Source organism: Thamnophis elegans, chromosome Z (genome assembly GCF_009769535.1).
Source record: "Thamnophis elegans isolate rThaEle1 chromosome Z, rThaEle1.pri, whole genome shotgun sequence".
NCBI classification, from domain to species: Eukaryota; Metazoa; Chordata; class Lepidosauria; order Squamata; family Colubridae; genus Thamnophis; species Thamnophis elegans.
The window spans coordinates 53,848,161-53,919,457 of record NC_045558.1 but is presented as its reverse complement, the minus strand read 5'-3'; the positions used below and the strand labels follow the sequence as shown (position 1 = coordinate 53,919,457).

The following is a 71,297-nucleotide window of genomic DNA, read 5'->3' as shown; positions in this document are numbered from 1 at the left end:
AAGCACATCCACAGTGGGGACCTCAAGAGCCTTGGCTAAATCTTGACCAATGTTGTAAAAACATTTGTCCTGATTGTTAGGGAAGGGACCAGATCCCAGGGAAGCCCACTGTCACTGAAAAACGGCTAGGAATAGCTTTGGTGATGGACCACCTCTTTTATCACAGCTTTTTCAGAAAATAGAGGATCAGTTTGTTCTCCCACCCCACCCCAGAATTCCTGTCTAGATTCGGAAGTTCCCATATTGGCCACTTTCCTGACCTTAAAGAGGAGAGAATGGAACAAAGATAGCTTAAAGAGACCCACAAAGACCTGTTGGTCAGGGGCCAGGCCCTCATCCTCAGAAAAGTCTGAATTTCTGTGGGGTTCCCCTTCCTTCCCAAATAGGGATGCCTGACTGGTGGAAATGGAAGGAAGGTGATCTTGTGATGGCCTGGTCTCCCAAGAACGCAGTGGCTCTCTCTGATCCCTGGACCTGTGTCTCTCAGATGACCCAGGGCTGGCCCTATGCTGAAACCCAGACTCTAATCCTGCCTGATAGCCTGGGAAATAATGGCTGCCATATCTGGAAGTAGATTGATACCTAATGGTTGCTGATGCCTGGAACCTGTGGCTGCATACAAGCAGGAGGCTTCTGGAGAGGGGCTTCTCTAGCCCATCGATACATTCCAACTTGGGGGAATATCTGAGAAGACCTTGGGTTCCTCTGGAGGATCAGCTAGGACTGAAGAAAGAAGCTCCCCCTCACTTTGGAAGATAGATCGGCCCATTGGGGGCTAAAATAAAAAATCCTGAGCATCCACAAATGTATGAAGACTGTCCTGCTTCAATGAGCTGACTCCAAGGCCCTTCTGGCTGCCTCCCTCTGGGCCTTTTCAAACTCCCTGTCCAGGGCCTTTTGAAGTCGGCGTTCAGCTCATTGAGTGGTTTTGGGGGCCTTTGAAGCATGCTCCCTAGGTTTGGATTCTGGGGTCATCTGCTTGCAAGCAGGCCTCGATCCCGAGGACCCTGCTGATGGCCTGCCCTGAGGAGAAGAGCTATAAGGGGTTTTAGTCACCAAGGATGAGTCTCCTGTCATAGAGGTTGCATTGCAGTTTGCCACGTGGCAGCTGTTTTGGCCAGAGAAGGGGGCCCCCATAGCTCATTGATCTAATTGGTGCCTCAGATTTGGGTAAGGCAAGGTCTTTGTCAAGTTCTCACCTGTCTTCTCTTGTAGCATGGTAAAATCGTCGATCCAAAATGGCAGCCACCGCTTTTTGTGCCTATTCAAAATGGTGCCCATGACCTTGCTGCCAAGGAAATAGTGCCGCAACATGATGGAGGCCTGGGGTTTGGGCCACGGAGTGGAAACTTGTGGGCAAGCCCCCAGATCTCTTGAAGATCGCTGCTGGTGTATTCTAGCGAACCCGCTGTTTTATTCTGGATCAGCCTCGGGGTGCTGCTACTGGCTGAGGCATTGAAAATATGGAACAGCATACGAATGCTAAATAAGTTTGAAATTTTCTGTAATTAATTTTAGGGGGGAGGCAATTAACATATCCAGTCCTAGGAAACACTGAGTCTAAAACCTGGGAGGGGCTACCAGAGGAGGCATGTCATCATAGACTGTAGACTCAGTCTGATTGAATGTTGGACAGAGTTAACCCATTCCTGGATGCTATCTCCACCAACTATGGAAAAAGAGTACACAATAGTTGCTGGAGTTGTTGTTCATATAGTTGCTGTTCACATTTCCAACATAAATTTGAATACCACTGTACATTCTAGAATCTAGACAATTACTTTGGTGACATATACTAACATTTTACAAAATTTGTCTTTAAAATTATAACATAATATATTGTAAATTTCAGTCCATTCAACCGATATTGTACCACTGTTCTTTTTGTATATTTAATTTTAAAAAATTAGTTTACTTTATTACACATTCTTTTACTTGTTCTTCTGTTTCAAATTTCAGTAACATTTACCATATTTTTCGGAGTATAAGACGCACTAAGGTTTTGAAGAGGCAATTTTTTTTAAGAAGTAGGTAGGTCGATAGAGGGATAGAGAGGGAGAGAAAGAAAGAGAAATACAGCAGGCAGGCAGGCAGGCAGGCAGGCAGGTAGGTAGGTAGATAAAGGGATAGAGAGAGAGAGAATAGAGAGAGAGAGAGAAATACAGTAGGTAGGTAGGGAGAGAGTGTGTGTAGGTAGGTAGAGGGATAGAGACAAAAATAGAAAGAGATAGAGAGAAATACAGTAGATAGGTAGGGAGAGAGAGTAGGTAGGTAGATCAAGGGATAGAGAGAGAGAAATACAGTAGATAGGTAGGGAGAGAGAGAGTAGGCAGGTAGGTAGGTAGGTAGGTAGAGGGATAGAGAGAGAAATACAGTAGGTAGATAGGGAGAGAGTGTGCGTAGATGGGTAGGTAGAGGGATAGAGAGAGAGAAATAGAAAGAGAGAGAGAGAAATACAGTAGATGGGTAGGGACAGAGAGAGAGTAGGTAGGTAGGTGGTAGGGAGAGGGATAGAGAGAGAAATACAATAGGTAGGTAGGGAGTGTGTGTGTGTGTGTGTGTGTAGATAGGTAGGAAGGTAGGTAGGTACGTAGGTAGGTAGGTAGGTAGGTAGGGGGATAAAGAGAGAGAAATAGAGAGAGAGAAGTACAGTAGATAGATATGGAGAGAGAGAGAGTAGGAGGTAGATAGATAGGTAGGTAGAGGGATAGAGGGAGAAATACAGTAGATAGGTAGGTAGGTAGCTAGAGAGAGAGTAGGTAGGTAGGTAGATGTTTCCAAGTGTATTTATCCATGTGCTGGAGAAGGAAATCACTGACAAACCTTAAGACTTTGTTTCTGCTGGCACAGCACTTGATCAATGTAATTCTCATCAGTTAAAGAGCTTTCCAAAAGGAAAAAAAAAGTTTTTGCACTCTGCAAACCTCCAAAAAACGGCCCGTTTTTTTGCGAAAACAGACCCATTTTTTTCAAATAAAAGGCATAAATAGCCTTGCGGGGGGGGCTTGCAGAGTGCTCCTGGGGCGGTGGAAGGGGCAAAAAAAGAGCAAAAAATGGCCCGTTTTTCATGAAAACGGGCCCTTTTTTGTCAAAAAATTTGCATGCATAGCTTTATGGAGGCTTATAGAGTGCTGCTGCGGATTGGGGGGGGAGCAAAAACGGCCCATTGTTTGCTCATTTCTGCTCTCCCATCCCCCAGGAGTTCTCTGAAAGCCTTCATAAGACTATGGACGGCCATTTTGGTAAAGGGGCAGGGCTTCAGGAGGCAAAAAATGCTGTATTTGATGTATAAGACGCATTCAAATTTTCAGTCTCTTTTTTGAAGAAAAAATGTGCATCTTATACTCCGAAAAATATGATATATATTTTTATAACATTTTCATCATTTGTATTCATTATATTCCAAACTCAGTCTTACATTACTCAAAACCAAAAAATCTTTTGTTTAAATCTTTGAAAATTATACATAAGAAAACCACAACTGTTACCTTCCGCCATCAGATCTCTTGATTTTATTTACATTCTCCTAAAATTCTAATAATCCTTGAGTTACAGCAATAATGAAACCTGACCATTACTGTTGAATGTTGAGATAAACATTAAGTGAACCATATCATTAATTTCCAATGCTTTTGTTAAATGAATATGCACTCCTGATGCCTGCCTTGGGCCTCCAAAGACCTCCTCCCATCCCCAAATACACCATGTTCTACTTCCCACCCTCCAGACATTTCGACATCCTCCATCCCTCACAATTGCTGACTTAACTTGCAAAGACCTGCAGAGCTCAGGAAGTGGGGGAAAGGAAGAAGAGCAGACCTCTCTTGTTGAACTATAAGGGAGAAGTGGCTTCTTTTTCCATCCAGCCAACATACAGGTCTTTTCCCTCACCTCCCTGCCGGCTTACCTCTGTATTATCTTTATTGTACCATAAATATCCATGCCACCGAAATCTCAAGTCATGTCCTTCAAACTCTAAAAGCCTTCTAGTTCTTAGCAAACATTCACTCTTTCATTAAACAAGCTGCAAGGTATAATTTCAAAACATGTAGACCCATCCACTTCTTTTATAAATTGCAACATTTTATATTTAAATTATATTTTCCCCCTGCCACCCAAATGTAGATAGATTTTTCTGCAATTATTTAATTGATGCATCAGTTTCAAAATAGGCATCATCTGAAACAAAAATAACATTCTGAGCAAAACATTCATGCTAATCACAGAATTTCTTCCCAACAATGACAATTGTACTTTCTCCCATTTTAATATGTCTTTTTAAAGTTCATATAACGTCTTAATACAATTATTTTGAAATAACATATGGTTCGTGTTTGTCATAGTAATACCCAAGCGTTTCATCTTTTTCTCAATTTTAAAATCTGTTTTAATCATCATTTGTGTTATATCTTCACATTTTTTAACATATTTGATTTTCCAGAAGGATTGCTAGTAACATGGAGGGAAAAGAAATACCGGATAGATACTCTGGAGAAAGCTCAAGAATTTCAGGAACTCTTATTTGCAGACGAAGAGAGGTTTAATAAAGAAGGAACCTCAAGTAGAGGACAAGAAGACATCATAACTGAATCTCAACTGGAGGAGCGAGAGACGAGAGAGGTCAGAGAACGAGAGAGATATGGCAGAGAAGAATCAAGAGCAAGGTTCCCAATTGAGACAAGATCTAAAGGTGCCCTCAAAGCAAACAACATGTAAAGAAGTTGAGGAATGGGAAACGAATATACTATCAGCAAATATAAATGGTCTTAACATAACATTAAAAAGAAAACGTGTACTGTTGAACTTATTAAAACAAAAGTTAGATGTAATCTGTCTTCATATTAAAGAGAAATACAATAATCTGTTGAAATGCCCAAAATTAGGAAAAGTATTTTGTTCGTCAGCACAAACTAGAAAAAGAGGAATTGTGATGTATATAAAAGAATGGTTAAATCCAAAATTAATATATGTAGATAAAGAGGGTAGAATATTAATGGTGGAGATAACGAATGGTGGGAAAAAAATCTTACTAGTTGGAATTTATGCCCCAAACCAAAAACAAGAAAGATTTTATGTAAATTTACATAAGAGAATAAATGAAATAAATTGGCAAAATATATGTATTCTAGGGGACTTTAACGCAGTAGTAGACAGTAAAATGGATTATAAGGGTACACACAAGAAAAGCACTAGAAGGAAACTACCGACTGCCTATGCAAATATGGTGAAGGAACTAGACCTCTATGATGACTGGCGAACAATGAATGATAAGATACAACAGTACACATTCTACTCTCAACCACATAAGTCTTGGTCACGTATTGATATGGTTTGGTCAAACCTGGTACTACTTATGGACACAATAAATATTGAAATATCGACAAACAAGTGGGCCGACCATCATCCAGTTCTATGGCAATGGAAAGGAAAGGCAAAGATAAAACCTAGGTGGACGGTAAACCAGAACATATTACAAGAGAAACAATTTGTACAATCAATAGAAAAAGAATTGGGATACTTTTTCCAAGAAAACGGTAAAGAGCAGACATCAACACAAAACGTCTGGGATACGATGAAGGCAGTTGTGAGGGGAACATCAATAGCTTATATAGCAAGAAGAAACAAAATGCATAGGGAAAAACTCAACACATTGAACAAAGAATTGAGAGAGATAGAACTGTTGATTCAGAAAGAGCCAGACAATATCAAATACAGGGAAAAAGGAGATTTAATTAAACACCAAATAAATCTGATTTCTCAAGAGGAAGTAGCACAAAACATTAAGAGAATGAAGCAGAATTACTTTGAACATGCAAATAAAACTGGGAGATGGCTGGCTCACAAAATAAGAAAAGACGATGCAAAAAAAACTATTAAACAATTGAGGGACGAGGAGGGGATTTTGAAACAGGAAATAGGGAAAAAGAAAAAGATCGTACAGAACTACTATAAGAAACTATATGAACCGGATGAAATTAGTGAACAAGACATCAGAAAATACCTAATAGAACAGAAACTTCCAGCCTTGCCGGAGGAGATGGGAGAGATGCTTGACAAGGAAATTACGCAAGAGGAATTGAAAAAGGCCATTCAAAAACAAAAAAAACAATAAAACACCTGGTCCGGATGGGCTTCCGTCGGAAATCTATAAAAAACTCCAAAACACTTTAGAAGACCAATTATTAGAATTATTTAATGAGGCACTATAAAAAGGTAAGGTCCCAAAATCCTGGGGGGAAGCTTTCATTATCCTAATACCAAAAGAAGAGGTGAATAGTAGTAAAATTCAAAACTATAGACCTATATCCTTGCTAAACGCGGATTACAAAATTTTTATATCAATTTTGGCGGAAAGATTAAAAATAATATTAAACCAAAACATTCATTTGGACCAAAACGGCTTTCTCCCTAAAAGACACATTCGGAACAATACAAGAATAATAATTAACACCCTGGAATTTTACGAAACAAGATCTGAGAAACAATTAGCGTTAATTTTTGTCGATGCGCAGAAAGCATTCGATAATTTAGACTGGAATTTTTTAATCACACAACTAAAAATGATGAAATTCGGCGACAAATTTATTAAGATTATAGAAACTATATACTCACAGCAATTAGCAAATATTATAATTAATGGAGAATTAACAGAGAGGTGACAAATTGGAAAGGGTGTTAGACAAGGCTGTCCGCTCTCTCCATTACTATTTATTATGTCGTTAGAGGTACTCCTAAATCAGATAAGATTAAATCAGGAAATTAGGGGTTTGACCATAAAAAAAGAACAATATAAAACACAGGCCTTCGCAGACGACATGGTCTTTATTGTTGAAGACCCTCTAACCTCAGGACCAAAATTAATGAAGGACATTGAGGACTTTGGGCGTGTGGCCGGATTAAAAATAAATAAGGAAAAAACAAAAATGATTATAGAAAACTTTCCCAAAAAAACAGATAGAAGAACTAGAGAAAGCAATGGAAATAAAGGTAACTAAAAAGGTCAAATACTTAGGGATTTGGCTATCTGCGAAAAGTTCTTCTATAAAAGAAGATAACTATGATAAATTATTACAAAACATCCAAAAAGATTTAAAAAATTGGTCGAAGCTACAAATATCGTTGATGGGAAGAATCGCAGTAATCAAGATGAATGTCTTGCCAAAAATACTTTATTTATTTCAAATGGCACCGGTCAAATTAGAAGAAAAATTCTATAATGATTTGGATAAAATGGTACGAAACTTTGTGTGGAACAGCAAAAAGCCTATGATAAAATATAAACATCTTCAAGATAAAAGAACGCAAGGTGGAATGGGTCTACCGGTATGAAAAACATACCACCAAGCAGCAACAATGTGGATAAAGGAGTGGGTAATGTTAACCAACAAAAGAATCCTAACGATAGAGGGTCATGACTTGCAATGGGGGTGGCACAATTACTTATGGTGTGAGGGAAACAAAGTCCACAACTACTTTAAAAGACACCATCTAAGAGGGGTACTGATTAATGATTGGTTTGAAATTAGAAGGAAATTTTATATCCAACAACCCAAATGGATATCCCCGACGGAAGCCCTGATATACCCAAATCTGATAAATTTTGACAAAAATGTTATTTATAAACAACTGTTAGATGACCAAAATAGACTAAACTCCAGGGAAAATTTGGCTGAAATGGGAATAAATATTGATTGGTGGCCATACTTTCAAATACAAAATAAATACAAATCAGATCTAGCACAATTTGGCTTTCAGGACCAGGACCAGGAATTGAATAAAATTTTAATAGGACCAGACGAGAAATTAATCTCGAAAATATATAACTGTTTGCTGATTCGAAAAATGGAAACAGAGAGAGTGAAAGAAGTTATGGTAACCTGGGCCCAGAATATCGTCCATACAATTGAGTTAGATAACTGGGAAAGGGTATGGGAGTGGAACCTGAAATTAACAAAGTCGACGGCCTACAAAGAAAATATATACAAAATGTTCTACCGCTGGTATCTCTCTCCGACAAGACTGGCAAAAATTTCCACAAAATCATCGGCCAAATGCTGGAAATGTAAAATAACACTGGGCACTTACTACCACATGTGGTGGACGTGTCCGGTGGCTAAGACATATTGGAAGCGAACGCTAAGGTGGCTGAAAGAAATTATGTCAACTAAACTAAACCTCAATCCGGAAATGTTTCTATTAGGGATAATAGATCCAAAAATAATTAAAATTAATCAATATCTACTCGTCCATATCTTGACGGCGGCAGGGATCGCATACGCGCAGTGCTGGAAGAAGGAAAATGCCCCCACGAGTACAATGGTTATCAATAAAATCTTAGAAATAGCGGAAATGAATAGATTGACAATGCGGATTAACGAAAAAGAAGACAAGACTTCTACACAGACTTCTGGGAGAAATTATACAAATGGCTTGATAAGAGAGACAGTGAGAATTAAGGTATAAAAGGAGATAGTTGACTAACTTAAAATGACCTAAGTAACAACTTAAATATACAATACACAAAGACTAAGTGACAAATGAGAGTAAAAATATATTAGAGGTGAGAATTCACCTACAAGTAATATCATTAGACCACAATGTTGGAAAAACTTGAAAATCTGATAGGAAAAATCCGTTATAACTACCTGCATGGAATGAGTAACCTAGTCTTATACTAGGCAAGGGGAGATGAACTATGGGAGATGAACAGCACCATCTGCGCTGTAAATATGTAAAGCGTTTTATCTCTTTTTGTATTGTGTATTTTGTAAATCTTGCCCTTTTTTATAACTTTCAATTAGGAGAAAAAAGAAAAAAAAAGAATCAGGTCACCCCCTGAAAAGGAAAATATGTAAACACAACAACGGATAGAGAGGATGGAGGGAGGAGTAGAAGGAAAGATAGGAGGGTGAGGAGAAAGTAGGGGAAAAGGAGAGAGGGAAAAGCAGAGGAAGAATTGGAGGGAATGGAAGAGTAGGAGAGAGGGGAGGAAAGGGAAGAGGAGGGGAAGAGTAGAGGAGAGGAAGGGGAAGGAGAGAAGGGAAAGGAGAGGAGGAAGGAAGGAAGGAGAGAAGAAAGTGGGGTAGGAAGGAGGGAAGGAAGGAGAGAAGGAGAGAAGAAAGGAAGGAAAGGGAGGAGGAAGTGAAGGAGGGAAGGAAGGAGGGAGGGAAGCAAGGAGGGAAGGAGGGAAGGAAGGAAGGAAGGAAGGAGAGAAGGAGAGAAGGAGAGAAGGAAGGAGGGAAGGAAGGAGGGAAGGAAGGAGGAAAGGAAGGAGAGAAGGAGAGAAGAAAGGAGGGAAGGAAGGAGGGAAGGAGGGAGGGGAAGGAGAGAAGAATGGAGGGAGGGAAGGGGGAAGGAGGGAGGGAAGGAGGGAAGGAAGGTGAGAAGGAGAGAAGGAAGGAGGGAAGGAAGGAAGAAGAAGGATTGTTGTAAAATAAGATGGGTCTATGGGATGGTAAGAAAGCAATTCCAATTATATTGCCAATTGTAGGGGAGAAAAATTGTTGCAAATACATATTATTAATAACAGTTATGAGATCATATAATTGTGAATGTATATATGAGAAATAAAATTTATTTAAAAAAAATATCCATGCCACCGAAATCTCAAGTCATGTCCTTCAAACTCTAAAAGCCTTCTAGTTCTTAGCAAACATTCACTCTTTCATTAAACAAGCTGCAAGGTATAATTTCAAAACATGTAGACCCATCCACTTCTTTTATAAATTGCAATATTTTATATTTAAATTATATTTTTCCCCTGCCACCCAAATGTAGATAGATTTTTCTGCAATTATTTAATTGATGCATCAGTTTCAAAATAGGCATCATCTGAAACAAAAATAACATTCTGAGCAAAACATTCATGCTAATCACAGAATTTCTTCCCAACAATGACAATTGTACTTTCTCCCATTTTAATATGTCTTTTTAAAGTTCATATAACGTCTTAATACAATTATTTTGAAATAACATATGGATCGTGTTTGTCATAGTAATACCCAAGCGTTTCATCTTTTTCTCAATTTTAAAATCTGTTTTAGTCATCATTTGTGTTACATCTTCACATTTTTTGACATATTTGATTTTGGTGTTTTAATCCTGAAACCTGTAAATCTAACAAATTGTCTTAGTTTTCCCCATTAATGTTTTAATTTCCTTTTAAAGGATCTTCCAAATCATCTGAATGAGCTCTTAGCTTGTAAGGGTCATTTTTAATTTTTACTCCCACAACACTCTTACCCCAACTTACGTCTCTGTTCAAAAGAAACAATGAGTAGCCCTATCTTCAGAGGTGATATTCAGCAGGTTCTGACAGGTTCTGGAGAAACAGTAGTGGAAATTTTGACTAGTTCAGAGAACTGGCAAATACCACCTCTGGCTGGCCCCAAAGTGGGGTGGGAATGGAGATTTTGCAGTGTCCTTCCCCTGTCACACCCACCAACCCACACCCATAGAACCGGTATTAAAAAAATTTGAATTTCACCACTGAACTTCACCCATGTTAAAACAGAAGAGAACAGAATAAAAGAGTTGGAAGGGACCTTCGAGGTTCCTTCATGGTGTTTGACTGCTGCATGCTGGGAAAACTGCCTTGAAAGAAATGAGGGAAATCACTATGAAATATAAAAAAATGGTCTTAAAAAGTTAATCTGAGCCAATAATGTCTAAAACAGGCCTTCTGTTTCATGTGCTGATAAGTTCTTGCATTGTTAACAGATCCATTAAATATTATTCATGTGGATGAATCCTTTCTTAGATTTCAGTGTATTTTTCCACAAAGCCTGTTAGAATTTATTACCAGAAGCAGGAATGCAAATAGAATTTAAATCAAAGACAGCTTTATAGAGATTTGGAATAGATTTCTCTTAGAATGTAGCGGGTTGTCATCAGCTATTCAGTCAACAGTATGCAGAAGAAAATATAGCAATTCTCTTTTCCTAAAGATCTGTGATAAAAGCAGTTGAAAACCACACTTTTTGGAAAAAAGGGTTTTTTCTTTTATCCATCACGCTGGTTAACAGGGTGATGAAATCATCTCTCGGCTACAACAGAAACCTTTTGGAATTTTTTCTCACTTTGGTGCATTTCTCTATTCCTAAAAAAAAAATAAAAAGAAAAAAAAAAGAGAAAAATAAAAAGAAAAGATAAGGATCAACAGTATACAAGTGTATTCTTCTTATTCTATATATTGAAACTATATCTCCACCCACCCACCCACCCCCAATGAACCCCCCTCCCTAATCCCCTCCGACTTCCCAGGTCCCACACCCGGCATAGTTCAGTACCATTCACCTTCTAAAATATCTTATTAACAATAATAATGAAAATAAAATAAAAAGAACACTCCGAAAAAGAAAAAAAAAGAAAAAAATAAATAAAAATAAAAAAAAATTTAAAAATCTTTTGCATTATGCTCAGCCTCCCATCATTGTTAAAATTTAAACAGTGTAAATCATTCCATTTATATTTTGTCCTCGTCCCTTACTTCTTTGATATTTACCCCCTTCTTCCTGTAGACTCTCCAGATAGCCTTTCTTAACCTTATATTCAAATATTAGTTTATACAAAAATCGATTTATCTTCAAATACAGAGCAGTCTAATCATACTTTCGCTACTCATCTTCCTACCCTTCGTTTCTCATCTCCATTCCTCCCAAGCCCAAATTCCATAAGATTAGGATCTCGCTCTTCACTTTAAAATCCTGAGCTTTTTATGTTATACTTCAAGCATGTAAATCCGTAAAATATGTGCCCAAAATCCACACCACTTCATTCAATCCCAAGATCCCTTCATCGATATCCCACTCCACCTTCCCTTCTGCCCCACTCCTCCCGACTCCATTCATCCCAAACCGCATTTCAAATAAATCTTAGTCCCCGCTTTCCTCACAGAAAACAATTCATGCGCAGTTTGGATTGAAATTCAAATAAGTCCTATAAAAGTCCCGTATAATATCTGTCCAAAATAAGCAATGCTTCTTTCCATTCCCCATCGGTACACAGCTTTGCCATTTCACACCAGACAGAAATCCTAAAATTTTAATCAGTCCAAGAGCTTAGAAAGTATTTTAAAGACATCGCTGGGTCCACATTCCTTACTCTTCTGCCCTTCCGGAAAGAGAAGGCAACCCTCTGCCTTATGACCACGTGTCCCGCTGCTTTGAAAATATGGCTAAATCCTCAGTTTCGGCTCTTCTGCTTCTCCAGTAGGGGGAGAACAACTCCCTCCTTCTTGTAACCAAGTGAACTGCTGCTTGTCTTTCCTTCACCTTGTCCCTCCGCATTTCCGAGTGAGTCAAGAAGCCCCGCCTTCAGAGTTTTACAATAAAAGTCCCGAGCTTCCGAAACAGAATACGAAATCTTTGATTTTCGAGTGTAACTGTGATTCCAACTGGAGCTTCCCATTTATACTGTATTTGACGATTTCTAAGTTCTTGGGTTAAAAAAGTATAGCCTCTCCTTGCTTGCAGCATCTGGAGCGGGATTTCTTTAAAGACAAACAAATCATGGCCATCGATTCGGAGCCTGTTGTTGTGAAACTTTTGGATGATCGCATTTCTGGATTCTCTTGTGAAAAAGTATATAATTATGTCTCTTGGTAGCTGTCGTTGTTCTGCTACACACGAATTCTGGCGATAGATTTTTCGAATATTCCAATCAAAATTGAATCCCGGACCTCCCACCGCTTGGCTGAAAGCTTCTACAAACGTCTGTTTCAAGTTCTCTCCTTTCTTTTCGGGCAGTCCTCTGACTCTTATTGCAGACGCTTTTCTGTTATAATTTATCATTGTAAGTTGTGTTTGAGTATCTCTAATCTCTTGTTGTAATGCTTGGATGTTGGAAGTCAAATTAGAATTAGCCTCCTCCAAAGTTTCCAGCTTAGTCTCCATTTCTTCGATATAATCTGTCAGAGTAGACATAGCTTCAAACATATCCACCTTTATTTGGGCAATTTTAGTCTGTATTTTGTCGCATAAATCCAGCACAAATTCTTTGATTTCTTGTTTAAAATCATTGAGTATTTGAAAAAGAAGCTCCTGTGTCAAGGAATCTCCAGTAGGGGGTGTAGGAGGCAAAGGCAGCGATTTACTAACAAGTTCTTTAAGCACATGCGGGGGGGATTTTTTTGCCTGCTTAGACCTGGGAGGCATTATAGATAAAAGCTGAGAATAAACAGATAAACAGTGTCTTCACTTGGTCAGTTCTCAATAAATTATTTGTAGATTTTGCTTGTTAACGAGTAGCAGTCTCCGGGGAGATAAAGCTGGTTAATTACGTCATCAATCACCAACACAGTAAAAACGCCATTTTGTAACCGGTTGAACAAAGAAGTTTCAAAGGAAAAACAAGGCTGGTGTTTAGATAGTTATAAAAAAAAAAACATCACAGGAGTAAGACCTGCTCGTGTTAGCCTTAAGTTGCTTTAAGCAATTTATCATTGTCCTGAGGGGGGGGATCGCCTGTCTAGGGCTGCAAAAAGGCAGCTGCGAGGAACTGGCTGGAGATAAGAGCTCAGTTACGCTGGATCTCTTCTCCGTTCGCAGCCCAAAAAAAAAGAAAAAGGGCTGTGAACTACGAATAAATCCTAGCACCTGAGCTTCTGCCTGCCCCTTTCTGCCAGAAAGGGGTGATATCTATTGATCTTAATTAGATATACAGACCAGAACTCTGAGAGGGGCTCCGTTGAGCTCCTTCGGCGACAGGCTCCGCCCCCAGGAAGCACCTTTTGGAATTTTTTGTCTGCCTTTCCTGATTAATCTGCTGTCTTTTTATAGACTACACAAAGTTTCTTCTGACACAATTCAGCAAAAAGATTGAATACCTTATTTGGAAATGAAGCTGAAAGCTCTCAATAATTATTAATTTTCTCATTCTCTGTAAAGGAGGACTGGGACTGGAGAGTACTATTATCTTTTCATACTTTGCCTGACATTACACAAGATAAGCAGTAACACCAGAAGAGGCGGTGGGATTCTTAAAAACTAGCAAGTACAGATTAAAAGGGGGAACATAGCACAACTATGTGCCCTCAAAGACAGAATTTGGAAGGGAATATGCAGGGGTTTAAGACACAGTTTAGTCCAACATATTTTCCTAAGATGGCTAAAGATTAACCTCTGAACTACATCTGGCTGTCCCTCTATTATTTATGCTACTGAAATTCAGATTTTAACATTTTATTTACAATGTTTAAGAAGATACAGAGATTTTTTTTTACAATAATAACAAAAACACTCAGAAGAAACGTTTGGGTTGCAGAAATACAGATAATCATCAGATGGCAGCAAAGGAATACAGAAAATTTCTAGTGCTTTTCTAACATGGTGTTCATCTCAATTTTTACAGATCAGATTTTTTTTGGGGGGGGTTGTAATTAAATAAAAAGAAAACAATAGAAAAAAGAACAGGAAAAGAGAACAAGAGCAACTCAACTAAGGATACATATAAACTCTTCTTATAACAGTATATGAAAAATAAATATAATGCTTCTCCATCTGGAACATAATACAAGCACAATAAAAAATTAATAAAAACTTAAACCACAGTTAAGCAGAGATTGGAACAGTGTAAGTTGGTCTATGTGCTGTGATATTTTTATGAGGATTTATGAACTATGGACTCAGAAAATAATTTTAAGAATGTCTGAATTTATGGATGGTGTGCAAATATTAAAGAATAGGAACATTTTCTGGATAAAACTGAAATTGAGGGAATATGGGTTTAAATATTATAGTTTACAAAAATGATATGGAAAAAATAATATATTATGGTTTATGGTTTATGGTTGATTAAACTTGTATGCCGCCCTATTCCCGGGGGGACTCAGGGCGGCTAACAAACTCATAGAGGAGGGGGTAATACAAAAAACAAACAAGACAAAACAATTACAAAAAACAGATTAAAAGTCCTCAACAGCCACAACAATTCGAGTGGGGGTGGGAACTCATCAGCCCAAGGCCTGCCGGAACAGCCAGGTCTTAACGGCTTTGCGGAAAGCCTGAAGGGTGGTGAGGGTCCGAATCTCCACGGGGAGATCGTTCCAGAGGGCCGGAGCAGCTACAGAGAAGGCCCTCCCCCGGGGGGTTGACAGTCGACACTGGCTAGCTGATGGAATCCGGAGAAGGCCTAATCTGTGGGATCTAATTGGTCGTAGGGAAGTAATTGGCAGGAGGCGGTCTCTCAAGTACCCAGGTCCGATACCATGTAGGGCTTTAAAAGTAACGACTAGCACCTTGAAACGCATCCGGAGTCTAATAGGCAGCCAGTGCAGCTCGCAGAGGATAGGTGTAACGTGGGTATACCGAGGTGCACCCACAATCGCTCGCGCGGCCGCATTCTGGACAAGCTGAAGTCTCCGAATGCTCTTCAAGGGCTGCCCCATGTAGAGCGCATTACAATAGTCCAGTCTTGAGGTCACAAGGGCATGAGTGACTGTTCTGAGTGCCTCCCGGTTTAGGTAGGGACGCAATTGATGCACCAGGCAGACCTGGGCAAATGTCCCCCTGGTCACAGCTGACAAATGGTGTTCTAAGGCAGTGTTTTTCAACCTTTTTTGTGCAAAGGCACACTTTTTTCATGAAAAAAATCACGAGGCACACCACCATTAGAAAATGTTAAAAAAATTTAACTCTGTGCCTATATTGACTATATATAAAGTAATTCTCTTGAATAGGAATCAAATAAACAAAAAGAAATTATTTTATAATTGTTCATATTTCTGTTTACTTAGTGCCAAACCTGGGCCTGTTTTTCTGAACACAAAGCTGATATTCTGGCAGGAATCGAAGAAAGACACACATGTAGCTCTTCATCAACAGCTCTCAGTCTCTCTCTGTCTTTAGTTTTTATAGCAGTCAGGCTTGAAAAGCTCATCTCACACAGATATGTAGTGGAAAATGGGAGCAATGTCAAAATAGCTTTGTTTGCCAGAATGGGGAACTCCTTGGCAGTTCAACCAAAAACTGTCCAAAGGTAGATCAGCAAATCCATACAGTGTATTACTGAAGGCTGTATGCCTGTGTACTGTCCCACTTTGGTGCTCGGAACACCGAAGGAGACGCGCCGCTGGTAACACTTACCAAGTTGACAGCGCGCGTTCTCCTCGTTGCTCCAGTCCTCCGCGATTGTTGCTATGGGCGCACGCATGGGACATCAGTGACGTCCCTGCGTGCGCTACCTCCCGGCGGTCCCCGCGTTTTTAAAGTAAACGCAGGGCCGCAGGGACTTAATAGAGGCATTCCTGTGTCCCGAAAGCAACTTTTGGGACACAGAGATGTCCCGAGGCAAAAACACCCAGCGGGTGTTTTTCCCACGGCACACCTTACACTATGTCACGGCACATTAGTGTGCCGCGGCACAGTGGTTGAAAAACACTGTTCTAAGGGCAGCTGTGGGTCCAGGAGGACTCCCAAATTGTGAACCCTGTCTGAGGGGTGTATAATTTCACCCCCCAGCCTGAGAGATGGAATACAAGGCCAATTATTGGGAGGGAAAAACACAAGCCACTCGGTCTTGTCGGGATTGAGTGCAAGCTTGTTCACACCCATCCAGACCCTAACAGCCTCCAGGCACTGACACATCACGTCAACCGCTTCACTGAGTTGGCACGGGCGGACAGATACAGATGTGTATCGTCCGCATATTGGTGGTATTTTATCCCGTGCCGCTGAATGATCTCACCCAGTGGCTTCATGTAGATGTTAAACAGGAGGGGGGACAGGACCGAACCCTGCGGCACCCCATACTTGAGGGGCCTAGGGGTCGACCTCTGCCCTCCAACCAACACCGACTGCAACCTGTCCGAGAGGTAGGAGGAGAACCACTGAAAAATGGTGCCTCCCACTCCCACCTCCCACAACCGCCGCAGAAGGATACCATGGTCGATGGTATCGAAGGCCGCTGAGAGGTCAAGGAGCACTAGGACGGAGGCATGACCCCCGTCCCTGGCTCTCCAGAGATCATCGATCAGTGCGACCAAAGCAGTTTCCGTGCTGTAGCCATCCCGACTGAAAGGAGTCTAGATAATCGGTTTCATCCAAGGACCGCCGGAGCTGAGAGGCCACCACTTTCTCAACAACCTTCCCAACGAAGGGGAGGTTGGAGACTGGACGGTAGTTAATTAAAATAGCCGGATCCAAAGATGGCTTCTTCAGGCGGGGTCTCACCACTGCCACCTTTAGGAGGGGTGGGAAGGACCCCTCCCGAAGAGAGGCGGTAACTATTGTCTGGATCCAGCTCCGTGTCACCTCCCTGCTGTTCGCGACCAGCCAGGAGGGACATGGGTCCAGCACCCAAGTGGAGGTACTCACTGCTCCCATGGCCTTGTCCACTTCCTCAGGTGTGACAAGTTGAAAATCAATCCATAAATTCCGCTCAAGACCCTCCCCCGGTACCTCAGCTGGCTCTGAGCAATTGGAATCCAGGTCTGTTCGAAGCCGAGCAACTTTATCCGCGAGAAATTGGACAAATTCCTCAGCTCTACCTTGTAGAGGGTTACACGCATCCCTCCCTTTCAAGAGGGAGCGCGCTATTCTGAACAAGGTGGCTGGGCGGGACTCAGCGGACGCAATCAGAGCAGCAAAATATGCATTTTTTGAGGTCCGAATTGCCAGGAGATAGGCTCTGATGCAGGCTTTCAACAGTGCTCGGTCTGACTCAGACTTACTGGACCTCCAGTGGCGCTCTAGGCGTCTCTTTTGGCGTTTCATCTTCCGGAGTTCCTCAGTGAACCAAGGAGCCCTCCTGGATCCACTGCCTTGGAGAGGCCGTAAAGGTGCAATCCGGTTTAGGGCCTCCACTGCCGCTGAGTTCCAAGCAGTGACCAAGGCCTCCACCGGACTGTGGACGAGAGTATCAGGTATAACACCAAGCACCGTCTGAAAGCCCGGAGGATCCATAAGGCGCCTGGGGTGGAACCACCTAATCAGTTCCTCCTCCCTACAGTGGGGGTTGGCCTCCGAAAGTCAAGCCTCAGTAGGAAGTGGTCCGACCATGACGGGCAAGATCTCAATACCCCTCAAACCAAGATCACGACTCCACTGCTCCGAGAGAAATACGAGGTCGAGCGTGTGACCCGCTGAGTGAGTCGGGCCTCGAATTACGAGGAACTACAGACCCTTGAATAACAATAGCCACTCCCCCACCCCTTCTATGGGGTCGCGGCTGATGAAGCACCTGAAAACCCTCTAGGCACATCTCAGTGACGGGGACTCCTCCCTCCGGGCCCAGCCAGGTTTCAGTAATACACGCCAGGTCTGCCCCCTCGTCTAAAATTAGGTCCCGGACGAGGGGAGCCTTGTGAACCACAGACCTGGCATTTAGCAACAGCAGCCTGAGACCAGGGCCCTGACTACTCACGCCATCTGGCCTGGGAGTGGAACTAATAGGGCAGAAGGAGGGATCTCTGTGACGTAGCGAACCCTCCTTCCCCGGTAATGGCTAGCCCTAAAGTCCCCGCCATATCTGCCCCTCCCTGTTATGACCGTAATGTGCCAGTCCACTCCCGTGTCCATGGTCCCTCCACCCTCCCTCCTAGCTCCCACGTTCCCCAGCAGGCCCTTCGAATCAGACATCCTAAGGCTGGGATGAGGCCCAGCCCCCCCAACACTTCTGCAAAGCACTCAGTGCAGGGGGTACCCGGCTATACTCCCAGTCCTCTCGTACAAACACAAACGCTCACTCATGCAGTCCCCACATAAATCAATTAAAATTACAAAAATACAATGACAATAGGGATTAATAAAAGTGGGTGCAAACATCAACAGTCAATCAGATACATACCACATACATACCCCATACAAGGAAAAAATTGCGCAGCTGTTCAATATTAGATGTACAAATTAATGTCTTCATATTTGAAAAGGATATTCAAGAATTAAATAAGAAGAAAAATATGGATAGTTTTCTCTTAGTGAATTTACAAAAGAAATCTGTTAAAAGCTTTAAAAGATTTGCTGAGATGAGAAAAAGAGAAGATGAAAAGAAATCAAGTTCTAGGGCATTATTTGAAGGATGAAACGCCAAGATTTCAAAAGTACAGGAAGGTAATATAGAATTGGCTTGTTTAATCAAGATGAAAATAGGTAGGTATCTCACGTGGCCCTTAATAGGCCTTTCATCCAGAGGGTTTGGGAGGTTTGCAGAGTGCAAAAACTTTTTTTAAATTTACTTCTTCAAAATCTTGGTGTGTCTTATACTTTGATGCCAAAAAATATGGTACTTCTTTACTTTTTGTCTCTTTTTTCCTTCTATTTTTTCCACAATTTCTATTTTTCTTTTTATATTTTTGTAGTTTGTATTAGTTTCTCATTTTCTACTTTGTGATTTTTAATAAAATTATTATTTTGAAAAAAGATGTAGAACTTTACCCTGGATCCTTGAATTTTTTATTGTCAGCAGATCCATAGATGTATCAACACTAGCTGGAATGAAGTCCTGCTTACATAGGGGGATAATACGGGGAATAATATCATATGCTCTTTTTTAAAAGAGTCTTCTCCACTGCCCTAGGTGGCCTAAATACTCACAATTTGTTTTTGCTCAGGCTTCAAAATGCTCCAGAACAATCTTTTCAACAAGTCTGGTAGTGGTGGTGGTGGTCATCAACAACACAATTGGGCTCTTCTAAAATGCTTCTTCTTTCCAGCACTTCCTGGATTGACGATTTGACAGAAAAACATGTTTATTATCACTGTTTATACTGCTGGATCATCTTAAAAGACATTTCTATTTGTTCTTCAACCCATGGAGTATATTATTGAATGTTAAAAGTTATAAGACTTTCATCAAAATCTTGAGATTTAAAAGGAATTCCATTCTGTGACTTTTATTCCAACAGAGGATGACCCAGGTTTAGGTCAAAATAAAACTCCAATCATTGGTCACAGCTGCAAATTAATGTAGCTTTGAATTATAAGCATGCTTATATTATCCCATGGTAAAAGTCCTATTAAGTAGGAGTTTTTGGCTACCTTTTATAAACTTTATTATATAGTGCATGCTTTTGAAAACCAACTTTCCTTAAACAGCTGTGATCCTTGATGGAGGTTTACAGCAATAGAAACAAAGAGGGGCAATAGCCTCATGTTTGCTGTCAGCTTCCATATCCTAGAAAAGCTAAACTATTTAGATTGTATTTGTATTTCATTTTGTAATGGTATTCTTGGAATGGTGCAATAGTACACTAACTCAAAATGATAAATGGAATCTCCTCTGGAAATATCTAAAAGAGAAAGAGAGATTTAAACTTTAGAGTTTTAATTATATTCACACAGATTAAATAAACAAGTATTCCAATGATGAACAAAGAACTTTTAGATGTCCTATAGCAATAGCACTTAGAATTGAAAAAATATTCTGAAAAAAGCAGTAACAAACAACTTTTATACTACTGCCATTAGAAAAGAAGTCAAGCTTTACTCGAAAGAATTTTTATCTTTCATCTTTGTTTCTGAGTATACTTGAATCTATTCAAGTGTAGTCACAAACTGAGTTCAGTACATTATATAAAGAGCAAAGTCAAAAAATTTAATTTGATCTAATCTCTTGAGAATGAATCTCTCTTTTCAAGTAAAATAGAAAGGCTCCTCGTTTCAATAGAAACAAATATTTTCATCTCTGTTTTACATACTCCAAAATAGATCCCTTGACCAGCTATAAAACACCAGCAGGTCTTATTATTTTTGAGGTGCAGGCACGGTCATCTCATGGCTGCTCAGCCCCTTAACTGAAGGCCAGGGATCAGCTGAGCCAGTGGGGGCTGGGAGTTCTATCTCTCTGGGTACCAGCGGATTCTTGCTAGCCCCAGCCCTGCCCATGGCGCCAGGTTGGTGATCACTGTTTTAAGTGGCCACAACATACTAGCAAAAGTTGCATTTGATCACAAGGCAAGGATGCATTGAGAAATATTTCCGCTTTTGCATGTGAGCATCCAAGAAGGGACAGGAAAGAAAAGGGAAAAGAAGGAAAGAGGGGAAGAGAGCGAGCAAGGAGGGAAAAAGAAGGAAAGAGGGATAGGAGAAAGAAAGCAAGGAGAATGAAGAGGGAAAGAAAAAGGGAAAAAGGAAGGAAGGAGATTATAATGAGAGTGAGGGTCTGAGGTAAATCCTGCCTTAGCTCTTGGCTACCAATAGCCTTGCTGCCTTGTCCCCTCCTTCTGACCTCTCCTGGTGGTCCCTCACCCTATCACTGAGGATGTTCTGGTTACAAAGCAAAGTCTCCTCATAAGGATGAAGAGCAACCAGGCCAAGGAGAGCAAGCACAGCAGCAGTGGGAGCTGGCCGTGTCCATCTGGCCACACCACCTTGGCCACACCCACCCCAGCCAACCACAATCCCCATGGAGCCTTCAGTGAAATTGAGTTTGACACCTGTCCTAGCGGCTTCATTTTTGCTGCCACCACCTGATGTAGAATGGTGGGTCTTGTACATAATCCTGACTATCTACCCCACTCCAGAGACATAGAATTAGGAGCTGAGAAGGGTTATTGCTATTTCAAATTTAACAGAAATTAATGTTAAGAATGTAGTCGGGGGATTTTCATTCATTTTCGCTTTGTCGGGATTCTTTGTGGTTAAATTTTTCTCACATTTTATAACCGCATGTCACTAGACGGCAATTTGTAGCTCAGAGAATAAAAGCAAAATAATACAAAATCGTGAAATAACGATGTTAACAACAGCCGAGGCTCATCCATGCTATCCATTGCGCAACACCACACGCACGCAAGAGGTTGTATAATGGGACTCTTTGGAAATCAAAAGGGCACGCCATTATAGAATCGGGCAGAGAATTTCAGCAGGGATGAATAGCGATATAACAAGCAAGTGAACCGGTTGCAGATTACTTCGAACCTCCGTCATTGAGATTCAGATCTGAAAATTCAAACCGATTGCGCCTCTGGGGGGGGGGGGGAGCGGGCAGAAAGTTCATAAATTGGAGCAAAGGTGTATAGGACACCGTCAGAAGACATGCAGGAAGCCGGAGCTCCCAGACTCCATTTAATGATTGTCTACTTATGTGCAGTTTAGATATGATACTCCACATAAAGACGATTCGGTAGAAAAAACAGGAATTATAGGTGTGACTCCAACTTGAATCGATATTGGCAGCTCTTCTTGTAAGTCGGGAGAATAAGGAAAATTCTGCGTCCGAGAGCAAAAATGTCGTTTTAAATGCCTGTGGTAAAATGTTTGCCCTCTGAAACGTAAGCCAAAATCAACAGACGAGTCTTTTGACTGCCTTGAGACTTCATTGTACTTTGATGCCAGACTTTAAGGCGGACATTACTCTACTCCGCATGCGCCTACAGTAAAAAATTGTTCCCGCAAGAAAAAGGCGCCTTTTCCTTTTCCGGGATGGGGCGGAGCTACGAGGATTGCCCTGACGTCAGCGAGGAGGAAGCGGAGACAGAAAATAACGCTGAAGCAAGGGTGTCCCTGGGCCGCGCGGTTCTTCATCTGTCATGGACGGTGCAGCGCAGGAACAAGACGCGGTGAAGTTCGCGCAGTTGGCCGTTCAGAAAGACCAAGAAGGGAAATACCAAGAAGCGGCATTTTATTACAAGGTGCAGGCAAGGGGTGGCTGGGCGCCCAAAGGGAAAGCCCCACGCGTCCAAGAAGGCATAGAGGAACAAGATCCTTCCTTAGCACTCACCCAGTCAGAAGAGGCGAGAGAAGATTCGTATTTGCTCTGCTGCCTATTCATTGGGCTAAAATTATTTCCCGCAGCTTCATCAAACCTGGAACCTATGCGACTCCTGGACTGAATTAGCCTTTGGGATTTAAGAACTCGGGGGAATAATAACTATCTTGAGTTTATCTTTCTCAAAATCGTTATTTGTAGCTCCCCTTAAATAGAGATCCGATTGGCTGAGGTTAATGTGAGTGATTAGTGGGATCTGTGTTTCTATTTCCAATTCTTCATCTATTAACTTTCTCATTCTATATGTAGTAACCAGATAGAGAAAATATGGGGAATCAAATCTTATTCGTGATAATTAGATGAATACACTCACATTAATTCACATTTCCATCCAGTTATCTTCATTCATGTTTGTTGATATACTGCTGAATTCTAACTTCAGGATTGCAATGAGGTTAATAAGCATCAAAGCATAAGGACAGTTTTTAAAAAGCATGGACGGAATTATACTCATTAAGTATAATGAGTCTTATACTTTTTATAGGCGCAAAATGTGAGGTATAACAATCTGGCCGTACATTGCAAACAGTGGGGTGTAGTTACTTCCATAATGGTTGCAAAATCTAATATAGCATTGAAAACTTTGTGCATGAGATGAGATGGTTTTATTTCTTCATTCCACACATTAGAAGATAATTCTTATATGATTAAAGAACTTACTTTGCTCATTCTGTTTACTATTAATTTAGCACAAATGGAAAACCTTAGCTTATTTTGTAATTAATTTCTGCTATTTCCTCACTACAGTTGATGCCTAAAGTATGTAGGTTCCATCAAAGATTTCCAATACCAGGGAAAGGATGAGCATTATCTATCTAGAGCACTGGTGTCAAACTTGATTGCATCACATGATGTATTGCGACATTTTTTGCTTTTGAAGAGCCTGGATGGGTGTGGCCTGCACATGATGCATTCAGCCCACGGGCCGCCAGTTTGACATCCCCAATTTCTAGAGCAAAATTAAAATACTATTGTAAAATACTTGAGGGTTAAATTTATATTTGATAAGGTTTGCATCCAATTGATATTTAAGATTAAATAGAGAAGGAGTCTGAATATATTCTTGTTAACTCCACTTCAATGGAATTGTGCTTGAAAGTTCTAAGGACTATACATCTCATCTGCAAATATCTACTTTTTTGTAGAGCACCATAATTGGTCTGATAAATTTGATGTGAATCTTTTTTCTAATTAAAGTTTTTTATTTTTTCATTTTCATAACACATAACCCCATGTATACTGTTACATAACCCACATTATTTTATATTAAGTATTAACAACAATTCATCTTACAATCAATTCCCAAAAAGTAATTATTGGTTCCTCTGCTCTCTATACACCATATTACTCTATCCATCACTTTCTTCTTCCTCTTTCCTCCTCCTCCCTACCTCCTTTCTACCCTCTGTCATTCTTCCCTACTTCCCCTTCCTCTCCTCTTCTCTCCCCTTTCCACTCCTTTCTCTTCTCCTCTTCCCCCCCCTCTCCTTACCCTCTCTTCCTCCCTATTAGAATAATCCATAGTTAAAAAACACAACCACCTAATGGCATTTCATTAATTATTACAGAGTCATCCAGTAGCCTTAAATCCTTATAACATATTCTAAACAAAAATAAGTTGACAAATCACTTTACAATTTGTGTCCATGTTCCTTTAGTTATGGTAGTACATATATGTATTATTAACTGTATCCCTTATCCTTATCATTCCATTGTTCCTTTACTGTTATATCTATTTTCTTCTTATCAAACCAACATATATGTATACCTTATTGCCCTTATCAATTATTTATTTAACATAACCACCTATAAGTTACTAAATTACTACTTACTAATTATAAAACTTAGTTAAATTTTTTGTAATCTACTTTCATATATCCAATAACATTATACCTTTATAACATATTCAAAATAAAAATTAATTAATTAAATTTCTAAACCTTTTTTTCCCAAATCATTGTTTGCAATTTATATTCAAATTCCTTATATTAAGCCAATACATATATATGTCATTAACTATAAGTTTTTATCATTTCAGTATTATTATTATTATCATTAATATTTGTAATGAAATTATTTATTACTTATATCCAGCTTCCTCACCTCCAGCCAGCATAGAAATATACCTTGTTACCATTATCAACTATTGATTTAAGCAAGCAATCTAAAAAATTACTAAATTCCTACTTACTAATCATCAAACTTAGCTATTATTATTATTATTATTATTATTATTATTTATTATCAATTTTCATATATCAACCTGTGTCCTTCCAGAAGGCATGTAGCCTTATTTCTTTTGCCATTTGTAGAGTTAATTTTCTATTTAATTCCTTGGTAAAGTTTTTATGTACATCTCTCCGCACCTTATTGTCTGTTGGATCTCTCAGGTAATCTCAGTGCCCTTTTGCTACTTTAATTGATTTATCTTTGATTATCCTGTTTCTGATAAGATTTTTTCCTTTAAAACTATCATTTTTTTCTTTTGTGCCTTGAAATTTGGGGTAGAGCTCTGGACCATTGAGTTCCCCCCTCCAAACTCCCATTTTTTTGCTTTCAACCACTTTCAGTTCAGAAATCAAATGATTTGTTTTCTTATCTTTGTGTTCCTTTTTTCTCTTCAGTTTTTGGGACTCCATCTCCCTCATTTTTTCCTGGTATAAATTCTATCTCCTTGTCAATTCCACAAGTTACCAATAACTCTTGAATTGCATCCCAAATATTTTGCAAAGTTAGTTTCCTCCTCTATAAATTGCTCCATGTTCCAAATTGTAAATTACTGCCACTATTGCTTTAATCTTCACAAGAGAGAGGTTCCGATTTTTCCCCTTCTCCCAGTATCGATAAAGCTCTTGAGAAACAGCTGTGGTAAACAATTTATGGCCTTGACTCTTATAGTTACAGAGCTTTGAAACACGGACAGTAAGATCAAAGGAGAAACAGGAACAGAGTGCATAGTTTAAAAAAAAAAAGCTCTAGCATGTCACTTCAGAGCAGCAAAATTAATATTTTTTTTTCACTTTCTTGTGTTGACTCAGATTTAGGAGAGACAAAGTTCTTAAATGGAGTTTAATAGCAAATAATAGACGATTTTTGTTAAAAAAGAGAGGGAGATTTTAGTCCTTAAGTTGAAAAATAAGGCAGGAAGGAGCCAAAGAAGAAAAGCCGGTCCGTTCACTTTAAACAGAGGGGAGGGAGAGAGAAAGGGAGCATTTCAATAGTTATAAGAAGAAAAGCATACTTAACCAAAACAAAACAATGAAGATCAATTCCGCCGCTGACTACTTCTGCTTCAGGATTTAGTTTAGCATAAAAAGGAGATTCTTTTGGGCAGTTTTTTTTTCCAAAACAGAAAGAATTCCCCAAATGATCACACTTTCTCTTTCTGTTCCCTTCCGTTCCTCAACCTCCTCACTTCATAAGCCTAAGCTGTCTTTAGTCACTAGCTTGAAGACCTTCTCTTGTATCAATCAGACACTTGCGTTGTCCCTGATATCAACAAGATGTGGTCTTTCTGTTCACCATCTCTTCGGGACAGTTTAGGGTCCAATTGATCCCCCCAGTGGCAAAAGTAGCGGCTGCAGTCTCAGAGCATCAAGACCGCACGTCCGTACAGTGAGGACATTGGCTCCGAGAAGGGGGAAACATCTTAATCACTTTGCTTTCTTTATTCTTTGTTCTTTCCTCCAGCAAATGATTCGCAATACAGCTTGATATTTTCAATATCAGTGTGTGAGAGAGTTGAGGGCTGTTTTGAAAGTGAAACAGTATTTGCTGTGCCAGCAAGAAGGAGACAGGAAGGAGTCTGACCGTGGTGTAGCTCAACTGTTCTGTAGTAAAGCTGCTTCCTGCTGTGAAAGTAAAACTGAAACTGAATCTCCTCTCCTCTGGTTATGTTTTTCACTTGGAACAGATTACTTTACAGGTTGAGAGGGGGAGTAGAACTCCTTAGCATGAGAGAATGTTAGTAATAATGTAGGAAATACTAATTCTCTAATGGTCATTTTGAAAAATCCTTTTTTAATGAGCACCTAGAAGCCAAGAGGAACATATGTGGCAAATTTGAAGTTTGTAGGTTTGGAGATTTTGTGATGATGCATGAGTGGTATTTTGCTTTTATAGAGAGAGAGATTAGTTTTGCATGCTCAGCAGATTCAGTTCCAAGCCTGATCCTGTGGGATAAATTGCAGGGTTAAGTACCTTTGGTGTGAGAAGTCTGCTATCACAGGTGCAACTTTGCTTGAAGGTTTCTTGTTTGTAGGCTTGGGACTTATTGTTACCCTATAGTGGTACTGAGTAGCATCTTGGCTTGCTTCTTGAAGATTGTCTTCCCTATTGAGATGGGGGTTACTGCTTGGCCTGGAGTGCTGATAGATGTACTCTGAGGTGCATTGCAGAGGATCTTGGGGTTCAGCTTCTGGCTCAAGCACATTACTGTATTAACTCCATTCATCGTCAGAATATATGGCTCTCTCTAAGGCTTTGACTTCCACTCTTTCTCTATGGTTATCTGCTCTAGGCTCACTTCTAACAGGGCATTCTCTTTTTTATTTCTATTTCTTGCTCAGTAAAGGCTTGCTTGTGCTTTTGCTGGTTCAATCTTTGCGCTGGCAATGGCCAATGCATCACGTACTGATGACCATTCGGAAGAAGAACATGTCTTAATGCACTGTGGTCCTGTTTGGGTTCATGCCTTTTTAAGTATAATCACGATAGCTTCTTTAATGAAGCGGCAACATCATTAAGATGACTATCCCATCTTACGGGCATATCTATGCTTTTAGATATTTAAAGGGGCTCAAATGAAGCTTTAAAGTTTAAAGTTTAAACCATCTACTGAGGTCCACATAACTTCTTTTTTTAATGAACATTTTGGGCATGCTCTCTCTGATGTCATTTGCCTGACTACACTCAAGTCTCATTTTAAAGAAACCAAAACTTTAATTTTACCCATAACTAGAAAACCAGTTGTGTATAAGTGTACAAAATTTGGAAATCCTTTGCAAAATTCTAACATGGTACCATGTTTTAATGAATCTTTTGAAAACCACTTGCCACACTATTTATACTGATACGATTAAAGCTACTGGTATTAGAAAATTTCATACTTGGGATATGTTTTCTTTCCTCAGGAAGCTGCACAAGCCTTGATTTATGCTGCAATGGCAGGATCAACCTTAGAAAATATTCCAGGAAAAATAAGTGAATATTTAGAAAGAGTACAAGCTTTATATACTGCAGGTAAATAATAAGAATACTTTTTGTTTTCACTACCATGCTACTTAACAATCTAATATAGCATCATTTCCCAAATCCAGAACCACATATCTTTATACAGGAATTGAATATTTTTCATGGACTTGCAAAATTTACATAGGGGTTCCACTTTTTCTTGAGATAAAGGAATTTTGTAATGTATGAAATGTCTTGATTCCTTTTAAGAGCAAAATATGCCATTATTTTTCTTAAATTGAGTGGTTATTCCTTTTGAAATTTCTTCCATTTGAGAGAGTTTATTAACTTGTTCTTGCATATGGTTTACCATAAATACATACTAGTAACAGTTTTCATTTGTAAACTCCCAACTTGCTGATAAATATTATTTTTATTTATTATTTAGCTATTATTAGTAAAATATATATCCAGCTTTTTATGCAGATATTGCATCTCTAATAAGAAAAGTTCATCAATGACTAAATAAGGTGAGCTAATAATTTTCTCCCTAATTTAGTTCAATTGCAGATAGCTGATCCCTTGAAATCAAAGCAGCAGCTGGACTTGGAACGTGCCCATTTCCTGGTTACCCAAGCTTTTGATGAAGATGAAAAAGCCAACAACGAGGAAGCCATAGAGCTGTACACGGAAGCGGTGGAGCTCTGTTTGAAAACAGTACGTTAAGCTACCACTTAACTTGGTGGATTTATGTTATGGTAAGAAATCCTTCCCTTTATTCAGGTGACTTTCAGGCAGATATGTACATACATCCATATTTTCTTGATTGTTTTGAAAACTTGAATGTAATATACCTGGTTGGCGCCAATAAGAAAGACCATGAAAGGCAATAAAGAAAATCTCTTTTTTTAATAAGTTTTTTTTTAAAAAAAAAATTCCAAAACAAGCACAACACCTACAATCTTCCTTTCTTACATACTGGAGAAAGTGTATCAGTTGGTTACAAAAGACTTTCATACATCTCTTCCACAGTCATCAAGCATAATTCATATTAACTCAAGTATTTTAACTCAGATATTTATACATGTTACCATCATCATACCTCCATTTTCATTTGACTCCAGTTGTTTAAACGTCCTTCATCATAAAATATATCAAGATTTAATACATGACCACATACTGGCATTTCATTTACTATTTCTAAAATCCTCCAATGAAACTAAATCCTTATATCCTATTCTAGCTAAACATCCATAATATTTAATAACAAAGTTTTCTATCCTTCTTTCCAAATCATTGTTTACAATTTACATCTCATTTCCTTATATTGTATACATACATACATACATACATACATACACGTTATTATCATTATCCCTCCTTTATTTGACTATATCCTGCATCATATCATTTCCCCCCTAGTAATCAAGACTTAACTAAATCTAACTTTATTATTATTATTATTATTATTATTATTATTATTATTATTATTATTATTAACCTTCATATATAATCCAAAAGGGTTTCTAATCTTCCTTTCATGGGTGCCATTCAATATTCATATCCAGTTATTACTTATCATAACACTACACATTGTATACATTATTATCATTATCAATTATTTATTTAACTGTTCTGACCCCACAAACGACAGCCAGACAGAACTTCAAAGGAAATATCTTTATCAGTCCCAGCTCAAGCTGGCTGCGAGCCCAAAATAAACATAGATAAAGTCTCTGGCAAAAAGTTACACAGCAAATGCAAAAACAAAACTCTTACAGCAAACCAGGTTTACAGAAAGCAAATCACTTATCCAAGTGCCTCTTTGAATCACGGAACTGAACTCACGAACAAACGAACGACGAATGACTTACGTTGACTACTGCAACTAAGGCGTGGCACCATCAGTCTTTTATCTGCAAGAGAAGACCCTAACGAGCAACAGCTGCTTATTATCCTGCATCCTCAAACAACTCACAGGTTTCTGCTGAGTCACAACACTATCCCCCACCGCAGGGCCCTTCCCCTGGGTCTGACAGTCTGGATGCGGTCGGAATGGATTGTCCATAAGATGGCCCGCACTCATTTCGTGTGTTTCCTCCTTCATGATTCCCAAATACCTGCAGGAACATTCCCCTTGATCCAATGCTCCCCAGGTATCCGGTGGCCACCACGTCTTTTCCCATCCTGTGCAGCATCGACACCCCGTCCAGGGTCCTCCACCCTCCCCAAGGCCGACCTACCAGCCCCTTGCTGTCGGAGACTGGCGGCAGCTGTAACAGCTCCAGCCGAGCCCTAACACCCTGTCCAGGGTTCTCCACCCTCTCCAAGGCCGACCCACCAACCCCTCTACTGTCGGAGTCTGGTGGCGGCTCTAACAGTTCCGGCCAAGCCCTAACCCTGTCCAGGGTCCCCCACCTCCTCCAAGGCCAACTCATAAGACCTCTCGCCGTCGGAGTCTGGCGGCAGCTCCACCGACTCCTGCCGGGCCACCACACTATCCCCCACCGCAGGGCCCTTTCCCCGGTTCTGACGCTTGGAATGCGGCCCGGAAGGGTTGATGACGGCTTCCACGGAACACAGTCCAAGACACTGGTACCCCGCCAGGATCCTATAAACAAAGTCTTGTGCTGCAGGGACCGGGGTCAGCAAGGGCTGGAATCTTGGCGAAGCCCTCCTCGCAGACCTGGCCCATTGACACTGGACACATGACTCCACGCACTTCCGCACGTCATTTCGTAACAGGGCCACCAAAACTGATGGGATGCCAGGCGCAATGTCCAGAAAAAACCCCAATGTCTCGCTGCAGAAGCGCCATGAACCTGAGAAAGCACCCGTCTATGGATGTGCCCTGCGGGAACATAGAGCCAGCCCGGATACTTCAAAAGATCCCCTTCCAAAGTCCATGGGGAAGCCGGCCCTACTTCCACCTTTCGTCGCTCCACCCATTCGTCACCCCGCTGTGCATCCCGTATCAGAGACTGTAGGCTCACGGGATGATAAACTGCAGCGCAGGATGCAACGGGTAGAAGCGAGTCCGCAGGTCAGAGTTCTCCGATTTCCTAGGCAGGGCATCTGCCCTGGCTTTCTACACCCCACGAATGCATGCTACATTGTTCGAACAGGGTATCACAGCTGCACAAACGTGCCGGTTGTCTGACACGATAGTTCGTTGCTGAGGGACGGCCACAGTCCGCGCAACCTTTCTATTCTTCTTGGGGCAATTCCCTGCCTGGTGTCCAAGATCCCCACAGTAGAAACACAATCCCTCAGCACGTCGTCTCTCGATCTCTGTATGTGACACTCGAGGTCTGACAGCACCCAACTCCATGGGCTCCTCCCAGTCCACTGCAGTCTCTTGATAAACTGGCATGCTGGTGGGCTCCTGGAATGCACGGCCAGGCCTTCGCCTCTGCAGCCAGGCATCTATCTGGAGGCACAAGTGGATCAACGCGTCAAACGTCGGTGGCCTGTCCACCCTTGCCAGTTCATCTTGCAAGGCATCTGACAATCCATCTTGGAAAGTGTCCATCAGAGCTGGTTCATTCCACGTTGAATCCTGCCTCCGCAGCCTGAATTCATTTACATAGTCTTGCAATGAACCACTCCCCTGCTGCAGTGACTTCAGACATCTAGTTGATGTTTCCCCCTTAATAGGATCCTCAAACATACGTTTAAAGTATTGACAAAAACCCTGGAAGTCATCCAACAAAGAACTAGGCTGGGTTAACAAGGGGATAGCCCAACGGGCAGCTGTGCCTGAGAGCAAACTGATAATAAATCCCACCTTCATCCGGTCAGTGGGAAAGTCCTCTGCTCTCAAACTCAGGAACAGTTGGCATTGTCCCAGAAACGTGGCAAACATGGCCTGACTCGCATCAAATTTATCCGGCATGGCTACTGAGCACTTCCTCCTTGGCTGGGGGGGCGGGTTTGCAGCTCTCTGCAGCTGAGCAATTTGGTCAGCCAATATTGCTATTTGCTGAGTGAGTCTGGCGTTGTCAGCATAAAGCTGCTCCATATTTTTATGAAGGGAGGTTTGTCGGGGCAGAAGTCAAACTGTTCTGACCCACCTCTTCACTCATTCACAAACGACAGCCAGATGGAACTTCAAAGGAAATATCTTTATCAGTCCTGGCTCAAGCTGGCTGCGAGCCCAAAATAAACATAGATAAAGTCTCTGGCAAAACGTTACACAGAAAATGGAAAAACAAAACTCTTACAGCAAACCAGGTTTACAGAAAGCAAATCACTTATCCAAGTGCCTCTTTGAATCATGGAACTGAACTCACGAACAAACAAATGACTTACGTTGACTACTGCAACTAAGGCGTGGCACCATCAGACTTTTATCTGCAGGAGAAGACCCTAACGAGCAACAGCTGCTCATTATCCTGCATCCTGAAACAACTCACAGGTTTCTGCTGAGTCACAACATTTAACTATATCTATTATCACTAAATTTCACTAAGTTTAGCTAGTTTTAAATTATACTCTTCCATCTGTCAACCAGTATCTTTCCAATAACAAAACTGTGTCATCTCTTTTGCCATTTGTGGCATCAGTCCTCTGATCATCTCCTTAATCAGCTTTGTATGGACCCCTCTTAGCAACTCTTTGCTTATAAGATCTCTCATATAATTTTGATGCCCTTCTTCTGTTTCCTTGATCTGCTCATCTTTGGTTGTTGGTGGTGTTATCAAAACTATTGCTAATAAGGTTTGTCTCTTTGAGTCCATAAATTCTTTTATTTTTTCCTCTTCTGTATCTTCCCATCTGGGGTAGGTTTCCGCTCCATTTAATTCCTCTTTCAGTATTCTACTCTTTCCATTTTCAGAAACAAACCAATCACCATAAGTATCAGCAATTTTAATTTCTTTATATTCATTTTCCTCTTCGATTTTTTGGATTTTAACTGCCACTTTTTCCATTTGATGAATATCTTCAACTTCTCCATCATATTTTACTGTTAGATGCGCTAAGTAATCCAACTTCTTCTCTATCCTCTTATTTGTATTTGATAATTTCTGTATTTCTGAAAATATCTTTTGCAGATTTAAAACATCTTTCTGATGCTGAGATTAAACCATGATTTCCAGCTGACAGATTGCTACTCTAGCCTAGAATTAAGCGCCACAATAACATTTAACTCCTCTCTGGCCAAAAATCTACTTCAAAGGAACAGTCTGTGTGCCTTTCTTCTTCTTCTTTTCACTCTATAAATAAGCTGTAAGTCCTTGAAGTGCCAAGCCAGGATAATCAGTGAAAAAAGTGTTTCGTTTCCAATACACAAACAGCCTAGCTTCCGAGTAGCAGCGTTAGAATGTTAGAATGTTACCACTTCTTTGTTTCTTGTTTGTATCTCTTTGTATTTCAAGTTTTTTTTAAAAAGGTCCAATTCTTAAATGAGTTAGAAAAACACCCACAGTAATGAAAGAGGAAAGTTTTAGTCCATATATTACGGAGAATAGTCAAAGAAAAAAAATAGAAGAAGGAAACTTAATCCGTTCATTTTAAAAGGCTTACATAAATTCCATCCGTAAAGATAGCATTTAAAAAGTAAGATAACCCACTGTTCAAAACCAGTCCAAATTTAATTCCGCCGCTTATTTCTTCTGTTCTCCAATTTAAATTCGTTTTAAGTTTTTTTGTAGGCAGTCACTTTTAAAACAGTAAAAATTCCTCACCAGCTGAAAACACTTTCTCTTTCCGTATCCTTCCATTTTGGAGCCGCCCCGACCTCATCAGCCATTTGGCTGGATTTTTTGTCACTGGCTTGAAGAGCTTCTCTTGGATCAATCAGAGACTTTGCGGTGTCCCTGTGATCAGCAAGATGTATTCTTCCTGTTCATCATCTCTAGGGGACAGTTTAGGTCTGTTTAGACCACCCAGAGACAAAAGTGTTGACTGCGATTGCAAAGCATTGAGAGCGCACGCCGTGTCATTGCGACTTCGGCTCCTCCCATCCGAAAATCTCTTTTTTTTAATGGTGGGAAATTTCAATATGATAAACAACCAGTGTTTTGGATCAGGTTCGCCCTTTGAATTAGCTTCTTATTTTTATAGCAGAAAATATGATGTATGCACATACCCTTCACCCCTGGATAAAAAAGTGGTACCTGTGTTTGTATTCAGGAAAGATTTGTGATTTGGAATACTGTTGAGAATTAATTGTCCTGAGCCTTTATTTTAGATGTATTTTTTATTTATTTTATTTTTGTTTACTTGTTTATTAAATTATTTGCTGCCCTTTTCACCACAATGTTATTTTTACATTTTTCATAATAAAAGAACATTCTAGAATTTTAGGTACTTTTTCCAACAAATGAATTACAATACTGTTACTGAAATAAGAACAGAAGATTTTAGAGTTTGTGATCCCCCATTTCCCTGAATATCTGTGATTTCTCCTCTTTATCCATTAAGTTAAATGTAAAGGGCAAAAAAAAAGTTTCAGTAGTTGTTGAAATCAGTGAAACTTTATGGTTATAATAAATTTGGTCCAGTGATTTCAATGAAACTTGTAACCAGATAGATTATAACACAACCTTGAAATGAATTTTAATTTGTAAAAACCTACTCTCAATAACTTCATTGTTTCATGTCTGAAGCAAAAAAGAAGCTTCAGAGCACACAGGAGCATTCATATCCATAAATACCAAACAGCTCTTTTCCTTGCATTAGGTAGCAGTTGTGGAGGATAATTGGCTAGTTCTGGGGAAGCGCAGCATAGTTGCATACATTTGATTTGCAACCTCAGTCCAGTGTTAATACTTTGAATGTTGCAGGTACCATTTTTTTATACTATTTTAGTGAGTATGATAGGCAAAACATCTTAGAGGAAGAGTTCACAATCATGATGTAATTCCACCAAGTATGATTCTCTCCTTTCCCTCTCTCTTGTCTTCCTCTTCTCCCCCTTCTTGAAAGAATCTTGGTATTTTGAGTAAAATTGAATTTAGTTTTGCTTTATTTCCTTAAATTCTTGAAATCTCTAACTACTGGCATTAACATCCATAAATTTGCTTTGTTCATTAATTAAAACTGGACTTACTATAGAGGAATTTTTTTTCTTTCTACTTGTCTACAATAATTATATGTTCAAGGATTGGAGGATCACATAACTATTTTGTTCTAATTGAGAATTATGGTTACTTGGATGGCTGGATTGATTACAGTAGTGATGTTTCCAATAAAGGAGAATATTTGTAGCCCAGGGTTGAAATTAGGCTCCTTGGTGCTCTCTAAGATTGGTTGTTTTCTTGTAGACATTTCATTACCCAAACTGTATCATCCTCAGTGATAGCATCAGTGCTAATTTGGATAATGTCTGCAAGAAAACAGCCAAGCTCAGAAAGCACCAAGGATCCATCATAGAGATATTTGTATGACAACTAGCCAAGTATATTTTCATTTAACCAGTTATATCCTTGCAGCATAGGTACAGTAATTATGGTATAGTGCCGTAATGGCAAACTTATGGCATACGTGCATGTGGAGCCATTTCTGAGAGCACGCAAAGCAGCGTCCTGTCAGCCCCAGCGGGCATATGCATGCTAGCCAGCTGATTTTCGGCCTTGATTTCCAGCTGTTTTTTTGCTCTCCAGAAGTTTCCCTGAAGCCTCCAGAGCGCGAAAAACTGGCCAACATACAAACTGGAAGTTCGGGAATGGACTTTCAGTTTGCGCGTTGGGCTGTTTTTTGCCCTCTGAAGGGAGAAAAACTGCCCAATGGGCAACCAGGAAGTCCATTCCCAAACTTCTGGTTTGTGTATTGGGCCGTTTTTCACCCTCTGGAGGCTTCAGGGAAGCCTCTGGAGGCCAAAAAACAGCCGGAAATCAAGGCCAAAAATCAGCTGGCCAATGGAAAAAGGACCTACCAGGCTCACCGGAAGTCAGAAAACAGGCCGTTTCTGGCCTCCAGAGAGCCTCCAGAGGATGGGGGGGGGCGGTTTTCGCCGTCCCCAGGCTCCAAGAAAGCTCTGCACGCATGCACAGTGCAGCGGGGGAGGGTGATGCATGCATGCGCAGGAGGCATGGCATGGGGGGCATTAAATTATGGGTGTCAGTACGCAAGCATGTGCAATAGCACGCGTGCACGCACATGCTCTTGGTACCCAAGATGAAAAAGGTTTGTCATCACTGGTATTGTATGCTTTGTGATTCACAAATTGGGGTTAACTGTGGGTAAACAGACAAAACAATTGTGAAGTGACTATCAGCAAAAGTCTCAACCGCATCTCAGAATATAAAACCATAAATGTAGGAAATACTTAGTGGATTTAGTTTTTATCAACTGTGCAACATTGGCTTCTAATTAGTTGTATCTGAGCAGTTTTAGTTTATGTATGGTGATGAAAGGTGCAAATAATAGCCTGATATGGATTACACCTTCTCCATTTTCTATAAACAATGGGATAGTAAATGGGAAAGAAAATTAACTGACAGCTGATTTATTTTATAGATAGTTTAATATACTATTTTCCTTCTTATTTTTTCAATATTGCAGTCTAGTGAAACATCAGAAACAGTTCTTCAAACTAAACTGAAGCAACTAGCTCGGCAGGCATTGGACAGGTAAACTTCTTGGAATTTTGTACATGTATATTATATATAGCTTCCATTATTTCATCGCTTATAACAATGAGTGTGGTAGACAGAGGAGAGGCAAGTTTCAACAACTAAACAACTAAAAGGTTTCAAACATTTTAATAACCATCACTGCACTTTTATTTTTCAGTCTACAACTAATTAATTTCTCTGCTATTTTAATATACAAAATGAAAATATAAAGCAGAATTATGAGGGTCACTCTGAATGTCTCTTTTTCCAGTTTTAAGCAATTCATTGTTGACTTGATTAGTTAGGAACCCTATGGTATTTGTTCTGCAATGTCTGGAAAGCCTTAGGTTTTTATACTCACGATTCAGATAACAATCCAGAACTATGGCATAAAACATGTTTCAGGTATACAAAAAGACATATTAACTGTTTGAAAATAGTGCTGAATATTTTTTCATTCTGGTTTGTTCAATATTGGTATAAAACAAGGGTTGGCAGAATTATTAAATCTGAAATCTTATAGGTAATCATAGCTCATATACATATGATTTAGGTTTTCTGTAAAGTAACTTGGAATAATTGAGTTGAATTTAATTCCCAGCTACTCATCAGTTTGGTTGGTGAGAGGAGAATGCATCATTTTGTTTGACCCTTGTGATTTTTATATCTGTAGGGAAGCATATAAAAGCAAAGATTTAAGAATGAATGCATTCTTTTTGCTGTATTGCAATTGCCATTTCCTTTAACTTAATTGTAGAGCTGAAGCACTGAAAGATTCAAAGGCATCTCAGAAAGACAAACCAGCTCCAGTGAAGCAAAGTCAGCCAGTGAGAACTTTTTTCCCATTGGGACCTGATTTTTCCTTGAATGATAAGCCACAGTCCATCAGACCTGTTCATGCTAGTGAACCTCAAGGTCAGCGATATACTGTGGAGGAGATCCAAGTGCTCAGGTAAGGGAGGGAAAATATATTCTGCAACATGTTTATATAAAATCTAGTTTCTAATCTAGACTACAGCCGGTTTATTGAATAGGCTAACTTTTAAATAAAGGAGTGTAGACTTTCATGCTGAAAAGTACTATCCTAGACATAAATGCAGCAGATTGTCTATATAGACTAAATTTGCTATTTCATAATTCTTAAAATCAGCATTATTGATGCTTATTGATGAGTGTATTCAAAATACGAGGAAGTTAATCACATTCTCCAGCTGAAGGCACAGGACGTCCCAGAATTGGGTTGTTACATCTTTATTTGTCCAAAGACTGAGTCATAGTTGAAACCACACCTCCAGTCCTCTCCTGTTTGGCTCCAATTCCTACTCAGTCTTTGCCCGATAAAGACATAATTTAAACTTGCTCGTGAGTTGGAGAATTTTGTTTGTGTTTTTCCCCTCTAACTTGGCCTTATTTGCAGTTCAAAACTTGTTTTTCTGTCTTTTCAATTGTCTGTGGGCTAAATTGTTTTTTTCTAAGTTGGGTTTTTCTAAGTTGCTGGCTACCTTCTTTGAGTAACTCCCTAGTTGCCTGAGAGAGCGCCGCTTGCAGCACCGGTGATCGGGACTCTAATTGCGACTTACTTGGCAGAGTGGAGTAGCATTGCTAGAGAGGTTTCCTGGCCGGAGGGCCAGCTGAAGGGATCTGCAATTGCCGCTGGGGATCAGTGGCAGAGGATATTGTCGGCATGGCTGAGGTGTGTGGATACGCGTCAGGGGAGCATCGACACCTTTGGTGAGGCAGTGGCTGCAATCTGTGGGGCTAGGCACAGTTGGCGCCAGCTTGTTCAGGGAGGCGGCGATGTTCCGCCTTGCTGGGTGAAATTCGGGACTGGCTGTCTGCTCTGATGGATGGCAAGTGGCGGGCCGTTTTGATGAGTACCTCGGTGCCCTGGGGACAGCCATTTTGATGAGGTACTCCGGGAGGTGGACATTTTGGTAAGGTCCTCATGGTGGTGGCCATTTTGGATAGTGCCACGAGGAGGAGGCCAGTTTGTGTTCAATATTATGAACAAAGGTATTTAACAAACTGAGGCGAGACAGATCTAACAGCAACCATTTATTTTACCACAAGAATCACTAACACGTAACTAGCAATTAGAATACGAACTGTGAGTTCCTATCTGACAGCTCCTTAAATAACCCGCTGTCAGGCAATTGGACCAATTAGCTCCGTTCCTGCCCAGAGAACAGCCTGCGTCAGATGCTGAATACGTAACACTCCTTCCCATCACATTCACACATGCGTACTCTTGTAAGTAAGCTGGACAGCACTGAACTTGGCTGGATCGTCAAAGCTCCTGTCTCGGTGATGGGACTTGCCTGCTAATCTCCGGAGCCAATGAAGTTTCCTCTGACCCGCCTTCGATATTTTCTTCATCTGCAGCTGACGCCACCAGGCCTAGTTCCACAGGTGAAGTCTGCCGGCTTCGCAGTTGAGCAGGGTCTGTCATTCCCATTAATCGGTAGGTTCCCTGTAGGATCTGGAGCAAGTGTCAGATAGTCCTCAGCCACCTCCTCTGATGATGGCAACCCTTCTCGGGTATGCCATCGGAGTGGAACAACTTATTTGGAGGTCCCTGGCTCCAAAGTTGGTCTATGTGGAGTTTCCACATCAGGCCGTTTGTCAGTTCCACCCCATTACAGCCGTCACATTGCCCTGTATCCAGAGGGGATGGTCAGTGTAATTTCTGGCATAGACAGAATCCCCCAACTTAAACTCCCGGACCAACACCCACCCCCCCCCCCCCCCAAGAATCCAATGGCTTTTCTGGGGAATAACTAGAACGCATTCTATCTAACATTATCCTAAGGCATCTGCCCAATAGTATTTCGGCTGGGCATTTATTAGTTTGTGGACATGGTGTTGTGTGCTGTGTTAATAGGAACTGGTCCACATTCTCCTGCCAGTTCCTAGGGCCCATTTTACCCAAAGCCTCTTTGGCTGTCCATTCAGCCAGTCCATTCCCCGCAGGGTGAAATGGCGATATCAGGGCATGTCTAATTCTCTGGCCAGCCAGGAAACTCTAGAACACAGTAGAGATAAGTTGGGGACTGTTATCCAACACGATTAAATCGAGCAACCCGTGCATGGCAAATATCCTACACAGGGCTCAGATTAATGCTTCAGAAGTGGTGGAAGACAGTAAGACAATTTCCAACCACTTCGAATACGCATCAACTATGACTAAAAACACATGACAGTGAAAAGGGCCTGCGAAATCCACATGTATTCTCACCCATGGAGCTGAAGGAATTTCCCATTCCCATATCGGGGCTTTTGGTGGTAATGGTCATGTCTCCTGACACTTATGACAATCAGCAACCCATTCGGCTACGGCAGAGTCTAATTTGGGCCACCACAGATAGCTAAGTGCAAGGACTTTCATACAAAGAATTCCTGGGTGTCCTAAATGCAGCATCTCTAATACCCGTGTTCTTATAGACCCTGGTACCACCACCTGTTGACCCCATAACATACACCCCTTCTGAACGGGCAGCTCAGAATGGTGGGATAAATAAGGAAGAAATTCCGAGCCAATCCGCTCCCTTGGCCACCCTCTAAGTGCCCAGCCCAATACCTTAGATATCACTGGGTCCCTAGAAGAACACCTAGCAATATCAACGACAGTGATCGGAAAATGCAGGTCCTCAATTAGTAACACCTGCGAGGCCGGGGCTTGGTCTTCTAATTTGTCAGCCAGGGGGCAACGACGCAGCACATCTTGCCAGGTCGGTAGGTGAGTTAGTTGTTGTAGCCCCCAGGAAAACAGTCCAACGAATCATGCAAGGGGTGTTTGCTTGCTTCTGGAAATTAGTCCTAAAAGGGGCTGATGATCTGTTATGATTTGAAATTGCCGGCGGTAAAGATAATTGTGAAAATGTTTAACACTGGCAACTATAGCCAGGGGGTCTCTGGCTAAGTGGCTATAATTGCGTTCAGCTGCAGCGAGCATCCTTGAGAAAAACACAACCAATGCCCATTTGGTAAAAGGTGGCTAAGAACGGCGCACACTCCATAAGGAAAGACATTTCAAGATAATACAATGGGTAGTGTATTGCTGTATTGTGATAGAACAGAGTTGGAGACCAATAGCTGCTTGATGATTTTAAATGCTTGAGCTTCTCTGGGACCCCAAACCCACAGTGATTTGAGATCTAGTAGCCGGTGCAATGGCTCTGCTATGGAAGCTTTATGTGGTAGAAATATTGCATAGAAATTGAGTAAGCCTAAGAAAGCTTGTAGCTCGGCTCTATTGATTGGTGTGGGTGCATCAAGGATAGCCCTAGTTTTGGCAGATGTAGGATGGATTCCCTCAGAGTCAACCAAAAAACCAAGGAATTCCACTCGAGGCATAGCTATGTGGCAGCACCCTTTTTATTCTGAGGCCCATGCTCTGGAATCTCTGTAACACACAGTGAAGACTGGCCATAAGCACAGAATGATCTGAGGCTGCTATTAAAACATCATCGAAGTATGGTATCACTCCGGCAATTCTCTGCAATAGTCGCTCCATCTGGAATAAACCAGGTACTACACTAATGTCGAACTGAAGGCAACAACATTGAAAGGCCCCATGATGAATCATGATCGTCTGTGCCCCTGCAGTTTCATCATTTACCAGCAGTTTAGCAATTATATGCCCTTTTCCTAAAGAGTGCAGCAAATGCTGCAGTATGGGCACAGGGTAGGCATTGGGTGGCAAGGCCTTATAGTTGGCACACAAACGCAGGTAACTGTCTGGTTTTATTGGGATCACTATGAGGGTTTCCCACTTAGAGTAATCTACTGGTTCAAGCACCCCCTGAGCAATTAGCTTGTCGAGTTCAGCGTCGACTAGCTTTAAAGTCAAAAGGAATGTGCCTAGGCTTGAGGCGTATAAGGGCAACAGCTGGATCCAAATTGAATAATACTGGCTTTCCTGTATACATTCCCAGCTTCCCATCAAACACAGAAGGGAATTCCTGTGCCAGGATGTCTATATCTGTATTTTGTATCATATTAACGCCACTAGTACCCAACCCTAATGAATCAAACCAATCCAGGCCAAGGAGATTGGGTAATCGTCCCTCTACCACCACCAAGGGTAGATGACCAGAGAACTCCTTATATTTAATGCAGCATCCTGACACCCCAACTTTCTCAGCTTTTGTCTTATTTACACCCCCTCCCTGAGTTTTCGGCTCCCAACAGACACAGGGGACAGCATGTTTTCCCCTTCACTGAAGGGTCACATCGAGTACCACCTCCCAGTCCTTTCAAAAGGAAAAAAAAAAGGACGGGACCATAAATACAGTTTTTCTCCTGCGGGCATTTCAAGAGTAGATAGAGGGGAAGACGAATGGGGGCACCAGCTCTGCAGGGATGGCTACCGTGCTTGCCATTCCCACCTAGCCACCCCCCGTCTGTGTGCAGCAACCCTCAGAAGATTGCATTTTTGCTTCAGCTTGCCCCCATTGCTGAATTTTGCTGCCGCCTTTGCCCCCTTGGCTGAAAGCCGATTGTGGGACCTCTCTCCTCAAGTGCCAGCCCCTTTCCTCAAGTGCCAGCCTCAGCATTACTTGCTGAAAGTGAAACAACAACAACACAGAACTAAACCAGTGGCAGCCTCAGTAGTAGGCTGAGCCAAGGTGGCGCAGTGGTTAAATGCAGCACTGCAGGCTACTGCTAGATCAGCAGGTCAGCGGTTCAAATCTCACCGGCTCAGGGTTGACTCAGCCTTCCATCCTTCCGAGGTGGGTAAAATGAGGACCCAGATTGTTGGGGGCAATATGCCTCCTCCGAATTCCATCTGCCAGTCAATGCCGACTGGCAACCACACGGAGGAGAGCCTTTTCTGTTGCAGCTCCGACCCTGTGGAACGACCTCCCCGTTGAGATCCGTACCCTCACCACTATCCAGACCTTCCGCGCAGCCCTCAAGATCTGGCTCTCCCAGCAGGCCTGGGGATAGGTTCCCAATTTACCTGCCCGAGTGTTTGATTGCTGAATGAAAGTTGTGTTTTTACTATCTTTTCTTTGTTCACATACTGTTCTGTTTTTGACACTGCACCCCCCTCCCTTGTGGTTGTAAGCCGCCCTGAGTCCCCTCAGGGAAAAGGGCGGCATATAAATCCCAATAAAACTCTAAAAAAACTCTACAGGTAGCAGCAGCAGTGGTTTCTGTGGCAGGACTCACTCTCTCTCTCTCTCTCTCTCTCTCTCTCTCTCTCTCCCTCCCTCCCTCCCTCCCTCCCTCCCTCCCTCCCTCCCTCCCTCTCTCTCTCTCACACACACACACACACAGAGTCATCAGCCACCCCGCACTAAAGAAGCTGGCGGCGCCGGGGGAGTCAACCAGCTGGATGCACAAAACAAGGCGCCCTGGACTGCCTGCAGTTCTCCTTCCTCCTCTCACCTGTCCTCCTTCAGGGGCTTCCCACTGCTCTGTCTGCTCTGCGCATGGCTCTGCCCAACTGCCTCTTTCCTACGCTCCCTTCCCCTCAGTGATTCCACTCAGCGATTTCCCCCTCTCCGCCTGCTCGCCCCTGTCTGTTGGGAGTGGAAAACTAAGGGAGGGGTGTAAATAAGATGAAGGCTGCCAGCTGTACTTATTTGAATGGAAGGGAGCAGAGGGATTTCGGAAAGCTGGGAAAGTTGGAGTGTGAGGACGCTGCCCCTGCATTGAGAAGCTGAACTTGATCTCACCTCCCTGACGGCGGGAGAATATTAACAATGGCAAGCAGCAGGTTCCCTCCCCTCAGCATGAAGCTAGGTGCAAGATGGCACAGGGATTGGCTGCACACACTAGCAGATCGCAAAGGGCAGTGTCTCCCTTGCAGAGGAGTGAGCTGTCTGCCATGAGGAGGAAGAACAGAAGGATTTGGAGCTCTCAGAGGACAAGGACTTGGCCCCCGATGTTCTTGCCTTTGTGGGCCTGTTTCCCCCGGGTTTGTTTCGTTCCTTGCTGTTCAAAGCCAGGAGCACTGCAGATCTCAGAACGGAGCTCGAGAAGGAGAAAGTAATAGAGGCTTCAACGTCCAAGAAGGCTTCTGAGAAAAAGGGACTGTTCACTGAGCCTGCTGTGAAAAAAGAGGAGGTCCCTGCACCTAAATTGTTCCTGCACGTTGTCCAAAAGCAATGGGCGAAGCCAGGTACCTTTCCAACCCCAGGAGGGAACGATAGGCATTTCTATAATATGGAACCTGATTTTTCTCAAGCCTTGCAGGTCCTGGTGGTGTATGCTCCTATGGCAGCCTTGGTGTCTCTGTCTTCTATGGTCATGGGTGATGTAGCGGACAACTTAAAGGCAGAGGATAAGAAAACAGAACTGACCTTGCGTAAGATGTTTCAGGCTGCGACATGGACAATTAAGGCTGCCTCTTCTGCATCTCCCTTCAATCACGCAACATTGATGTGGCTTGAGCAGATGCAGGAATGGGTGCCGTTGCATGATGTGAGGTTGCTGCAAGACATCAGCAAGGTCATCGCGGCCACCCAGTTTTCGGCGGACACCACCTTGAACACTGCTAAGTTTGCTTCTGGGGTTCTTTCATCCTCTGTTTCAGCCAGGAGAATGGTGTGGCTCCAGAACTGGCAGGCAGATGCTAAGGCGAAGTGGTGATTGACAGCGACCCCATACATGGGGAAGTACCTGTTGGTGATGTTTTGGACCCGATTCTTATTGAGGATAAGAATAAACATAAGGTTTTGCCTACCATGGCTAAATGACAGGAACACAGTTTTACACCTTACACATGTAGGCCTAACTATCGGGGTTCAGATAGTGATTATCAGTACCAACAGAGGGGGTTTCAGCCTTGTCAGGCCCTGTTTTCAGTTACAGAATAGGTGGCCCTTTCGAGGAGCAAACGGACGCCCTTTCCACAGAAACAAATGATTTGGCGTCAGGAGCTCCCATTGGTGGTCGGTTAGCATTGTTTGCCGACTGGTGGGAGAATATTACTTCTGACCTCTGGGTCTTTAATATGATCAGATTCGGCCTTAGATTGGAATTCCTTTCCATGCCCCTGAACTTCTTCCGAATCTTCATATCATCCAGGTGAGAGAAAGCTGATGGGTAGAGCGATTGCACACGGTGGAGATCCAAGCTATTGAGTTGGTTCCCCAGGATGAGACAGGCAAGGGGTTTTACTCCAACCTCTTTATGGTTCCGAAGTTTTCGGAGGGGGTGGAGAACGATTTTGGATCTCAAAAGGTTAAATTGCTATTTGGTATATAAAAGATTCAAGATGTCTTCTCTTTGCTCTATTCTTGGCCTCAGGAATGGTGATTTCCTGGCCTGCATTGATTTAATGGAGGTCTATTTGCATATACTGATGCTTCACCAGCATAGACAGTTCTTTAGGTTTTCTTACGCTGGCATTCACTACCAGTACAGGATTGTTCTCTTTGGGTTAGCATCGCCCCTCAGGACATTTACAAAGGTACTGAACCCCTAGTGGCTTATCTCAGATCCATTCCGGTCAGGTTGCAATACTACCTTGATGACATTCTCATCCCGGCAGGTTCCCCAGCTTGGTCACATCAAGACCTTCACCTAACTGTTGAGACCCTTCAGAGTTATGGTTTCTCTGTTAACTTTGAAAAAAGTCACCTGAACCCCACTATTAGATTACTGTACTTGGGGGCGGTCATAGATACTACTACAGGGATGGTGTTCCTATCCCAGGAGTGCAAGGCTAGCCTAGTGAAATTGGTTTGTCAGGTTCAGAGGGAAAGACGTGTTCCCATAGTCACACTGTCAAAGTTGTTAGGCAAGATGATCTCCTGTATAGATCTAGTTCCCTGAGTGAGGTTTCATGCTAGGGTTCTTCAATGGTTCCTTCTCCCATACCAGAGGAGCAAGTGCAGCGCTTCCTGCTCTCTTGTTAGGATTTCCCCTCAAGTGCAACTCTCCCTGAAGTGGTGGACTTCCCCAGCCTTGTCTAAGGGGTGTATATTCAAGGAACGGCAGAGGCTCACGTTAACCACTGATGGGAGCCTGTATGGCTGGGGGGGGCCCTCCTTGGGTCTCAGTTGGTCCCTTTCTGATCTTTGACATAATATTAACTGTTTAGAACTGTGGGCAGATCATCTGGCCCTTTCAGACCCTTGTAGCAAACAGTCATGTCCTGCTGCTGATGGACAACATGGCCGCAAAGGTGCACGTGAACAGACAGGGAGGGACACATTCAAAGGCTTTCTGGAAGGAGTCTCAGAAACTAGGCCACTTGGCAGAGAGGCACCTGTTGTCCATTAAGACGGAGCATATCTCCGGAGAGGCGAACCATCAGGCAAACTGGCTCAGCGGGGCCACGTTGGACCAGACGGAATGGCAGCTGGATCCGGACCTGTTAGAAGGGATTTGTCGAATGTTCGGTCAGCCAGAAGAGGACCTCTTTGTGACCCCAGAGAACGCTCAACTTTCCAGGTTTTTCATGCAGTTCCCGACTCCAGGAGCAGAGGGGAACGGTGCCCTGCACAGCAGGTAGCTCCGGGGCTTGCTTTATGCATTCCCTCCCCTTCCCGTCATCCCAGGGGTGCTGGGGAAGATAATGTCGGAGGGGGCAGAGGTCATCATGGTCGCCCCCCACTGGCCTTGCAGATCTTGGTTTGCAGACCTAGTAGGTCTGTCCTTTGCCAAACCTTGGAGGATCCCACGGGAGAGGATCTCTCTTCACCAGGGAGTGCTGGTACATCCGGAGGTGGATTGGCTCCAGTTGACCAGCTGGTGCTTGAGAGGAAGCTCCTAAGGGAGTCTAACTTCTCTTCAAGGGTGATACGGACCATTGTAGCATCTCATTGTCCCTCCACAGCTAGGATTTACAATGCCATATGGTCAATGTTCTGTAAGTGGTGCCACACAGCGAATGTGGACCCCAAGGGCCCATCTCTTCCTCATATCCTAGAATTTCTCCAAGATGGCTTTGAAAAAGGCCTATCTCATAACACGCTCCACAGGCAGGTGGCGGCATTGTCCACTATCCTGGTGCTAGACAGCAGGGAGAGCCTGGGCTGCCACCCAGTTATCAAAAGGTTCATCTGGGGGGCGGCTAACCTTAGGCCCCTGGTGGTTGACAGGTTTCTGTCATGGGACCTGTCCACGGTCCTCTTGGCTCTTCTTAAAGACCCTTTTGAGCCGTTTAGAAGTATTTCCTTGCAGTTTCTCACCTTCAAGATGGTCTTTTTGATCGGTATCAAATCTGCAAGGCATATATCAGAGTTGGGAGCTCTATCAGTGAGGGAAGACCTCTGTGCATTTCATCCCAACATGGTGGTATTGAGGCTGGACCCACTTTCATTCCCAAGATTAACTTGTATTTTCATAGGGCTCAGGAGATTGTGCTTCCAGATTTTTGTCCCAATCCCACTTGTGATAGGGAGAAATCTTAGCATAAATTGGATGTGCGGAGTGCTTTCTGTATTTACATAAAGCGGATAGCACCCGCCAGGAGGACGGAAGCATTATTTGTCTTCTTCTAGCCTTCTGCAGTGAGTTCTAGGGTGTCATCTTCCATCATTGGGCGCTGGTTATGGGCGTGCATCTCCCAGGCCTATGAGGCTCAGGGTAAACCTGTGCCTCAGGGATAACAGCACATTCAACTAGAAGAACTACCACTAGGGCAGCGTGGAATAATCAAGCCCCGATTGGGGACATTTTCAGGATGGCTACATGAGCATGTACATCGACCTTCATAAAGCACTATCGGTTGGATGCCTTTGCATCTGCCGAGGCTTCCTTCGGTCAAAGTGTGCTTCAAAGAGTGCATACTCCATTGGGAACTATGGATCAGTGAGTTCCCTGCCCTAGAGACTGCTGGTTTGGTATGTCCCACTTCTGGAACGTCCTGTGCCATCAGCTGGAGAACGGACGTTGGTCCTACCTGAACGTTTTTCTCAGTGTGGCACAGGACAGTCCAGATCCCTCCCTGTCAGTTGGGTCCGTAGTCCACTGGGCTGAGTGAGCTTTGAGGCAGGGGCTGTTCTTCTCTTGTTCTCTAGTTAGAACTGCATCTTCATCAGAATTGGAGCCAAGCAGGAGAGGACTGGAGGCGTGGTTTCAACTATGACTCAGTCTTTGGGCAAATAAAGATGTAACAACCCACTTCTCGACTGTCCTGCGCCACGCTGAGAAGACCTTCTTCAGGAAGCAAATGAAAGAAGAAAAACTGTTGCTGATATTTTGGTCTAAAATTTCCTTCGTGCCAAGCTTAGCTCTGGATAATTTACATAAATCCATATTTTTCCTATCTTAGGAAAGAAGTTTATTGCTGCCACCTTCTGGGTGCTTTAATCCATTGTTTAATTCAGAGTTCCCCAATCTTAATGGGTTGGCAGCTGGTGGAGGGGAGGATGCAGGTACCTTAACACATGCATGCGCACATGTGAAGCATGTGAGTGACACAAATGGGGCTGCAGTCCAGTGGTCAACAGGCCATGGCCTGATAATGGGCCACAGCCCATAGGTTGGGGACCCCTGGTCTAATCTGACCATTTGCCCAGAAATTCCCAGAGAGTCCATCTTAACTTTCTTCATTAAACAAGTTCAGCTAGATGCTTCTACTATTTTTGGAGATTATTATAATATTGCATTTCTTCAAGCTGCTCCCTTTCAGATGTGATGGGCTGCAGATATTTAAAACAGAATTCATAGAAATTTCAGGAATTGGTACTCATTACATGATAGGAGGCAATAGCATGGAAAAGGCTATATTTAGTTGATATAGCATCTCATTTTTATATGTTTAAAACAAATGTAGAATTTTGTTTAAAGCAATACAAGTAGTCCTCAGCTGGGACAGCAGTTTCCATTGCTAAGCAGAGAGGTCATTAAGTCGGTTGTGCCACTGGAGTTTTTAGGTTAATCATGTGGTTGTTAATGAATTGGGCTTTCCCCATTGGTTTTGCTTCTCGGAAGCCAACCAGAAAGATTGAAATGGCAGTTACATTCCCTCAGGATGCTGCAACCATTGTAAATACATGCTGGTTGCCAAATTCTCAAATTTTGATCACATCATCTTGGGGATGCTGCAATAGTAATAAACGTAAGGAGTAGTTATAAGTCACTTTTCCAGTGCCATTGTAACTTTGAACAGTTGCTAAATGAATGGTTGTTAAATGGAGGACTACCTGTAAAAGTATCTAAGCGGAGTGCTGCAGGAACTGAGGCCGGTTCAGTTGAAAGAGATAGAATAGCCTGGTTGTCAGAAAGTGTTTTCCTTGTTAAGAAATCCTTTATTACTAGACATTTCCACCTTAAATTGAAGTAGAAATGTCTACATTTTTGTGGAAAAAAGACAATTTCAAAATCTGTAAGCATTAAGGTGCCCTATGGCAAGGGTCTCCTATCCTTGGTCTGCAGATCACTACTGGCCTGTAGCCCATTGAAATAAGCTGCGTAAGTGGTTGGCAAGCATGGAAGCTCCATTTGCACAAGCAGCCTACATACAGTTGAAACCGTCCCCTTCCGACTGCTGCCAGTCCACAGAGCAGGAAAAGTTGAGGACTGCTGCCCTATGGCAAGCATTTAGTTGAAATAGTAGGCAGTGATAGTATTTTAATAAGATTACATGTAATCCCCAGGTTACGAGCATTCCCTTAGCAAAAATTCAAAGTTACGGAATAATTGCCCCCTAGTGTTTACAAACAAGTCCTGAAACTATGAATCTTGCAGCACCATAGCAATTGTTCACCCTTACGAACAACGAGAGTAGCTCTGCAACATTTGTCCTGTACTTTTCCGGCTAAAATGGAGTATCGATGGGCAAGCTCACTCTTCTGAACTTCCATTTTGGCTTGGAAAGTGCTGGGTGAGGCCTGCGAAGGCCTAAACAGAATTCCGTTTTGGTCGGCAAAGTGCCAGGTGAGACCTGCATACACCAAAGCGGAGTTGCAGAGGGGTGCACATGGCTGAGATGCTGGAGAGGAGATGGTTTGCTAGATCTTCGCATGGTAAGTGACCCGGTGCGGCAGATTGGTGGGAGGGGAAGCAATTGTGGGCAGTATGAGGTATTTTATTGACTCAGGGAGTCCTAAGTCTTAAGCAGGTGGCCGGTTCCATCACTAATCCTCCCCCAAATGGCCTTCCCCACCCTGAAATACCTCACATGCACTTAACCAGCCATACATTTGATTAGCAAATACATGAGTGAAGGATGGAGTGATCCCATTCAAGGTACAAGATTCACTCCCCCAAATCCTCGGGTTATGAATGGAATGGGTAAGCTCTGTTACATTCGTAATTCGAGGACAACCTGTATATGAGAATCCTAGGGCTCTTGGATTAGGAAATTGAAAAAACTTCCTGGAAAAAGACCATTGCAACCACCTTATAGTAACATCAAGAAAAATATATAGATTTAACTATAGAAATTGTTTAATGGCAGTACTTGCCATAAGCAAAGGCATCTAGGGTCTTCTCAGCAGGAAATGTATTTAAACACAGTTTTTAAGCTTTTCAAAGTAATCATCACATAGTTTTAATTATTCTGTCACATATCTCCATTGCTCTGTAACTATGAAAGTCGGAATATTGGAATACTTTTAAAACAATAGCTTGCTCTGTAAACAGGACTTTCAGTGCAAACTAAAGAAAAATTATGCTGAATGTTTATGTTTAATTCAAGTCTCATAGCAGGAAGGGATCCAAATATCAGGCAGAACAAATCCACATTAAGCAGTTGGCATGAAGAAAAAGAAGTAGAATTTGAACAGGTCTGTTGCTAACATATTGTCCTTTGTATTTAGGAAGACATCAAAAATAAATGGTATTGAATATGTCCCTTTCATGAGTGTTGACCTAAGAGAACGTTTTGCTTTTCCAATACCTTTCTCGTAAGTTTATCTTTGTACTCACCAAATACTTTTTTCACTGGTCACCATTTAGAGCAGAGGTGTCGAACTCCATCATCACGCTGTCATCACATGACGTATCAGGAGTTTTTTTCCCCTTCCCTAAATCAGCCTGGGGTGTGGCCAGCACATGATACATCCAGCCCATGGGCTGGGAGTTTGACAGTCCTGATTTAGAGCTTTCAGTATTGTTGAACTGTGATACTGTAATAAACTACAATTACTGGTATTTATGTATTCTCTCTCTCTCTCTCTCTCTCTCTCTCTCTCTCTCTCTCTCTCCCTCCCTCCCTCCCTCCCTCCCTCCCTCCCTCCCTCCCTCCCTCTCTCCATCCATCAATCCATCCATCCATCCTCCATCCACTGTCTGTCCCTATATCATGTATACCATGTTTCCCCGAAAATAAGACAGGGTCTTATTTTCTTTTGACCCACAAAATATGGCTTGGGCTTTATTATCAGGGGAGGGCTTATTATTTTGGCCACACCTTTAACAGATTGCCAAATTGATATGTCAGTTAAATTTGCTGACATAAATTTAAATTATTTTATAATAAGCCTTGGGGGAACATTCCAACAAAAAGAAAACTGGCTAGAGTGTCAGATACAAATGCTTCTCCCCTTGCACATCTGCCCATCCCAGCATGGCTTTTTCGATGGCTTCCAAACCGAGTCTTCCGGCAGTGGCTGCTCTGGCCGTATGCTCTGCCAGCAGCTGGCCCACAACCATAGAGCATAGGCCCAGAACGGCCATTGCCGGAAGACTCGGTTTGGAAGCCACCGAAAAAGCCATGCTGGGATGGTGGTAGTAGCGGAGGTGCCCTGGTTCTGCAGGGAGTGCTGGGCCAGGGCATCGTGAGGCTGCGAGGCATATGAGCGAGACTGAACAGCCGCTCCCGCAACCCCCCTCTCTGGGTTTGATGTAGTATGTGGCTGTACTAAACATTGTTTCAATTTAGGAATTTAAATATCGAGTTGTCAGGTGTGATAATTGTTAATGAATTGATAATGAATTAATTCATTAATTAATAGTGATTTTTACCATACTTTCTTTGGCCTCTTCCAGACACTTTATGTCTGAAATGTCGACCTGAATAAGTATAGCAGGAATTACTGCTCTATTTCCTCTTTTAAAACTAGAATACTATCCAGATTCAGAGGGATTACCCCAAATAATTACCCAAATAATAGTTATAAACTATATTTTTTTGAATTGCCAAGAATCTGCTCACTTTTTTTGCAAGTTAAATATCTCCCCAAAGACTATCTGCTAACACTTGTTTACATGTTGTGCTAAATTACTGAATAAGCTATAGTAGCTTTATTCACACATAATATCAGATCATAAATCATGGTTTACAATCCATAAGGGTAGGGTTCATCCACTGCACTAGACTATAATGTATTAGAGTTAGTCTTTGTTTATCACAGGTGTCTCCTCAAACTATAGCGGGTACGGCCCGCCATGGCCATTAATCTGGCCCAGGCAGGTCTGTAAAACTGCCCCGCCTACATCACCTGCCAGCCCCTCATCAGTCGAGTGCAGGACTTATCTTTGTGAGCCCCATGGGCTAGAACTGGAAGGTAAAGCCAACATTTTTGGCTGGCAGAGTGCTTATGGAGGTGGGGGAGGCCAAAAATCCAGGAGGCCTCCGCACACCCAGTTTTTGACCTGCCCTGTCTCCAGAAGATAGAAAGAGAGAGACAGAAAGAGGGGGGGAGGGGAGGGAAAGACAGGGACACAGTTAGAGAAAAAGAGAGAGAGAAAGACTTGTTGATTGTAAGCTCCTTGGGGTGAGAAGAATTGCTGAAAAACTGAGTTTCCTGAAGTGGACCACTAGACTCCTAAACAACTTAAAAAATGATCTGGTAAAAAGAAAAGTTAAACAAAAGAGCAACATGCAAACAAAAGCAGATAAAATACCCGCAGGAGGAAACCAAATTAAAGTTTAATTTGTGTATTGTTTAATGGTCTGCTAAATCGGCAATGATCACCTAATCACATGACAACCTAGCAATGCCCACCCAGTCACATGACCACCTAGTCACACCACCCAGCTGGTCCAGGGGCTCCAACAGTCTGAGGGACTGTAAATTGGCCCCTGTTTAAAAAGTTTGATGATCCCTGGTTTAGCATGATGTAGATCTTAGTCAATGAGAGAATAGCTTGTGTCTTAATAGAACCAGGGTAAATTAGAGGACATTTGTTCAAAGACCTCAGAAATAAATAAAAAAACAAATCAGAATGAAAATAAGGAATTTTCTATAATAGAATAGTTTGACTGAAATGTAACGGGGTGTAATCCAGAATAGGAACAAAATTACTTTTATTAAGAGCTGGGAAACTAAGAGTAAAACCATAAAAACTTAATTTCTGGTCATATACACTGAAAATGCTTAGATTTCTTTTTTTTTTTATTTATTCTGAATAATAATATTTGATGAAATGATGTTTGCTAAGGATGATATACTTACCAAGTAGTTTTGATTTCAGAGATAAATGTGGCCCATTGCCTTTGTCTCCTAAGCAAAAGGCTATGTTTTCTCGGTGGGTGCGGCCAAACGATATAACAAATAATCCCACTATGATCTATACTGTGTCAAGCTTCAGCATTAAACAGGTAAACATGATTTTTTTTTGTTCCTCTCTTTATCTCTTGCCTACAAACTTGCTTTCTAATATATATTGTACACTTACAGTTTTGTGAAAGTTTAACAATTTTTAATTGGGATTTACAACTTCAGCTTTAATCAACATGGTTTTTAAGGTCACAACATGTGACCATTAACTTGCGATTTTACTGCTGCTTTTCCATTAATTCTGCTTTCAAAAGCCAGCTGTAAATGCACAAATAGTAATCACATGATGATAGGAGACTACAGCAACCATAAATAAATCCTGATTGCAAAGCACTGAATCTCAATCACATAACTATGGAGACATTGCAATGGTCGTAAGTGCAAGGACCGGTGTTAATGTTACTTTTTCAGCATCATTGCAATTTTGAACAGTCACTAAACAGGGCAGTCACTAGGTAAGATGTACCTGTAACTTCACCTATATTTGTTTTTACTGGAAAAAGGCGATTGGATGTTGCCTTACTCAGTCTCTTCTCTCTGTTTGCAAGCCCTACAGCCTCAGTATTTCTTCACTGGTCTTAGTGTTTCAAAAGTTTTATTTTCTTTTAAAACAAACATTTCATCATTCCTCAATCAGTGAGACATTGGAGTACAATTTTGTGTGTGTGTGTCAAAATAGTTCTAGTTTACCACCAAATTCTTGTCTAGCCTAATGTATACCCCTCCCTCCCTCCACCCTCCCCCCAACCCCCCTCCTCCTCCCCCCCCCCCCGACTTCCCAGAACCTGTACACGGTATGGATTTTTAACAAACACAGTCTAAAATCTATTGAGAAAAAAGAAATAAAGAAAATAATGACATCTCTACATTGATCTTAGCTTCTTCTTGCTGAGCTAACTTTAAATAATTTAAATCATTTCTGATCTTAAGCATAGGCTAACTGGAATTTCTTGGTCCCGTATTTATTTTGTATATAATCAATCCATTTTTTCCAGTCTCGTTTATATCTCTCATTTGAGTGATCTTTAAGATATGCCGATATTTTAGCCATCTCGGCTAAGTTTGTAACTTTCAATGTCCATTCTTGAATTGTAGGCAAGTCTTCCTTCTTCCAGTATTGCGCCACCAACAGTCTTGCTGCCGTTATTAGGTGCAGAATCAAGTTAGTCTCTACCACTGTAAAGTCAGTGCTTATACCTAGTAAAAATAACTGAGGAGTAAACTTTATCCTTCTTTTAAAGATATTTTGCATAATCCACCATATTTTTATCCAAAATGCCTTAACCTTTTGGCAGGTCCACCATATATGAAAATATGTCGCATCGAGAGAGCCACATCTCCAACATTTAGGCTGTAATTCGGATACATAGAAGCCAGCTTTTTAGGATCTAAATGCCATCTATAGAACATCTTATAAAAATTTTCTCTCAGGTTTTGAGCTTGTGTAAATTTCACATTTCTTACCCAGATTCTCTCCCATGTATCCAGCATTATTGGTTCTTCAATGTTTTGAGCCCACTTTATCATACAATCTTTAACTAATTCTGTTTCCGAATCCATCTGTATTAATACATTATATATCCTCTTTATATGCATTAAGCTTTGATCTCTTATTTGTTTAAACAGATTATCCTCACCTTGAATAAAACCAATTTTTTGATCTATTTTCCACCTAGCCTGTAATTGCCCATACTGGAACCATGTTTGAACTACCTTCTCCTCTTTTAATACCTCTAAGGATTTTAGTTGTAGTACCCCCCTTTCCAAGATAAGAAGCTGTCTGTAGGTAATTCTGTCCTGTTTTTGTGCTATATTCATATTTTCAATTGCGTGTCTAGTAATTGCCCACATGGGTATCTTGTCATTTAATTTAGATTGGTATTTTTTCCAGATCCGCAGTAAAGCATTTCTTAAAATATGACTTTTAAAATTCTTGTCCAATTTTTTGTTGAATAACAGGTAAGCATGCCAACCATATACCAGATCGTGTCCCTCAATATTCAATATTCTATCATTAGTTAAATGAGTCCAATCACTAATTACAGATAATGCCACTGCATCATAATATAGTTTTAAGTTAGGTAGTTTCAAGCCTCCTCTCTCGTGTACATCTTGCATTATTTTCATCTTTACCCTCGGCTTCTTTCCTGCCCATACAAATTTGTTGATACCCTTCTGCCATTCTAAAAGATTCACATCTTTTTTAAGTATAGGTAACATTTGGAAGAGAAATAAAATTTTTGGTAAGATGTTCATTTTCACTGCCGCTATCCTACCCAACAAAGATAAGTGCAATTTCTCCCATTTTTTCATCTCTGTCTGTATACTATGCCAAAGTGGTTCATAATTATGCTTATATAGTTTCCCATTTGAAATTAAGATGTTAACTCCAAGATATTTGACTTTTTTAACTACCTCACATCCTAGCATCACTCCTAGTTCTTCCTTTTGTTTAGTATTCATATTTATAGCTAATATTTTTGTTTTTCCTAAATTTATTTTAAAACCAGACACTTGACCATATTGATTAATCGTATTCATTAAAACCATACTGGATTCCTGCGGTTGTTCCAATGTTATGACCAAATCATCCGCAAAAGCGCGCACTCTGTATTCTTGCTGCCTAATCTTGATCCCTTTTAGACCATCCAAGCCCCATATTTTATTCAACAATACTTCCAAAGTTATAATAAACAATAATGGGGACAAAGGACAGCCCTGTCTTGTACCTTTTCCAATTTGAAAAGAGTCTGTTAAACTTCCATTGACTATGATTTGTGCTGTTTGCTGTTGATATATTGCTTTAATTGACTGTAAAAAATTATCTCCTATCTGCATTTTTTGCAATATCTTCAACAGAAATTGCCAGTTAACTCGATCAAAGGCCTTCTCAGAATCCAAAAATATAAACGCAGCAGGGATTTGGTTATTCTTTCCCAAATATTCTAATGCATTAATAATTAATCTGACATTACTTTTCATCTGTCTCCCCTGTATAAAACCTGTATTTCTTCACTGGTCTTATCACCATCCTGTGTTAATAGGTTCTTGGAATATTGTCCAAGAGTACAACTACCATTCCATTTGCAGTGTCACACCCATTAAAACCACTTGTTTTGTGACAAGAGGGGAGAAGAGGGAAAGAAAACTAGTGTCAAGAGTTATCATTAAAATACATTGAGAATACTTTTGAATTCAGTTTGATTCTGTCAGAGAATTCACAGGTTTCTTACTAAACTGAGAAAATAAAAATAGTTTTGGGTTGGATCAAAGTTATCTCCATTATTATGCTGAACTGTAAGAACTAAATTCCTGAATTCTGTTTGTGTTTGTTTACTGTGTTTGGTTCTTAGACAATTGTATCAGATTGTTCCTTTGTTGCTTCACTTGCTATCAGTGCAGCTTATGAGAGAAGATACAACAAGAAATTGATTACAAGGTACACTTTTTTCTGCTCAATGAAATGCAGTTTTCTTTAATAGTTTTATTTGTTGCCAGTAACACTTAATTTGGGATACACTTTACTCTGATTTAAACTTACTTTAGAAGTTGATAGCTTTGATTTTAGATGATTGTTTCAACATACTTTGCCAAACTGCTTTTTCATTTATTTTGTACATTTATTGCTGGTCAAGTGATAAGAGATAAATCATTCAAAAATAGAATGCCTTAGCAGCAAAAAAAATTGCTGTAACCTTTTGTAAACCTGTTGTAGAAAAAAGTGACTATATAGGAGATTCTGCAGACTCATTCTGAGTTGTTTCATAAATATCAAAAATGTTTGTCAACAGATGTTTTCATATTTACATTCTAAATTTTATTGATACACACACATGCACACACACATACACACATACTATTTGCTTTGTACAATCTTGTGAGTATTGTCTTGTTCCCCATTCTACAATGGAACCCTAAACTAGTGTTTCCTAACCTGAGGAATTTTAAGATGAGTGTTCCTATCCTGGCTGGGGGAATTCTGGGAGTTGTCGTCCATTCCTCTTAAAGTTCTTAAGACTGAGAAACACTGGTCTGGTTATACATAAGATTTAATGCAAAGATGTCATACTCAAGGATCCAGCCCGCAGGGTGCTTAAATCTGGCCTACGGGGCCAGCCTGGAAATAGCAAAACAGCAGCCCGTAGTGCCTCTGGCAGTCAAAAAGGGGTGGGGGGCATAGCCCCCCAAGCCCCATTTTGGCTGCAGGAGGCCATCCAGGCTGAAACGGGGCACAAGGGACTGCACACACACACACCATGCCCTATTTTGGCTGGCAGGGTGCTGTAGGAGGCATCCATCCCATCTCCCCATCCCTGGCTGGCCCGCAGAGGAGAACTACAATGCTGATCTGGTCCTCGAAGAAGTTTGACACCCCTGGTTAAATGTTAAGTTCCTGCATATCAGGGGCAATATCTGAATTCTAAATGTAAAACACTTCAGGATAAATCCACCTTAATTTATTATCCTTGTTTCACTTTTAAGTTACTTTATTGGATGATGCTATCATTTTGTTAAGAAAAATACGCCAAAAGTAAGTTTTCCTATAAAAGTGAAAAGCAATAATAATCTATATTTGCTATTAAGTTCTTCTGGTAAGTGCTATCTTTATGCTTCATTTTACTTTTTCATTAAGTATTTTCATTTTTAATACTTTCCAGCGTAATTTCTGTCTGAGTTTTTGGTTAATGATATAGAGCTTAAATCAGGGCACCATGGCCCATTACTGGACTATAGTCTGATCAGAACGAAGTTTCACAAGCTACAGGCAAGCAATCACATAACTCAACTTGCCTGAGTGGCTGGTGCTCATGCTCATGTGCACAGCTCCATTTGTGCAAGCAAAGGGTACTGGCACTCATGTGAAACTCCATTAGTACAAGGGATGTATAGAGCTGCTCATGCACGTGCCTGTCTCACATGAAGCCATCTCCTCTTCTCCCTGTCAGGCTGCCAAGCTGGAATGGTTGGGACCGCTGGCTTTAATGATGTATTTATATGTAGTATAAGTGTATACAGAATGTAGTCTAATTTTGTTTACATTTTTTTCTCAATGTAGCATCATTTACCCACAGAATAAAAAAGGAGAACCAGAATATAATCCATGTGGAAAATACATGGTCAAGCTGCACATTAATGGTGTCCCTAGAAAGGTAGAGATTTAAACTTTTAACAAGTTGTACAAACCCTCTATCCCATCATCCATTGGGCTTCTAACAGTCTTGTAGCTTGCTTCTGCAAACCTTCCTTTTGTAGTAATTTCCTCAAATGTTTTACTAAAAGAGTAATGGTTGCAACTTTGCATTGCATATTGTTTGATCTTGTTCCATTTGTTTTGAGCAGGTGGTCATTGATGATTTGTTACCAGTAGATCACAGTGGAGAACTTCTCTGCTCCTATTCAAACAACAAAAATGAGCTCTGGGTATCATTGATAGAAAAAGCTTACATGAAAGTCATGGGAGGTTATGATTTTCCAGGTTCAAATTCGGTGAGTGCTATGTGACTCTTGGCAAAATGTTAAAAAAAATAGGCTGGCAAAGATCCCTTAGGAGATAAGTTTCCTTTTAATCTAGTTCAGTTTTTTTTTCACTGCATTGGCCTCCAAGTATTTTGAGGGACAACTGTCAACAAGGTTAAGGATGATAAAACTGTAGTCCAAAAAGATTGTAATGCAAAAACTACAAAAAATATAATTTATAATTTATTATTTATTTATTAATAGAATTTCTATGCCACCCAATCCCGAAGGACTCCGGGCGGCTTACAAAAAGAAGAGGAAGAAAGAAATAATTTAAAAAGACAGATTTAAAATCACAACACATGCATTCGTTCTCATCGGGACTGGACCTCAACAGTGAGGTCAACAGCCCCAGGCCTGCCAGAATAGCCAGGTTTTAACAGCTTTCCTGAAGGCCATGAGAGTGGGTAAGGTCCGGATCTCTGGAGGTAGCTCATTCCAAAGGATCAGAGCAGCCACAGAGAAGGCTCTCCTCCGGGGAGCCACCAGCCGACATTGTCTGCCTGACGGCATCTGAAGGAGGACCAATCTGTGGGATCTCACTGGCCGCAGGGAGGTATGTGGCAGTAGGCGGTCTTGCAGATACGTTGGCCCTAAGCCATGTAGGGCTTTAAAGGTAATAACCAACACCTTGAATTGCATCCGGAGACCAATTTGTAGCCAGTGCAGCTTGCGGAGGACAGGTGTAACGTGGGTGTACCTCGGTACACCCAATATCGCTCGCGCGGCTGCATTCTAGACTAGCTGCAGTCTCCGAATGCTTTTCAAGGGTAGCCCCATGTAGAGCGTGTTGCAATAATCCAGCCTTGAGGTGACAAGGGCGTGAGTAACCATTTGAAGTGCCTCCTGATCCAAATAGGGCCGCAATTGGTGCACCAGGCGAACCTGGGCAAAGGCCCCCCTGGTCACAGCCAACAGATAGTGTTCCAGTGTCAGCTGTGAGTCCAGGAGGACCCCCAAATTGCGGGCCCTCTCTGAGGGGTGTAAATTTTCACCCCCCAGGATTAAGGATGGACTGTCTAGGCTGTCCTTCGGGGGCAGCATCCAAAGCCACTCAGTCTTATCAGGATTGAGTACAAGTTTGTTCACCCCCACATCCAGATCCTTAAAATTAAAAAGACAACTTACAAAGTTGTAATTAAAATTGTAAAATTAGAAACAAAATACAAAAAAATCGTAGTATAAAAAATATTGTAGTCCCCCAAAAGTTTGTTGAGAAAGATTGAACATGAAAAGTGTTTTTCAATGTACACAGAGTAGTGAGAATACTTTCATCTATTTGAAGTCTGTGAACAATATATGGTTTTTCTTATGGTTTCCTTTCTTTTTTCAGTATGGCAAATAATGTATCTTGGAATTAACTATTTTTGGAATTGGCATCAGTATTTCGGTGTCCTCTGCAAATATGACAAATTTTCTTGATAGCTAATACTGAGCTTTAAAATAAAATTCTAGAAACAAATTTCATTTCCTTCTGAGAGTGCATGTGTGTTTGTGTGTGTGCACATGTGTATGTGCATGTGTTTGGCCTTATTACAATCACATTTTAAATAATTTCTGTATCAAAGAAACATTGTATTTGCCATCTAATAAATAAGAAAAAAGGAACTGACTCGTGTAACAGTTCTTATTTGTAAGATTACAATTCTGTTTTCCTTAAGTGCCTGCTTTAAAGAAAAAAGGGATTTTACATAACTATAGAATTATTATTGAAATGAATGGTTATCAAAAATTGTACTTTCTTGGAAGTATGATTTCATTAATTTGAATTATGCATTTTTTGTTGGTGATGACAGAATATTGATCTTCATGCATTGACTGGTTGGATACCTGAGAGGATTGCCATGCACTCAGACAATCAAACATTTAACAAGGATAGTTCCTTCAGAATGCTTTACCAAAGGTAATTTTTGCTTATTTCCAAAAATGTTGTCACAGTCACAGTGTTGTAAAAGTTCAAGGGTTGTTTTCTTAAAATCCATAGTGGACCTTGATTTTTGCACAGCTTCCAAGAGAAGCAGTGCCTAGAGAGTAAATGGTTGAAGAGCAAAACTGACTGAGCATAAGTATTTGCTAATGCAGCTCAGAAATCCTCCTGAACTTGTGGCTCCTGTTGAATCTGGAAATGGAAGTCATGGCCAAGGGAGTGTTTATCAAACTGCATGTAATGCACTATTAATGTCCCAACCTAAAATCAGAAAACCTGGCTGCAATGACTCATGGCTCCATCACCATTCAGTTGATCTAAAATTCAGCACCCCACATATAATCTTGCAGTTATTCGGTGGAGTATTTTATACCTGTACTTACCCACACCTGCACAAGTCCTTGAATTGGTTTTCTCTTGGTTTCTACCTGCAGTTGATGTGACTGGTGTTAACCTTAAATCTGCTTACATCTTGACTCCAAGCTATCTTCATCACTATGTTGTTCCACTAGAACTGGCCTGACTGATTCTATGCTTTTGAAAAAAGCATATATAGTAATTATATTTTCCAAAATACAATATGGTGGTTTTTTTTTAGAAAACTAAATAGGCAAACATTGAATAGGAAACATTAGCAGTGAAGTCTAAAGTAAACTTTTTGTTCTTGGGCAGATTTCACAAGGGGGATGTGCTTATTACAACAGCTACAGGAATGATGACTGATGAAGAAGGGGAACGTTGGGGTTTAGTACCAACCCACGCCTATGCTGTTTTGGATATTAGAGAATACAAGGTAACTCTGAAATAAGAACCTTTGGACCTATTCTTAAATTGACATGGTTGGCTTTTTAAAAAATGTGATCTCTTGTGCCACCACTCAAAAACTGAGGGGAAGAAAAACTTTGAAAAAATCTGTCCAATTCATCTTTTTGGTCCCAAAGTGAGATTAAAATGCTTAAAATAATGAAATAATGTTAGAGAGGTGAACAAGTCCATAGCAGAGGTGAAACCTTATTTCTTTCTTTGAAGCCATTTGAGCCCTCTTTCCCGTCTCACCCCTGAAATTTGGTGAGGAAGCTTTACAGATTTTCAGTAGTTCTTAGAAACAAAATAAACATCAAGTTGTTTTGATATATTTGGTATTTGGTATTTATTCGATTTGCAAGCCGTCCTATTCCCCGAAGGGATTCAGGGTGGCTGAACAAAAACCAGGGGAAGGGGAAAACAAATACAGAAAGTAAGACAAACAGGACAATGATACAACAATTTAAAAAAGCACAGCAAGCACAGCAAATTTGAGTAGGGGGGGGAACTCAACCCCAGGCTTGCTGGGACAGCCAGCCCTTAACGGCTGTCCAGAAGGCCTGAAGGGTGGCGAGGGTCCGAATCTCCACGGGGAGCTCATTCCAAAGGGCCGGAGCAGCCACAGAGAAGGCCCTCCTCCGGGTGGTCGACAGCCGGCATAATGAATGTCTTTTAAAAAACCTGAACATAAAAAGAGAAATCTTAAAAATATCACCTCTGCTTTTTGTGATATCATGTGTCCTCTCCTTATCCCTCACGTGACTCCTCCATGACCTTTCTTGTCTCTGCTGGTTGACTTCTTTCAACTACAAAGAGTGACTTATTTCAGACATTGTAATATAATGCTATTAAAAATCTGATTTTACCAAGTCATTTTAGGAATTAAATGGCAGAGAGAGAAACAAAGTAGATACCTATTGTAATCCATGATTAATAAAATTAATGACATTTAACTTATTTTCTTTATTCTCAAAAATAAATGTATTATAAAGTCATATTTTGTGTCTCCCCTTTTCAGGGTCTTCGCTTCCTCCAATTGAAAAATCCCTGGAGCCACCTGCGTTGGAAAGGGAGATACAGTGAAAATGATATCAAGAGCTGGACTCCTGAACTTCAGAAATATTTAAACTTTGATCCCAGAACAGCTCAAAAAATAGACAATGGTAAAAGATCAGAATGATTTTTGAAGGGGAAAAAAACAGGCCTACAAATGATTTGTTTCCCTTGTACCCCTTTGTGGTGTAAGAGAAAAACTGCAGAGATGGCAGAGAATCACATTTTTCATTAATCTGAAATAGGATTACTATCAAGGATGATCTTTTGCAAGGCAATAAAGCAGAGTTGTATGAATCATTGAATGAATCTTCTGCTCGATAACTGTTTACAATCCACTTGCTGGACTAAAATTTACCAAGACTGTTAATGACATATGATACAGACTAATGCATAAGGGGCATGCATAAGCGCACCAACATGCCTACCACCCCTGTCTTAATATTCTTTTTTATTTATATACATTTCATGTATTCAAAATCATGTTTATACTTATATGTGTTATCTAATACATGCTTGATGAAATAAATGAAATAAAAATGCAATAAAATATTTACCGGAGATAAAAACCACTGAAGTAACATTGGAGTAATTATGAATAAGAAATGGTAACTTCAAATAAAGTTTTATATGGATAAAAGTGTTGATTGGGTGGGTGAAGTAAAGCATCTTCACTAGGCATTTTAGGTTTGGCAGAGGAAAGATAGTAAGTGAGAGCTTATGTATGACTGGGGAGTTGACAAAGTGATTTGGTGCTAGTCCTGCTTTTGTTCATCCTAATTTATACTTGCTAATATCACAGATTTAGGATGAAATATACATGTAGGAAATAACACGATGCAAGAAATGTGATGAATTTTGCTTTATTAAAATTTGAATCTGTGCTCATCAGTTTTTAAAGATCTTGATAAAATTTCTTTACAGACAATTTCTGCAAATTGTAAAAACAAAACAGGTACTTTAATGCATAGTATTTAAGTACTAAACTGAAACCTATTGCCACTTTTGAATAGGTAAAACTTCTCAGTATTAATATATAATACAGTCTTGCAATAGTGTGCATACATTCTGGGGGTTCATTTCATTGAATTTTGCAGAATTTATCTTTGAGTAAAAATGCCCAAGATAGTAGTATCTTTAGTCTTTTTTCCCCTACCATTTGATAATTTAATATTCAATCACTGATATTGAATGATAAGTCATTAATAAAAACAATTTAAACAGTTTTATCTGCATGTTTTTATATAGGAATTTTTTGGATTGCTTGGGAAGACTTATACAAGTATTATGATGTTATTTATTTGAGTTGGAATCCAGGTCTTTTTAAGGAATCCACCTGCATTCACAGGTTTGTCCAATAGAAAAGGATATCAAATGTGTATTCTTCTTGTATATGTATTGCAGAGGGTAAAAATGGAAGTAGTAGGCATATTATTAGCCTCCCTTAACCTAATATTCAAGTATTATTCTGTGATGCCTTTCTTTATATTTTGAAGCCTGTTCCAAGAATAAATGATTCATGTATAAACTGTTGAAAAGTTACACTTTTTGAGCATTTATAAGCTAAGAATTGTACATCTGCAGCTGTTTTTACTTTATTATTTCTCCCTAGTATTTCATGCTAATTTGCAAGACCAAATTGAGAGCAAATGGTAGCTTTCATGAAAAGTAATTATAATTGCTGATTGCAATATTTTTAAATACACAGAACTCTATTTCCGCATTTCTCTTTTCTGAACAGTACCTGGGATGCAAAACAGGGTCCTGTGAAAGATGCTTACAGTTTGGCCAATAATCCGCAGTATAGGCTGGAGGTTCAGTGCCCACAAGGTGGTGCTGCAGTGTGGGTTCTACTCAGTCGACACATTACTGACAAGGTATTCATCATTTTTCCAAATAACTTGTAAGGGAAGCAAATTGCAGCTCTAAGATATAGCTATTCTTTATCACAATGGAACTACCAGAAGTATAACTCAACTATAAAAAACATATTAGATTTATATCTCCATCTTCCACGAGTTGCCATGTTCTTATGCCTGATCACACAACACTGTGTTCAATCATAGTGATACTTCACTAACTGCTTTGTAAACTAGATATGAACAGAAAGAAGAAACTGGAATCCTTTATCCCACAAGGATAACCAGGTTTTATCTCATTTTAGATTCCAATCAGAGTTCAATGGCAGTTGATAAAGATTTAGCATTAATATTTCTCCTGTAAAAAAAAAGCTTATTTAAAACAAATAAGCATTTTCCCTTTGAGAATTTGCAATCCATTAATCAGATCAGTTGGGTTATTAATTTTAAGCATTTAGCTCTAATGCCTGGCAATTATGGAAGCTGAAGTCCAATAAATTCAGAGATAGTTACAGTAAATATGAACAGTCTGATTGATTTGAAAGATCTGAAACGATTATAATTTAGGCAAGGAAGAATGTTGAATGAAATCATGGTCATAAATAGTATATAAATATTTAGTGTTGAGGATTAAAGTAATTTTTGTAATCACTTTTCTATAGGATGACTTTGCACACAACCGAGAATTCATCACAATGGTGGTCTATAAAACTGATGGGAAAAAGGTATACTATCCTGGTATGTATTTCACAATATTCTTTCCTGTACATAATCTCATAATCTCTTCTTGATTTGTTGTTGAAGAAAGATAGGAAATATGGATATAATTTTTCTGTTAGAAATATGTTTGCTAACCACAGCATCCACTAGGACTAGAGCAGCAGTCGGCAAACCACGGCTCTGGAGCCACATGCAGCTCTTCCGACCCTCTGCTGCAGCTGTTGGCTGATCCCATCACTGGCTGGCCCTGCCCCTCCTCTCCCAGACATTCCTCGCCTGGCCTGAGAAGATAAGGGCGACAGTGGGGGACGGAGACCCGTTCCATATTCCAGAAAGGGAGCGAAGTGCCCCTGAGCTTGCCTTTTCACAGCAACAGTATTCTGCCTTCATTGCAATACATTTGTGCTCAGGGCAGCCTTCACCTCCCACTGCTTTGGGCTTGGAACAGTAAGTAGCTTCAGGCTCAGAGCTGTTACCAGCTCCATGGCCTGCCTGCTGCTCTCACAGTGCCTTGTGCAGCACAGTGAAATTTAGCACGCTTCACAATGGGGAAGATAGGGTCTCTTCTTCCTGGAGCCCATTACAATGTGGAGCTACAATTGCGGAGTGGGACCCAGCCCCACTCGCCTCTGGCAAAAGCAGCAGCATCAGAGAGAGAGATATCAGAAACATATATAGAGAGGGAGGGGGGAAGGTGAATACACCCAAGGCCAAGGGAGGGCAAGAGGTGCTGGGAGGGGAGGGGTGAAGCGGGGCCAGGCGGGGCAAATATTTTAACAACTGGTTCTCTACCCTAATGACTTGCTAGGTAGGTATGGTGTGTGTGTGTGTGTGTGTCATGTGACTGGGTGAGAGTGAGTGACTTCAAGTTGGCCATACCCATCCAGTCACACCAGTTGTTAAATTATTGGCTCCCATTGTTTTCAATGGGAAATTAGAGCAAATGGCTCTTTGTGTTTAAGGTTGCAGACCCCGGACTACAGGGATGTCACAAAAGGCAAGATGGTGGCTACAGCAGCACATTGGCAGAAAATGGTCAGAGTTTCAATACTAATGCCATGGCAATCATAAAGCTTCACTCATTCTCTTTAATATTTTCATTGATTTCCTGAATTGAAAATATGGATTAGAAATGTAAGATCTGCCTATCTCTCCATGGATCAATTTGTGAAGCTTCCATGACCTGCTCCCAAGTTGCCATAGGCAGTGGGATGGGAAATTGCACCTCGCAGCTGCACCAAGGAATTTACTCCTAGTCATAACAAGATGCATTCTGGCTGAGCAAATCAAAGCCATCTCCATGGGTATCAGCAATGCCTGGACGGGAGTAACTTCTGCAACCTGCAAAATTACCTTGTTGGGGAATATGACCAGGTGACACACTTTGGGGGGAGAGGGAAAAGGGCCAGAGGCAAGGCATAAAGGGTGTGAAGTCAGAGTTGGCTTCACCTAGATAATGCTGACATGGTGCTTCTAATAAAAGACTGGATTTTTATTGCTGGATGGCTTGAGACTCTTAATTGCATTAGGGCACTGGTAGGAACCCTGATACCATGTTTTGGTGCATTTATTTTAGAAAGTTAAGAGTGCTGTATTTATATTGCTTCAGTACAGTGCCCAAGTAGAATATTAATTTATTAATTATTTTAATTAGAGTAATTTCAGATTGGTTTATTCCAAATTATTTTTAAACACAAATGTGTTTTTATTTTCCAGCTGATCCTCCACCATACATTGATGGGGTTCGAATCAATAGTCCCCACTATCTAACCAAAATAACACTCACTTCTCCAGGAACTCACACATTTACACTTGTGGTTTCTCAGTACGAAAAACAGAACACAATTCTTTACACCCTCAGGGTAAGTGTATATCTTTGAAAAATATTAAATGGAAATCATTAGTACTGCCACATCTTCAACTTCCATGACTCCCATTCTGAAAAAATGTGTATGTAATAACTTGATAATGATCATCAGACTGCCACTGATTAAAATAGAGTTACCACCAAAATCCACAGTGATTTTGTTTTCATTTCTTTGGGCTCTGTAACCTGAACACATGAGAAAGGCCACAAGTTTAATTTCCATGAAAATATTGCCAAATAAAAGATTTGGATTGGAGATACAGGATTTTTTGTATGTCAGGGATACTTAAAATTTTACTGCCAACTTTATGAAGGAGACTTTCCATCTATAATCCTGTTTCATCAAGTAGTTTTATTTGAAGTAATTACTTCCTTTGCATAAAAAGTAGGTCATAACTATGTTGCACATTAAGGGATCTCGAGTACCAGAAAAAGGTTACTACAGATAAAACCTATTACTCATTTAGCTGTCATGGATCCAAATAGGGAGTGTCATCTGAAATATTATTTTTATGAATATTATGTTTACTTTAAAAACAAAGTTTTCCCATTATTTTCAGGTCTTCATCTCAAAAAAACACTATATATGTATGTATGTATGTATGTGTATATATATGTATGTATGTATATATATATATGTATGTATGTATGTATGTATGTATGTATGTATATATTTATTTATTTATTTATTTAGTGTCACAACCCCTGGTATGCCCCAATTATGGGAGGAAGCTAACTGCTTCCATTCTCTATCCATTGGCTCGTCACAAGAGACCATCCAGACAGAAAGCCCAATATTTTACTGTTGCCTTTGTTACATTTTGTATTGTATTTGTGCTGATAAATAAATAAATAAAGGAAGACTAGTATAAATAGCTTGAAATAGATCTATACTAGTCTCCCTTTATTTATTTATCAGCACAAATACAACATTATATATATATATATATATAATGTATATATATTGTTGTATTTGTGCTGATAAATAAATAAAGGGAGACTAGTATAGATCTATTTCAAGTTATTTAGCTCTCATCAGCTAGCCATACCCTTACTGGGATTTGAACATGGGCTATATTACATACTAGGCAGACATCTTAGCCATTAGGCCACAGGCTCTTATCCGTTATCAGCGAACAAAAAAATCTTATACACACACACACACACACACACACACACACACACACATATATTTCAGAAAGTTAATATTTGCACAAAAACTGTATATGGGTGTTTAGTGAGAAGAAATCAAATTGTATAGTTTCAGCCTTGTATGTTTTGCAAATACACTTTCTATTTTCTTGGTAGTATGAATCATTTGGGTTAAAGATTAACTTCTTGATCTTAGGTGTATTCAGCTTGCAAGTTTACCTTTTCTAAGATTCCAACACCATATGCTGTATCGAAAAGGGTAAGAAATAATTAAATTTTGTAGTTAAAATTCAGATACTATATGTTACACAAACCAAACTATATGTGCTACTTATCTATAGTCATATAAAGTAAGATGAATATTTCTTGCAGTCTTCTTTTGTGGGTTTTTATTACATAATATTGCATTAACTACTCCTTGGATTAGATTGAATAGAAAAGCTGTTCCTAATGTTCAGATGTGTTGGGATGCATGATAGTTTGAAGAACATTTGATTGCGTGACTTGAATTGTTTATATAATTTTAATAGCATGAATATAATGTAATTGTAAATAATCTTTGAAATCCTCTGTTAATCAGAATGGCTCAGATCTCTCTTGGGCTGCCTCCAAACAGGAGAATCTTTAAGGCTCTTAGAATAGCTTATTGGCTGAAAATGCTGGTCCCAACATATATAGAGGTCACCAGAATGAGGGAAAATTACTATAAAACATAGTCTTTCTCATTAAGCCACAGTAAATAGGTTTCCATGTCCTTTTGCCAAAATTAAATGATCCCTCGGAGTTTATCTCTGATATATTATTACAGTCAGATTATACAGAGATATGAACTAGAAAGGAGCCCAATAATCAGAAAAATGTGGTTTTTATTATCCAATTCCCTGTTCTGGAACATCTATTCTCATGTCCCTAAAAGTATGTAAGGTTGTCCTCAACTTATCACCACAATTAAGCCCGAAATTTCTGCTGTTAATTAAGACATTTGTTAAGTGAGTTTTGTCCCATTTTACTTCCTTTCTTACCACAGTTGTTAAGTGAATCACTGTTAATAGTCCAGTCATTAAGTGAATCTGGATTTCCGATTGACTTTATTTATTAGAAGGTCGCAAGAGTTATCACATGACTTTGGGATATAGTAGCAGTTATAAATATGAACAAGTTGCCAAGCATCTGAATTTTGATCACATGATCATGGGGATGCTGCAAAAGTCATAACTCTGAAAAATGGACACGAGTCACTTTTTAAGTGCCATTTTAACTTTGAACAGTCCCTAAACAAAATGTTGTAAATTGAGGACTACCTGTACTAAGCATGGGGTCAAATTTATAATTGAAATGAATAATGGGAACTGATTAAATAGGAGAGATGAAATTAAATTGAAAGTAGTTCTTTTAAGAAAGAAGAAGAAAGTAAATGTGCTAACTAAGAAGCATTTGGAGTTATTTTCTTTAAGGTGAACGGACAGTGGAAAGGTCGCAGCGCTGGAGGATGTGGAAATTTTAGAGATACTTGCAAGAATAACCCTATATACCAGTTTCAAGTGGACAAGACTGGACCACTCCTGCTTGAACTAAGAGGACCAAGGTTTGTATAGTTTAATAATTGGAACAATACAGTTAGCTAAGGCTTGCCGTTTCAGACTTTAAAATATTTAGATTAACCAGTTAGAATTAAAGTATACTATCCATAATTTTCAGCCCACATTGTCAGGAATTAGAACTAAATAGTAATTTTTAAAAGAATTGTTGTTTATCTTGTTCAAATTTTGAGCTTAACCTCAAACTCTGAGGCTGCTTTCATACAACACATTAATCCATAAACAATTATTACAGACTTCAGTGACTAGATTTGCATGGCACCTTTGGGAGAAGTTAAGTTATGACTTAGCACAAACTGTGCATCAAATATGGATCCAGATAGAATCAGAGAATATACCGCACTTTTTAAAAGTTCTAATTTTGCTTTAAACTCAGAAGCTTCCAACTTCTGATTCATTTACAGGCAGTACAGTGTTGGACTTGAAGTTGTAACAGTTTCTTCGATAGGAGATCCGGGATCTTTGGGTTTTCAGAAGAAAAATAGTGGTGATTACAGGTAATACTCAGCTGATTTCTGCATATTTTATCACTATTATTTATCGCTAATATGAGATCTTATATTACAGTAGCCTTCTCTCTGTATTTCACTTTTCAAGGTGTGGCTTTTGCTATCTGGAAATTGAGAATATACCTCCTGGTACTTACAATATTATTCCAAGCACTTTCCTCCCACAACAAGAAGGACCATTTTTCTTGGACTTCAATACTGCTATCCCTCTTAAAATATCACAGCTGCAATGAAGTTGCCTGCAAAACCATTTTTAAGAAAAATGGCAAAGTATAGCTGTCACACTGAAGAACTATCTAAAAACCTACTGAAAAAATGTTTATATGGGGTATGGAAAAGTAATGTGGACTGTCAAAAGAAGAATTGCACTCAAAATTAGAGCTGCCTAATCTTTATGGTTTGCAAAACAATGGAAAACATGGATTTCTGTTATTTGTGATGTGGGAAAGTTGAGGCAAGGAAAAAATATTTGCTCACATACCCTGATATTTAATTTTGCATGGCTTTGTTTATACAAAATTGGCGTGTGCACGCACAGACACACACAGAGACATATGTTTTCATAGATTTTCACAGGTATAGGTATGCTGGTCTTGTATTCGGGTCTTTTCCCATGTAAGATTGAGATTGTCTTGGCAACATTTCAGTGAGGTCTCACTCGCCATCTTCAGGCTGGTGTTTTCGGCTTCGTGTTTGTGTGAGTAAAGCGCGGTCGGAGCTGCTGTCTTTCTATAAATCTTGGTGTGTGTTGTGGAGTGCTGGCTTTGTTTCTGTAAGTGGATTGATTGTCTGTGTAGTTGTATCATGATTGGTAGATTGGTGCTGATTGGTGCTGGCTGTATGTCCGTTGTTGTTTTGTATTGTAACAGCCTGGGTGGTGGGTGGGGCTCGTTTGTTGACTAGGGCTGATTTCCAGATGTCTGGTAGGCGGGAGATATCATCACGCTTATTCATGTTGTGGAGGTGTTTCTCTATTTCAATGGCTTCCATAGTTATTCTCTTGTTGAAGTGTTCAGTTTTGGAGATTAATTTGGTTCCTTCAAAATCAATTTACCAACCTAATCCAAAGAGAGACTCCCCCCAGAACTGAGACACAGAACAGGATAACTGCATCGCCCTCCTCCCTTACATCAAAGGCACCACAGATAAAATCAGCAAAATTCTCCACAAGCACAATATCAAGATAGCCTTCAGCAGTGACCAAAAAATAGCCAACATCTTAGGAAACCCCAAAGAATCCAGCTAGAAAACCAAGGAGTCTACAAAATACCATGCAAAATCTGTCCTGCCACATACATTGGACAAACTAATAGGAGAATAAATACATGCATCGCAGAACATAAGAACGCAGTCAGAAAAAAAGAAAAAACTTCCTCTTTTTTACAGCACCTTAAAGCAACAGGACATGAAATTGATTTTGAAGGAACCAAATTAATCTCCAAAAC

General features: G+C 40.6%; 1 protein-coding gene across 3 annotated transcripts; it reads left to right on the top strand.

Moving 5' to 3' along the window:
- The first annotated feature begins 22,327 nt into the window (after positions 1–22,327).
- CAPN7 (calpain 7) lies at positions 22,328–70,459 on the top strand. Of its 3 annotated transcripts, XM_032235466.1 has the most exons (21): positions 22,335–22,567; positions 27,837–27,945; positions 28,436–28,593; positions 36,385–36,452; positions 37,195–37,389; positions 50,162–50,248; positions 52,761–52,887; positions 56,200–56,285; positions 57,903–57,996; positions 58,187–58,333; positions 60,160–60,266; positions 60,963–61,083; positions 62,113–62,257; positions 63,396–63,495; positions 63,889–64,024; positions 64,669–64,744; positions 66,443–66,588; positions 67,942–68,004; positions 69,200–69,330; positions 69,748–69,840; positions 69,941–70,459. In XM_032235466.1, the coding sequence occupies exons 1-21, from the start codon at positions 22,466–22,468 to the stop codon at positions 70,083–70,085; spliced, it is 2,436 nt and encodes an 811-aa protein (XP_032091357.1). In that variant the 5' UTR covers positions 22,335–22,465; the 3' UTR covers positions 70,086–70,459. The 3 variants fall into 3 exon arrangements, with proteins under 3 accessions (XP_032091359.1, XP_032091358.1, XP_032091357.1); XM_032235467.1 differs by lacking the exon at positions 50,162–50,248 and having other exon boundaries at positions 22,334–22,567; XM_032235468.1 differs by lacking the exons at positions 63,889–64,024; positions 66,443–66,588 and having other exon boundaries at positions 22,328–22,567.
- The last annotated feature ends 838 nt before the right edge of the window (positions 70,460–71,297 follow it).

Bases quoted from the DNA above. Each gene is read 5' to 3' on its own strand.
- CAPN7 (XM_032235466.1), top strand. From the start codon at position 22,466: ATGGACGGTGCAGCGCAGGAACAAGACGCGGTGAAGTTCGCGCAGTTG. The intron at 28,594-36,384 runs GTACGTTAAGCT...TCAATATTGCAG, and splicing joins TGGAGCTCTGTTTGAAAACA to TCTAGTGAAACATCAGAAAC. The intron at 64,025-64,668 runs GTATTCATCATT...ACTTTTCTATAG, and splicing joins GTCGACACATTACTGACAAG to GATGACTTTGCACACAACCG.